The 71,658-nt window shown below is 39.8% G+C and overlaps 4 protein-coding genes and 2 long non-coding RNA genes across 14 annotated transcripts in view; 4 read left to right on the top strand and 2 right to left on the bottom strand.

The window, feature by feature from the left end:
* Positions 1–3,737: 3,737 nt before the first annotated feature.
* LOC307041549 (uncharacterized protein) lies at positions 3,738–6,043 on the bottom strand. Its single transcript, XM_079685017.1, has 4 exons — positions 5,963–6,043; positions 5,481–5,628; positions 4,814–5,018; positions 3,738–4,424 (listed from the first exon to the last, which is right to left on the bottom strand). The coding sequence occupies exons 1-4, from the start codon at positions 6,004–6,006 to the stop codon at positions 4,120–4,122; spliced, it is 702 nt and encodes a 233-aa protein (XP_079541143.1). The 5' UTR covers positions 6,007–6,043; the 3' UTR covers positions 3,738–4,119.
* A 39-nt stretch (positions 6,044–6,082) lies between these two features.
* On the top strand, positions 6,083–10,047 carry LOC307041134 (uncharacterized protein). 2 transcript variants are annotated; one of them, XM_079684465.1, is made up of 6 exons: positions 6,083–7,323; positions 7,978–8,234; positions 8,335–8,525; positions 8,659–8,749; positions 9,279–9,451; positions 9,678–10,047. In XM_079684465.1, exons 1-6 carry the CDS (start codon positions 7,234–7,236, stop codon positions 9,854–9,856), a joined length of 981 nt encoding a protein of 326 aa, XP_079540591.1. In that variant the 5' UTR covers positions 6,083–7,233; the 3' UTR covers positions 9,857–10,047. The 2 variants fall into 2 exon arrangements, with proteins under 2 accessions (XP_079540591.1, XP_079540590.1); XM_079684464.1 differs by having other exon boundaries at positions 6,084–6,471.
* Positions 10,048–18,686: 8,639 nt separating this feature from the next.
* On the top strand, positions 18,687–23,506 carry LOC307038779 (uncharacterized protein; the record flags this gene model as incomplete). Its single annotated transcript, XM_079680457.1, has 8 exons — positions 18,687–18,718; positions 18,810–19,000; positions 20,310–20,582; positions 21,659–21,721; positions 22,236–22,303; positions 22,435–22,478; positions 22,862–22,941; positions 23,469–23,506. The coding sequence occupies 8 exons, from the start codon at positions 18,687–18,689 to the stop codon at positions 23,504–23,506; spliced, it is 789 nt and encodes a 262-aa protein (XP_079536583.1).
* A 2,702-nt stretch (positions 23,507–26,208) lies between these two features.
* Positions 26,209–33,168, bottom strand: LOC307038705 (uncharacterized protein). Of its 6 annotated transcripts, none has more exons than XR_013808069.1 (16): positions 33,146–33,168; positions 32,232–32,616; positions 31,775–31,901; positions 31,435–31,515; positions 30,997–31,204; positions 30,644–30,804; positions 30,455–30,553; positions 30,005–30,237; positions 29,738–29,916; positions 29,559–29,652; positions 29,039–29,367; positions 28,589–28,705; positions 28,280–28,471; positions 27,882–28,034; positions 27,411–27,610; positions 26,209–27,242 (listed from the first exon to the last, which is right to left on the bottom strand). XR_013808069.1 is itself a non-coding variant. In XM_079680316.1 (16 exons), exons 11-15 carry the CDS (start codon positions 29,073–29,075, stop codon positions 27,411–27,413), a joined length of 687 nt encoding a protein of 228 aa, XP_079536442.1. In that variant the 5' UTR covers positions 29,076–29,367; positions 29,559–29,652; positions 29,738–29,916; positions 30,005–30,237; positions 30,455–30,553; positions 30,644–30,804; positions 30,997–31,204; positions 31,435–31,515; positions 31,775–31,901; positions 32,232–32,616; positions 33,146–33,163; the 3' UTR covers positions 26,209–27,242. The 6 variants fall into 6 exon arrangements, 2 of the variants coding, with proteins under 2 accessions (XP_079536442.1, XP_079536441.1); XR_013808070.1 differs by having other exon boundaries at positions 27,882–28,022; XR_013808071.1 differs by having other exon boundaries at positions 28,280–28,467.
* A 1,860-nt stretch (positions 33,169–35,028) lies between these two features.
* On the top strand, positions 35,029–37,595 carry LOC307040732. 3 transcript variants are annotated; one of them, XR_013808580.1, is made up of 5 exons: positions 35,029–35,249; positions 35,396–35,502; positions 35,893–35,953; positions 36,036–37,019; positions 37,464–37,595. It is a non-coding gene; the product is annotated as an uncharacterized lncRNA (long non-coding RNA). The 3 variants fall into 3 exon arrangements; XR_013808581.1 differs by lacking the exons at positions 35,029–35,249; positions 35,396–35,502 and having other exon boundaries at positions 35,519–35,953; XR_013808582.1 differs by lacking the exons at positions 35,029–35,249; positions 35,396–35,502; positions 35,893–35,953 and having other exon boundaries at positions 35,964–37,019.
* Positions 37,596–62,265: 24,670 nt separating this feature from the next.
* The window catches only part of LOC307038538, a 295,724-nt gene continuing 286,331 nt past the window's right edge, over positions 62,266–71,658 (top strand). The window contains exon 1 of the long non-coding RNA XR_013808016.1: positions 62,266–63,003. This is a non-coding gene — a long non-coding RNA (uncharacterized lncRNA). The remainder of the gene's footprint in view (positions 63,004–71,658) is intronic.

Below are 71,658 nucleotides of genomic sequence, written 5' to 3'. Positions count from 1 at the left end.
TATATTCTATATCATAGACTTTTTACTTTCCCCCTATGAAAGTATGTACTTTTAATATTTTTGTCATCAAATAACATTATTCAACAAAAATAACATTATTCAACAAAAATAATTCAATAACGTGCTTTAACCACTAGGCGGTTAACACAAGGTACACACAAGGTACACACAGCATACTAATAATAACTTTGTATTATTATTGTAGGACACTTATGTATGTATAACATCTGAAGATGTGTAGTGTTATTCATGTTTTTACATAATTTTACAGGATATTGATATACTATTTCTCATGTTTTACTTCTACACATTAATATCTGATTTGTAAAACATCACAGACAGCAAGGCATATCCGTTTAATGGTAAGCTATTGAAATTGTGATTCCATAGATTTGTCTCCCATCACCCAAATGCTCTGACTATTTTCTCAACTCAGTATTTACATTCTTATATTCAAAGAAAATCAGTAATATCTTTAAAAAACTACAAGTCCTTTTATATCAGCTGTGCACCGTTATGGTGTAAATACAGCCTATCTATCAATTGGATCAAATATAAAAGTCAGCCGAATTACTATTGATACTGCAAGGAGACGTATTTTGTGAAAAGAAATCCAAGATGTTGTTTAATTGTTGATATATTTATGATCCACGTCACGTATTCAGTTTTGGCGGCAGTTCTACTGTTTGTCCAGAAGTCTTCTCATCAGGGCTCTATAAATCAATAGAGTCTGTATGCAGACCACAGCAAGGAGGCAGATCCTAAAGGAGGTGGATCCTATAGGGGGCGTTTCCTAAAGGGTTATGAGCCCCGCCCCCCACGTATTTCTTAAAGGTATATGAGGCTCTGTTTCTCATTTATTTTAATGCTTTGAATGAATCATAAAGGAACTTTGAAAAATAATAATTATAATTAATTTGCATGAAGAATGAAGAGTATACAACCCACAGAGAAGACAAATTAATTGACCTATTGACAGATCATAATGAATACAGAGTACATTTGATAGTTTAAACCAGAGGTGCCCAGTACGTCGACCGCGGTCGACCGGTCGACCGCGGGGGCAATGCTGGTAGATCGCGAGTCATTCATAAATTTAAAAAAATCCAGCTCCGTTAAAATAGACAAAACAGGTTTTGATCCCTCCTCCTTTGGCCTCCCTGCCACTTAATTCAGGAGTTGACTTGATTGACAGAAAAAGCGACCTATTGCTTTCCAGTCTGTTAACACAGAATGCAAAGCGATACAAAATCAGTCAAGTGCCGGGAGAGACAAACAACAAAATGAGTGCGGGAACGAGCAAAAAGCTAAAGACATACCACTTCCACACAGAATGGGAGGGAGAATCTTTGTTTGTGATGTCACATTCAAAGGTTATTTGCCTTATTTGTAAAGCAAGCGTCGCTCTGCCAAAGAAAGGTAACGTGGAGAGGCATTATCGGAGTGTTCACAAGGCATATGACAGCGACTTCCCTCCGAGTAGCGAGTTGAGAAAGAGAAAGGTCATGTATTATTGCTACACAAACATTATCTCTTAGTCTTAGTGTCGCCAACTCGTTTCTAACATGCAAAAAGACAAACAAATGCGTCTATGGTCGGTGTATTTTCGACCTTTCCAATCCAGAAGAGATCTCTCTCTCCCCCGTCTGTTTGCAAGGGGGCGGGGCAGTTTACACACACGCAGCTGCTACATGCAGCAACACACGGAGGAGATGGTGGAGAGAAGCGCTCCAAGGTGTGGTTACATGTTACCCGTCTTGAGGTGGACAATGCTCGTCACCAAAAGAGTTTAGCATGTAAGGGCGGTAACACGAGCAATTTGTCTAAACATTTAGCAAAAGTGCACCACATTCAGACGGAGGAATGCACCGGGTTCGACTGTCTTTCGAGTAGCTCTGTAGCCCCATCCACGAGTAACGTTTCCACGTCAGGTGTTATGTATGCTAGCAGCAACACACGGAGTTAACTACATTATACAAACATGGGTTAATGATTAGAGGTAACTGAGTTATTTATTTTGTTAAAGTTTCAGCTATTCTGTTTACAGTTCTGTCATCAGATTATTTAATATGATTTGTTAAAACATTGTTGTTTCTTTTGATGTGAAATATTATTTATTTAATTCAAATAAAAAGCAATGTTAATTTTGTTCACAATTTGTTAAGTTAATTTAATAATATATGTATTTTTGAATCAAGTATTCATCTTTATTGTCTTCATTGTTAGTTTCCACATGCCTAAAACAACCTCAAACTAAATCTAAAAGTTGATGGCTAAATAAGAGCGTTTGAGAAATTGTGCAAGGCACACAGTAGTAGTCCGAATAGTCGATTAATCGTTTCATTAATCTATAGATTAATCGATAATCCAATTAGTCGTTTGTTGCAGCCCTATTGTAGTTATCCCATGTAAAAATAAAACGTGTTATTCAGCAACCCTTGCAATTTGGGTTTTTATTTTTGGTTGGTAGACCTCGGTTAGCTGGTCATTTCAAAAGTAGCTCACCAGCCAAAAAAGTGTGGGCACCCCTGGTTTAAACCAAAAGCCAAAAAACGGAAATACCAGCCTTTTTTCGTTTTTTATTTAAAACGAAAAAACGGAAAACCAAAGCCGTTTTTCCGTTTTTGTTGTCTGAACCCAAAGACGGATAACGAGAAAACATAATTTAAAAAAAAGGTAAGTGTACGACGAAGGTACGTTTTAACCGTTTGTTTTTTCGTTCTAATTGAAACAAAAAAAAAAGCAGAAACGGGTCTTTTTTTTGTTTTTCAATTTTGCCCCAAAATGAAAAAACGGAAATTCAGCTCGTTTTTTCGTTTTTCTGTTCTTACTGTTAAAACAAGTATACCACTCAATGTTTCGTTTCCATAAGTGGGTGTGTCTCCAGCGCCTCCTTGCTTCTGATTGGCTAGGGTGCCCTATGCTTGCGTTGTACTCTTCAAAATAAAGGTTCTACGTCTTTGCCTTTAGACTGCGTTACAAATATACGTATATTATTATATACATACATACAAGTACAAGTCTGTCCGTATGTCTGTCTTTCTATGTATATGTCTGTCTCGATGTCTTTTCTATTTCAATGTCTGTCTGTCTGTCTTTCTGTGACTATATTTTAGAGTTTAAAGCGTAGCCACTTTTACTCCACTACATGTATTTAAAACCTTTAGTAACTTTACAGATTTGGATTAATTATGTGAAATGTAATCAACACTTAAATCAGACTTTAGTTCCACCTGGCGTAAATTCACAAGCTACCCTGCAGTATACAAAGTCATTCAAACTAGCTGCACCTTTACCAGCTTTGAGAACACTTTCATGATCAATCATTATAAAACATATCATATATATTATTCTGAAATGGACCAATCTGCACAATGACTACTTTTACTGTCGCTACTTTCACTATATTTTGATGATAATACTTTTCTACTTTCACTTGAGGAACATTTTGAATGCAGGACTTTTATTTGTAAAAGAGTATTCTTAAACTCTGGTACTTCTACTTTGACTCAAGTACAAGATCTGAGTACTTCTACTTTGACTCAAGTACAAGACCTGAGTACTTCTACTTTCACTCAAGTACAACATCTGAGTACTTCTACTCAAGTACAATATCTGATTCATTCTACTTTTACTCAAGTACAAGATCTGAGTACTTTTACTTTTACTCAAGTACAAGATCTGAGTACTTCTACTTTTACTCAAGTACAAGATCTAATTACTTCGACAACCTCTGATTAATGGTTGATTTCCAAATGTTCTGTTGGTGCGTGGATGATAAAATAATAGTGTTTGATTGTATTGCCTTACGTATGCAGCTATTTGCCTGTGTTTAGAAACATAATTAAACATACCATGGACACACATTCAAACTATTTTCCATTTATTAAACATTGCAGATGAACAATTAGTCATACAGCTAAAGAAAACTACAACAATAATTTTCTGTATGATAATATCATGGAACCTGGAATTTGAACACACACCACTTAACAATAAACAATAAACTTAACAATAAACGACTGAACTGCTTTCCACTTTAGGGTAGGGCCCTTAAAGCATCCAGTGCTGCAGACAGTCCAGCATCCTGGGTATACACTGGCTCCTGATCACTTGCCTTTACACATATCTTCTTACAATGCCTATGAGATCCTTTATCCCGTTTTGGAATGGTGCTGGCTCGTTATGAATGGCACGCTCAAAGAGTTCAGCAATGTCCGCATAGTTCCTTGAGAATTCTTGTTCAGCTGCTGTCTGGTGCTCCACAGTGGCAAATGGGTTTCTCCCAAACAGCGACACTCTTGTCAGAGAGGACCCCACGTCCTGATGATAGCAGTCTGCAGCATCTGTAGCTTCAGGTAAAAGATCTGCAGGCAGTCTCTTTGGGCACCCACCATGAGCAAGTTGATCTGGGATACCCTTACCTTAAAAAAAAACACAAATAAGTGGCCATTGTTAGTGTAATGTTACATATCATGCATATCAATGAACCTCATAGCCTGTGCTATTAGTACACTTCTTACAAACTTTAAAAAAGCATGTTTTTAATTTGACTGTTTATGTACTTACCAGATATATATGTTTCATGCAATAAGAGCAATCTATAAACTAGATAGTAGATATGTCTTTACTCAGACAATTATTGAAATATTGTAATATATACATGCCACATTTAAACATTTCCATCAACCTAGTGTAAAAAAGGGGATACAGAGAGAAACAAATGTAGGATATAAGTACAACTTATAAAAATGCATAAAGAAGGTCATTTGTTATGGGGCTTAAGTAACATTCTGAAAACTGCTATAAAAACCTTGGATTCTGTGTGCATTCCAGGACTGCACCATCCGGTCAAGTCCAATTTTGGCTACCTGACAGGTAAGAGTGGACACACAATATCGTGTGATGTTGTCTTCCAGGTTTAGTTCCTCCTGGTCAACAAGGTGGTTGAGTGCGCCTTTCAGAGGGTAGTTTACCCTGTTGTTTACCTCTGGCCACATCCTTTCTATAATATGATTCTGTAATTTAAAGTAAACAAAAATGAGAAGAGTCAAATGTAGAGAGCACATTGTAATTTCCCATTGTTCATTTCCCAATTTCTTTCCCAATTTCCGGCTTTGTATTTTATCCATTTCCTGTTGTATCCAGTTCAAAAGTACTGTGTATCTCTCCTATGTCATAGGAAAAAGCTAGCAGTCCCCTAGAGAAGTTTAGAGAACGCCATGGGTCTATTGACAGCTTTATCAGCTAGCAGTTGGGTGAATAATGGAATGAGATCAGAAATATTTTTATTTGTCTCGCCACAGGGTAATTTACATGATTACAGCAGATAAAGTGAGGAATAAAAGACAAAAATGGCTATGTGGGGATTGTCCACAGTATTGAGTATGTAAGTCGCTTTGGATAAAAGCGTCTAACAAGTAACATGTAATGTAATGTATGAACACGTTGATTGCAATTCAGATAAAAAAACAACTCGCCTGTGTTGACTTTGTTTGCATATATGGCTGTCTGCCTGTGTTATTCCGGTAGTCTGCCAATTTCTCCTGCATGAAAAGAGTCAAGTAGAATTCTTTTCCATGGTCTACTCGGATTTGGTCCCACATTCCATATCGTAGGACAGCACTCCTGCAAAACAGCAATACAAAAGTCTTATGACATGTAACAGAATTTCATGTTTGTTGTTACAACCTAAGCATTGCTAAAGCGAATTTTGTACGCAGTTAAAATTTTGATCTCATCAATCAATTACCAAGTAACGTACAATATACAGTGGTTACCTGTCAGTAGTTTTCGATTTACAATATTTTTCCCAAATAAAACTGTTCAAATAAAGCTACATTTAGCCATTGTGTTTTTATTTAGCTAAACGTTTACTAAATTATTTACTGTCTGCTGTTTGCAACCTTTTTATTAGGTTATTATTATATTATTATAACAGAAACAGGTCACTGAAACTTACTGGTAAACCTCTTGATATATGGTCAGGTTGTTTTTCACTGGCATGGTGGAGTGGCTTACAATGTTGCTGGAGAATCCGTCCACGGCAGAAGTTGCATTGTTTTTAGCATTCACAGCAGGATGTAGCATATCAAGCAGCATTAGTGAAGAGATGGATAAAAACGCGTGTAGTTACATACTAAACACACCGTCTCCAACTGCCACTCATCGATGCTAACATATCAACTGTTACTATATGGTTAACTATCATGTATATAGCTATTTAAATGCTTATGAATGGATGTTTATCTACGTCAATAGAGGGCAACGGAATATGACGCCGCCAACCAATGGGAGAAGACTGGAAGTACCAGAGTTTATAATCGGAGCTGAAACGTTTATACGGCCCCTCTCCCGTCGCAGCCTCAGAGGAACGTCATGTTTACTATAATTAAAACCCTGTCAATTTTACAAGAAGTTTCTTGGATTCTTTCTGGCCATTTACTCCTCCCAGCATTCCGAAGCCCAACAGTAGGCTATAGAGTCGTGCAGTGACACGTCCTAAAATCATAAATCTTTCGATTCGATTTATGATTATAAAATTATAAAAGTAGGGTAGACATGTGGAGATTATCCGACTGAACAAACCGTGTTCCGTCTCTTAAATGTGTGTCAACCGCAGACATTATTTCGAGCTATTTTCCAAAATCCTATGGCGAAATTGCATAGCTTTTTTGTCTAGGGAACCAGAAGGAACTTACTTCCGGGTTTTAGGACGCTTCACTACACCACTCTATTACTATGAAGTAATAAGTACAGTACTTGAGTAAATCTACGTAATTACTTTACATCACTGAATTAAGCCATAGTCCTACCTCACCTCAACAGCTGCTTTAGCAACCTCTACTTCCAGTTGGGAATCGTGCACTCGCTCTCTGCCTATACTATTTTGGGTAAAAAAGCGACGGATATTTGTTTGGGAGAACCCTTTTGTTAAGCCACATTCATACTGGAGATGATCGGATATATTTTGATCAGTATAATCATCTTTTATCATACTTTGTATAACTTCTCTGTAGGCCAACAAACTGGACTCCATTATTATTAATAAGGAGGGTGACTATATTTCCCGCGATCAAACTTTCCTGTCATGCGCACAGCAGTCCTGGTGTAAATTGATGGTACATTTACGGCACCATGCCGTAAATGCACCCTGTGTAATGCACACATTACCGCCAAGAACGACTTGTTGGACACGGCGATAGCAATATATTGTTAACAATAAACACGGAGATGGAGTCATACTTTCTTTTCAGAGGCAGCCAGCGAGTTACTCTTAAAATAGACGACATGCGCGTCGACAGAATCAGCCGCATTTTTCAGGTATTTTTAAGAGATCCGTGATTAATTATTGATTGAACAGGCACATGGTGTGTTAACGTGTAAAAAGCTAACCTTGTTTCAATAGCAATAAAGCTACGAGTCGTCTGGACGAGAGAGTCAGTTAATCATTCAATTTAAAAACAAAACAATGTTTAGATATCACATTGTAAATGGGGAAGGATATTATTAGGATGTTATCGGATGTTATCCTTAATTTGGTGCACAAAATAGACATGGCATGAAAAGATGTGAAAAGATTCAATGATAATTATTTTATATGAACTGTTTTGCACAAATAACTGCATAACTATAATTGAACTTTGCAGAAGCGAAGCAAGAAGAAACTTAAAAATAGCATTTACTTGGTGACAGCCCTGAGACAATTTAGTCGTACAGTCCAGCAAGACATTTATTTATAAACTATATCAGTGACATTTAGATTGATACTGAGGTCTGATATAGGCATACAAATAATCTTGAGGATTAACTACTAACTGCAGGTTTTTTTAATACAATTAATAAACCACTACCACCATTGAAGAAACGACACAAAGGAAGAAATTATGCAAGGACACACATGGAAAGACAAAGAACAATGTAGTGATTGTTTAAAAGGAAATTGTGAAATATATATAACCTGTTATTTTCTTTTAGGTCAACGCAGGTAGCCTTTTCATCACTGATGCCGCCAACGTTGCGGTTTTTCCATTGGATAGTGGGTGTTTCTGCTCCCTGGACCTCTCTGATCACGGTCATTATGAAGTTCATGGGGGAAAACCTGGGGAGACTCAAAGGATCCAGACAGAGCCAGCTGAGTCACGGCCGTTTGCTTTTCGTCATAGTCAGCCAATTTCTACTGCAAACATGAGTCAGTTGACTAGATCAATTAGCACCCCTCGGTCATTTCAAAGGTAATGAGAGGCCCATTTCATACGTTGGCATGCTTTAGAATGTTACGTTTTAGTCCATGTTGCTAACTAAATGTGTGTCACTGTTCTTTTTGCATTACAGGTCAATACATGTGTCAGAAATAATGGATGGAAAGATTGTTTCCACAAGGGTGGTCATGATCAGATTTGTTGAATCAGAGGCAAGCGTTCCACTGATCACAGGAAAAGTGAATGTGGCCATGGGAGACAGTGAGGAGTACATCCTTACAGACACCGTTGGGAATGAAATCGTTGAGTCTGAAGGGACAATTGGTAAATATAATTATTCTATATTTCATTTTCATTTGTGCAAAAGATAAGGGTCTGAAAGTGCTATCAGTACAACAATGTGCCCCTTTTAACATTTTATTTTCACGTGTCTTTACTCTTTATTTCTCTCATAAAGGGTCTTTGTACTGGAAGCCGAATGCAAGAAAGATCCATGCTGTTGAGAGCTCTGCTTTCAGGCAATGGCGTCGAAGAGGCTCAAGAAGCAGGTGTGGTTGAATAACAAAACTGATTTTGTCTGGAGAAGGTTTGAACTGATCTATCAATAGGGATAATAATGTAATGTGTAAAGAAGGGCTAGCACTCAAACTGAAGGGTCACGATATGCAGCTTTTCACTTTATTTTACTCGCTAACAACAGACTGGCAAAACCCTCTCATTATTTGAAAAAGGCTGCTTTCTGGCCATTTAGCATTATTGCAGCTCAAGGGCTATATACGTTTGCCATCTGGGGCAGACATGCATAAGCATGGGCTTCACTGTAGCACACCTCAGTACTCTGTGGGTCAGCACATGGTATGAAGAGTCACATTCAACTTCCGTTCTACAATCAGCATTTATAAACAATATCCTTGAAATGTAATTTCAAGAAATGAAATGTTTCCACATGCTCTTGTTTATTTAGCATCATCTAATTTGCCATGGAATACATAACTTTCTTTAATCTCTAATAAAATGAAGAAAAAATCTTAAATGACTGCTAATACTTAAACTATTTTCAAAATGTGACAAAAACAGAAATGAGCTATCTGAAGTCTACACACTGAGCAACAAGGTGGAGGAACTGCTGGATGCATCCCAAGGCCTGGAAGAAGTCACCAGGAAGATTTCTGACATAGTGGCAGCCAGCCAGGACTTGGTAGTACCAAGGCCAAAAGTCAAACAGGCATTTAGCTGTTTGATCTGCAGAGGTATTGTTTTCATCTTCTCTTTGAATAATGCTCAGTGTAACAAACAGTATTTAAAAAATAAAACGTATAGGTGCCGGATTTTCATATTATTCTAAGTTAATCTTTTCAAATCTATTTCTGAACAGTATCTTTCTCAGTTTGAGTGCATGCTTCAGAAATACAGTCCATGACATCAATCAGTAACTATCAACATATCTTTAAAAACCTGTCTTTTTTCTTTTAAAAGACACAATGACTGGACCCATGTTTTCCTCCTGCTGCCGAAGCATCGTGGGATGCAGGCTCTGTGTGGAGGAGTGGAGGATAACATCTCCCCAATGCCTTAAGTGCAGGGATCAGGAGCCAGTGTATACCCAGGTTGCTGGACTGTCTGCAGCACTGGATGCTTTAAGGGCCCTACCCTAAAGTGGACAGCAGTTCAGTCGTTTATTGTTAAGTTTATTGTTAAGTTTATTGTTTATTGTTAAGTGGTGTGTGTTCAAATTCCAGGTTCCATGATATTATCATACAGAAAATTATTGTTGTAGTTTTTTCTTTAGCTGTATGACTTGTTAATTGTTCATCTGCAATGTTTAATAAATGGAAAATAGTTTGAATGTGTGTCCATGGTATGTTTAATTATGTTTCTAAACACAGGCAAATAGCTGCATACGTAAGGCAATACAATCAAACACTATTATTTTATCATCCACGCACCAACAGAACATTTGGAAATCAACCATTAATCAGAAGTTGTCGAAGTAATCAGATCTTGTATTTGAGTAAAAGTAGAAGTACTCAGATCTTGTACTTGAGTAAAAGTAGAAGTACTCAGATCTTGTACTTGAGTAAAAGTAGAAGTACTCAGATCTTGTACTTGAGTAAAAGTAGAAGTACTCAGATCTTGTACTTGAGTAAAAGTAGAAGTACTCAGATCTTGTACTTGAGTAAAAGTAGAAGTACTCAGATCTTGTACTTCAGTAAAAGTAGAAGTACTCAGATATTGTACTTCAGTAAAAGTAGAAGTACTCAGATATTGTACTTCAGTAAAAGTAGAAGTACTCAGATCTTGTACTTGAGTAGAAGTAATCAGATATTGTACTTGATTAAAAGTAGAAGTACTCAAATCTTGTACTTGAGTAAAAGTAGAAGTACTCAGATGTTGTACTTGAGTGAAAGTAGAAGTACTCAGGTCTTGTACTTGAGTAAAAGTAGAAGTACTCAGATCTTGTACTTGAGTAAAAGTAAAGTACTCAGATCTTGTACTTGAGTAAAAGTAGAAGTACCAGAGTGTAGGAATACTCTGTTACAGTAAAAGTCCTACATTCAAAATGTTCCTCAAGTGAAAGTAGAAAAGTATTATCATCAAAATATAGTGAAAGTAGCGACAGTAAAAGTAGTCATTGTGCAGATTGTTCCATTTCAGAATAATATATATGATATGTTTTATAATGATTGATCATGAAAGTGTTCTCAAAGCTGGTAAAGGTGCAGCTAGTTTGAATGACTTTGTATACTGCAGGGTAGCTTGTGAATTTACTCCAGGTGGAACTAAAGTCTGATTTAAGTGTTGATTACATTTCACATAATTAATCCAAATCTGTAAAGTTACTAAAGGTTTTAAATACATGTAGTGGAGTAAAAGTGGCTACGCTTTAAACTCTAAAATATAGTCACAGAAAGACAGACAGACAGACATCGAAATAGAAAGACATCGAGACAGACATATACATAGAAAGACAGACATACGGACAGACTTGTACTTGTATGTATGAATATAATAATATACGTATATTTGTAACGCAGTCTAAAGGCAAAGACGTAGAACCTTTATTTTGAAGAGTACAACGCAAGCATAGGGCACCCTAGCCAATCAGAAGCAAGGAGGCACTGGAGACACACCCACTTATGGAAACGAAACATTGAGTGGTATACTTGTTTTAACAGTAAGAACAGAAAAACGAAAAAACGAGCTGAATTTCCGTTTTTTCATATTGGGGCAAAATTGAAAAACAAAAAAAAGACCCGTTTCTGCTTTTTTTTGTTGTTTCAATTAGAACGAAAAAACAAACGGTTAAAACGTACCTTCGTCGTGTACGTTTTGTTAGTTTGATTTTTCGTTTTAACCAAAAAATGAAAATACCAGCCTTTTTTCGTTTTAAATCAAAAACGAAAAAACGGGAAACCAAAGCCGTTTCCCCGTTGTTGTTGTTGTTGTTGTGTGAATCAAAAAACGAATAACAAGAAGACCTAATACAAAAAACGGTCTGATTTTGGTTTTTGATAACAACTAAATGTTCCGTTTTGTATAGAAGAATGAAGAAAAGCAGTCCACGTACCGGAAGTTAAAGAACATATTTCAAAATAAAAGACACAAGGATATGATGTAAAAGTTAAATCCTGGAACCCAGAAGTCTGACGAGGATACGTTTATCTCTGCATTCACATGCAGATATGCATTTATAGAGATCAATATAGTATGCAAGCATAACTTTATTTCGCTGACTTTCGGTTTGTACTGTGTCGGTAAATCCAGTGTCCAGCTTATTGTTTTTTTCTTCAACAAGTTTGACTACATTGAAAGACAGAGGGACAGTATGTGCATTCTTAATGAACATACTTTGTATTGTGTATGTGTCAGGTTGTTATGCTACAGGTCCATGAAGACAGGCCCCACAGTGAGTTCAGGATGGAGTGTTACTGTCTTAGTTACCGTCTGGTTCAACCTGTTCCTGGGGATTTGGCTCATTTTAGACATATTAGACACAGCCAGTAGTAAAACATCAATTTTAATATAACTAGCACAAGGTAGCTACTCCCCAGAAATGGACTGACTGGTCTGTGTGTGCTGCACAGAGGTCACAGTTGTGTTTTGTTCCTGTTCTGTTGTTAAAGAGTTATTTTTCTTCGTTCATAGTATGAAAGTGAATCAATTCATATTAGTCTGTATAAGAAGTTGTAAGTATAGAAAACATCTAGGAACAAAGATATGACTTTGTATTTACTCCTTAAAATAGCACAATATTATTAAACCAACATCTTACCCTAAAATAAATAATACAAAGCAAACTGAATACATATTTATTTTGTTTCTCTTTTTACAGGTGGGGCTGAAAGACTCGACCCCCGTTGAGCTGGAGCATCATGGCTGCAGGTGTGACGTGTGTTAATCTCCTGCTCCAGTCACATGACTCCCAGTGGGTCCCCAGTACTCAGAGCAGCAGTGGTACAAACCAAGAACTATGGCAAATCTGAGAATAATGTCATTGTAATTCAAATGCTAAAACTACACACTCATCATGTCTCATACACACATCATCTCATCATTGCTATATATTGCTTAAACCCACAGTGTGTAAAACCAGACCTGTTAGAGAACATGGCTGGGATGTCCGCAATCCAAAGCAGAGAACAATGTCAGAGAAAGTAAAGTGAGAGATTAGTAGTTATGTGAAAGCAAGCTATGCACACAGAATAGCTTATGTGTTGATGTCTCTGAGAGCTGAGAGCTGCTGGATCTGTCTGCCCTCAAAGTGCCAGGGATCTACAAGGACTTCACTGCTGCTTCTGCACCATAGGTATCCCTGTGAGGTGCCACTAGTGGACTCTGCTCTCGGTAAAGTTCAAGCTGGCAGTCCCTTGTCATATGAACATCTCCATGACAGCTAGAAGTCACACCGCTGCCCACCGCCATGCTCCACCACGACCAGATCTACCACTGTCTGGCTACAGACTACAACCATCTGCATGCATTTTTTGTTGTTGTTGTGAACATCAACAGCTGCCCTTAAAGAGCATCTTGCAGGGTTTTTTTTCTACATTTATGCTTAAACTTGCTTGAAAATTACAATTTAAAAAAGTGAATGTAGGATTTGATATGTTTTACGAGACATAAGGGCAGGAATTCAGAGGGAAAGGAGTCATTTTGAGCTCTGCTCTTAAAAACGGAATTTTTTTAAGGTCATACGTCAAACGCGTCATATTACATCACAAAGGGGAAATATCTCCGCTCTCTGACAGCGGGTATAGTTAGTAGTTGCGTTGAGTTGAGCGGTTGTGTTTTAGTGAGCTGGTATTTTTCGGTAGTTTTACATTGCATTTCACCATTTGTAATCATGGTGCAGTATTGTGTTTGTGCAGGTTGCACAAATACCAGCCTGTCAGGACATCGAGTCCACAGTAAAAAGGACCGGAGCTAGCGTTCGTTCCTGGGTGCGTTGTGCATCCACCTCCCTGCAGCACATACTCTCCACAGCTTTATCAGGAAACCGTATTACTTCTCTCTCCCCCCCCCCCCCCCCCCCCCCCTTTCGCTGCTCTCTCCCTCTCCCCTCCGGTACACGGCACCTAGTGGAGTTCCATCAGGTAGCGCTGTGGTGGCTGTACTGCTCCAGCCGTCTCCTTTGTGTTTGTTTGTTTCCCCCTGTCTGTGTTGTTAGTGTGTGCGTGGTGGCTGTCAGTCCTGGCTCCCGGCTCAACCTCCACTCACCTGCTGCAATCAGCTGTGCACCCTCCCCGACTACACACCTGCTTTCCATCAAGCCATACAACGGCAGATCAACGGAGGCTCCACAACCTTTCTCCGCCAGATCGTCAAGTATCAGCCGTATGTCGCGTCTCTCCTCCGGTACACAGCACCGTAGTGTGGAGTTGCATTAGGTAACGCGAGATACGGCTGATACTTGCGCATTAGTTTCTGTTATGGATCAGTATCAACAGTCCTGCCAGTAACGTTACTATATTATCAACGCTATGTTAGTTATAGCCTGATATATGATAGCTAACTTCACAATGTTGTGATGTGACATTAGCTAACATTCTGTAGCTAACGCCGGTCACTCACCAAGATAGCTGCCCAGTTCTCCACTGGTTCTCCTCACACCAAAGCTCAATTTCTCTCCGATGGCCGTTATTTCTTCTAATCCTTGGCTGCTCCTGGTCTCTTGGACACCTAGCAGGCTCATAATTATAAGGCTGTGGTCCGTCATATGCATTCGAATATTCATGTTCAACTTCTTCTGTGTCTTCTGTGTCGAATTGGGAGCCATGTTTATTAATACGTTACACCGGCCGCTCTCCCCATGTTACGTCACACGCGGGAGGTCACGTGCCGAGGCTTTTTTATGCGGAAGTTAACATTTCTTACAAAAACAACGCCAGATGTCACTGTAGTGTATATTTCCAACCCGGTCTCACGGCATTTCGTGTTCACCAACAAGATTTTTAATCTATTGATTCGTGTTCACCAACACGATTTCCCCCTTTTTTTCGTGTTGCACAGCACGATTTTAAAAGCAATGTATTTCTGTTGATAGTTTCACGGCATTACGTGTTATAGGAAGACCGGAAGCTGTGTGGTTTTAAAAACATGTTCTTACTCAATATCAAGCCACGATTATTGCTTTTATTTAAAATCGTATCATTTCGGACTTTTGTTGCTGTCTGTGAGGAAAATAAATGGGGCTCATTTTTCCTTCTAATTTGTTATTCTTTTCAAAATAACACACTGTTATTTAGTCAACAATAACACACAATTATCCTTGTTTTTATTTATTTGTTTAATTCTATAATCTCTGGCTTTTTTGCCGTCCTTCAAGAACTGAATTTCAAAATAAAAATAACCGGAAACAGACGTAGGCCTATAAGGGACATTTTGAGCATCATCAAGTTTAGGATGGCCGAAGACACTACACTACCCATAATCCCTGTCCCTGTGATTAAACTTCAAGTCGGGATTGGATGTTGGAGTGGCAGTGCGCCAAGGTTACGGAATCGAAACTGGATCGAACGCCGCCCCCCCCAACAATTAGAAGTTGCCAGTATTAAACACCAATTATTAACCAATTAAAATGAACCGATTAAACATCTCTCTGACACAGTTTAAAAGCATTTCAAGTGGAAGAATTGTTCGTGTCTCCTCTTTGTGTCCCGGGAAGCTGGAAGCTGTAACCAATCCTGTTTGTAATATACATGGATCGGATTTCGAGGCGTAGTCGTGGGGGAGGGGGTCTGCAGTTCGGTGGACTAAGGATTGCACCACCGCTTTTTGCAGATGATGTGGTTCTGATGGCTTCATCGGTCTGCGACCTTCAGCACTCACTGGATCGGTTCTCAACCGAGTGTGAAGCGGCTGGGATGAGGATCAGCACCTCCAAATCTGAGGCCATGGTTCTCAGCAGGGAAACCGATGGACTGTCCACTCCAAGTAGGGAATGAGTCCTTACCCCAAGTGAAGGAGTTCAAGTATCTCGGGGTCTTGTTCTCGAGTGAGGGAACAATGGAGCGTGAGATGGGTCGGAGAATCGGAGCAGCGAGAGCGGTACTGCAGTCTCTTTACCGCACCGTTGTGACGAAAAGGGAGCTGAGCCAGAAGGCAAAGCTCTCTGTCTACCGCGCCATTTTCGTTCCTACCCTCACGCGGGTACAAGCGGCCGAGATGGGTTTTCTCCGCAGAGTGGCTGGTGTCTCCCTTAGGGATAAGGTGAGAAGTTCGGTCATCCGGGAGGGACTCGGAGTTGAACCGCTCCTCCTTCGCGTCGAAAGGAGCCAGTTGAGGTGGTTCGGGCACCTAGTTAGGATGCTACCTGGGCGCCTCCCTAGGGAGGTGTTCCAGGCACGTCCAGCTGGGAAGAGACCAAGGGGTAGACCTAGAACCAGATGGAGGGATTATATCTCTTCTCTGGCCTGGGAGCGCCTTGGGATCCCCCAGTCAGAGCTGGTTGATGTGGCCAGGGAAAAGAAAGTTTGGGGCTCTCTGCTGGAACTGTTACCTTCGCGACCCGACCACGGATAAGCGGGAGAAGATGGATGGATGGATGGATGAAAAAAATATTTTTTTTAACCATAAAGGGTACTTTACACAACATTTAATCAAACGTATCCTTGTTTTAATCCTTGTTTTATTTATGTTAAATTGTTCTTGTCGGTTAATTTTCCATTTTATTTATTTTGGTTTAAGATATCATTATTTTTTATTTATTATGATCATGTTAGATGTTTAAACTTTTCTGCATTTTATAAGGCAATATATACTTTTTTGTTTTTGTCCGTAGGCTACTTAGGTTATTAAAGAGTTATCGTGTCAAAATATAGGAAATGTATTAATATTTTATTGTATAATCGGTACAGGAAATTACATCATTCAGAGCACCACCTATTGGCCAAAGACGCTGCCACCAGCATTGTGATCCATCCTCTGACAAAGTAAGTTGGGTCACTAAAGTCTGATACATGTTTTGCTTAGATTTAATAATTGGGGCTTTTTTTTAAGCCTTTACTCGCATGGTTCATCATACATACTGAACTGTTCTAAGTCTGAGAAATGCTTTTGCCATAATCGGCAAATCAAAATTAATGTGAAATTATTCTTGCGGGCGGCTAGCTAGCTAGCTCACGTTCAACATAAGCTTAAACTAGTTTAGCTACATTTATATCAGCTCATAAGTGGTGTGTGAAAAATATTTGTCTTAATTACGGCTACATACGTCGGTGTTAAAGTGTGAGTTATACGTTATCTTAATCGCTTTTGTTTTACACATGACAGTACTAACGCTGGCCGACATTTTAATATATGTTTGGGGGGAGGGGCATAGTCCACGTCCATGTGCTTGTTACGCGTATAAAACAGGAAACACGTAAATGAACTCAGTCTGTCTAAAGTAGTTAAACCGACACAATGTGCATTTAAAAAAGCTAGTTTCACTACATAATTCACTTTTTCTGTTCTCTCCTGCAGCTCCTGTACCCACACCACAAACCCATACACTGATCTACACCATCATAAAACCAACGGCACTTTTAAGAGCCAAACTCAACCTATCTCCCTATCTCCCTATCTAGCTCTCTTATATCTATCATCTATTTCTTTATTCACCCTTCTATCTATGCTGTGTACTTCTCTACTTTCCTGTGTTTGTCAGTCTGTCTGTCTGTTTGTTTGTAATCCCATGTTAATCATGCCAGTTGGGTCTACAAAAAAGACATGTCCCTTCTGTCAGAACATTTTATTTTGTGCACAGAAGATCTGTGGACATTGCCTTAAGGAGCAGCCGAAAAAGCCGCGCCTTGAGAAGAAGCTCAAGAGGTTTGATGAGAAGCGAGGGGGTTGGGTGTCAGGGCGGAAGAAGAACCACAACATTGCTTCCATCAAGGATGAAGCCATTGTTTTGTTATGTACACTTTTCACTGTATGTTAAGGCCCGGACACACCAAGCTGACACCAAAGAACTGACACAGACGGACCCTGACTGCTTGCCAATATATTGGGCCAGGATCAAGTTGAATTTTGGTTTTTATATACATTTATTTCTTAATGATGTTTGTATCTTATTAACCAATATACACTTTGACATCAACTTCAAATATAGATATTATTGCAAAGGTATTATTTAATATTCTCTTTTCTTTCAATTTTAAAACTACTCTTATCTTAACTTTCACAGCCAAGGGACACTATTTTTAATTTAACTACACATTTAAATAAACAGAGCACTTCCTTCACTTCCATGTTGTGTTCCATTCTTGCTTGTGTACACACTTTTAGACCTTAAAGGTAGGGTATGTAAGTTTGACAAACCAGCTCGAGATCGCTAGAATTTGAAAATACACAACCGGAGAAAATCTGCCACTTCCTTATAGAGCCCCTCCTCCAACACACACGAACGCGCACATGACCAATGAGGGCAAGAGATAAGTTTGTGCACAGATGGAAGGCTGACAGGCAGGTAGGCCATCCAGTTACTTTAGCCGGGCCGGCTCAGATGATTGGTCATGCTTTTTACAGTATTACGGCTTCCACAGATGACATTTTTTAATGGATTTTTTGTCAAAGCACTTAAGATATTCATTGCTATCGGGATGTTAAGAGCATTCCATGGAATATAACAAAAAGTGTATCTCGAGCCGGTTTTTCAAACTTACCTACCCCACCTTTAATAAGACTACATAATTGTATGTTACTACTCTATATTACTCTTACGACTGCAGCCACAACATACGGGAACGTTTTACATCGTAGCACGCAATTTCAATTTCAACAGTGTCAAGCTATGCTTGGATTGTGTTACATTTTTAATTATGCAATAGTCATTGTAAGTTTTAACTGTTAATTGTTGAGTGGTCACACATTTGTATCTTATTGTACTTTAACTTTAAGATTATCAGGGTTTGAACTGGGACTCAGGATACTGATTTATTTGTATTTTGTGTTTGTCTATAAAATATTTTCTGCTTCTACTGTACCCTTCCTGGTAAATACATGATTCTGCAAAAGCTTAACTCAGCATCTAGGTTTATGAATGGCATGCAACTAGATGCTGTCATCAGTAATGTTATAGTTGTAGTTATATAGTTGATGTTTCCTTTCCATTTCTTTAAACAGTAAATATATTATTTTGTCATTACAGCTTGAGAAACTCCATGCCACTGGCTTTAAACCAGTGCTGCTTCTTGGCAAGGAGACCAGGAAGAAGGACGTCAAATGTGAAATCCTAACCCCTCGCTGCACACTGACCGCCTATGCCCAGGATTACCTTGACAAGATAGCCACTTTTTATGAGTACCTTTGTGAAGGTGAGATGCTTGCACTATATCTTCACAGTTCACAGTATTGTGGACACAAAATGTTTGTATCAATGGAGAGCTTAACATTTCCTTATAACCAACACAGTTATATGGAATGAGTTTGGATCAACTCATTTAATAAAGTCAGTTAAGTTAACAACAATTTACAGTGACTGTTTTCAATCCATCCAAATCTTGTGGGACAACAACTTGATCCAGTATTTATCCTTTGATACAGCCAGAAAGCAGTCATTCGAGCCATTTATTTGGGTTTGGCAAACTATATTTTTGTGAGACAACTAACACACATCCTTTCTACCTGTTAACTGTCACTATTTTTAGCTGCACAGTATTACAAAAGTTGAAAGTAATTGCAAAATATTTAGGGTTATGGACAACGTTTTGACTGTTTATTATTTTAGCAAACTACATTCAATAAATACATTTTTAAACACTGAGTATGTAGCCTAATGAGACATGGCTTACTCTGCAGAGGGGACTTGTGGACATTTAAATGTTATTTATCAGGAAATAGTTAGGCAAGTTTACGTGAATTTGAAAAACCATTTTGGGGTATTGTGCTACCACTTGCGCATTCATTGTATACAAATTGAAAGTTGTAAAGTTGTTAATGTCAAGGTAGTTAGGTTTGATGACTGAAATGTATGTTTAGGCTTGAGCCATGCCTTAAGCAATTTCCTTTTAGCAAACCGTTCCTAAACGGTTTCCTTTATCAACGCCCAAAAGGGAGAAATATTTTGAGGTTAATGGTAAGAGCACAATACATGAAGACGATCCCAGTTGACCACATATTCAGTTTGGCAGTTCTGTATTAAGGTCATGTTTCTCGGGTTGTAAACAAAAGCAGTTATCCAGTGCATCCAGAGGTCCCTTTACATTACATTTATGTTTTTATCCAAAGCGACTTGCTACTTATTTGATTGCACTTATGCAAAACACGTTTGCGTCAGTCTCATAAATTCTGAACAAAATGTGTGGATGTAAATAATGTAAGGGAACATACATGCACACGTCTATATGTTGTCTACTGACAAATTGACATGTCACATCACATGGAATGTAGACACAAATCGGAAGAATAATATCGCAAAAACAAAACCATAAATGGTTGACTGGATAAATACCACTATTTCTCTGCTATTAACTTTGACTGCACACAGTCCTATGACATGACGAGTATATTTTTGACCCTGTCTGGAAACATACCTTAAGCACGCTGTATTTCTTATTTCTAGATATATGAGTTAACCTCTTTGTCTTAAGCAATTCAAGACCAACATTTGTTTAACTTGCACAGGTTGGACACAGGACTCCACTGGCCAGGGGGTTGCGGAAGATCCTGAGGAAGAGACAGTCACGCTGAACCTCACACCCTGTGACCCATCTGAACCAGAAAACAACTGGCAGGAGGCAGGGACCACAGAGAGCCAGGTGCCAGAGACAAGCACCGTGCAGGTGGAGGTGCTGAAGACCCCCCCCCCCGTGAAGCAGTGCACCATCATAGAGGTGGGGCAGGAGGAGCAGCCCCAGCGGGATGATGTGAGACAGGCTACCACCACGGAGGGGCCAGGTAATAAAATAGATAGATAGAATCGGAGGGATGAAACCCTCTTTAATGGTCACACATGCAGAGCACACAGCACACACAGTGACATTTGTTCTCTGAGATTTGCAGCTTTTATATTTATAAAAGTCAAGAGTGTTTTCCGATATTTTCCTAAAAAATTATTGTAGGTAACTTGTTGACAAGTCATGCTTCTACAATATCTCAAAACACCTAATTGCACTTCTTGCGTTTTTGGGAATAATGATTGTTCCAATAGGTAAATAATAATAACAACAACAGCTTAATCTAAATAACAATTTCACCTACAACTTCATAAATATGAAAGGAAAATGGGATACTTGGGTATGTGTATATCCTTAGGTAATCGGACATAAATAAATATTAAACGCTTAGAAAAATAAAGTCTTTCATTCCTGAACAGACATGTGGTTACTATATGGTTATACCTTTTTCACACAAAAATGCAAAGCAACAGCAGGCTTACTTTACATTTGATAAATCACAAAATAAAACTCCTGTGTGATTTGGTTTACACACAGAAAGGGTCTTACATTGTAGCGTTGGGCAGTAGGTCGATTACATCAAAATGATTTGGCTCATGTCCATATATTGTACGAGAGGTTGATATCATTAATATTGTGGTCTACCTAAAGCAATCCCTGACCATAGGGGTAAACTTCGAAGCAACTCATGCAACAACTTCATGCAGCATATTTAAACTTTATACTCAAGAACTGCATTTAGATACGACACTGTCCCATAATGAACATACGGGGAATAAACTTAGGTTTTTGAATCAAAGTTAAATTCATTTAACGTTACAGCACAACATGTTAATATTTATCAAACTATTCCTTACACATAAAGTATGGAGTCAATTATATAGGCAAGACAACAAAACACCTAGACTTCATAGATCAACCTCAATTAAATCGCCATAACTAAAAAATGTTTTGTACCTAACACCTATTGCATCATGTGATGCTGCATTTGTGGGATGTATTTTGAAACTTGAGTTTAAGCTTAACTTGGTGTACTGTATTTATACAGTATAGTAATATTTCTTCTTCAACCCACAGCTGTCAGGACAGGGTCCGTGAGGGACACAGTACTTGGTCCTAGACGCAAAAAGAAAAAGTCAGGTATATTAACAGTATTAAGTATTTTGACTGATTATAAACATTTGCATGAGTCGAATTGATTGGTATTCTAATAAATCTATCGACATGTACTTTAGCAAAGTGATTGATGCTTCTTCAGTGAGTTAACAATGCTATATTGTGACTAATAACTATAACTGATACATTATCCAAAAATCCAAAGGGCTTTAATTGTCTAATTAGACTAAAAGACATACAGTCATAGTTGATAAGGTGGTGATGAGAATGCTAGGCAGTAAAGGAAGCAGCAGTGCAGTATTTTCTTTGGTCATCTCAGGCTCAGCAGTGGTATGGCCATTCAAACAAGCCTCCCATGTTAGGACTGAGAGCAGCTTGGTTCCATTTCAATTATGTATACAGTAACTTTTGACCAGTGATAACAGTGTGGTCACTTTTCATCGTGCAAGTCTGGTTGCTACTTAAGTGTTCATAGTTGTATTTATTTTATTTCTAATATGACTAATACTGTATGTGGAACCTGCTTTGATGTTCACAGATTGCTCCTACCACACTCGCCTAGAAACTTTCCCCATCAGGAGTGTAATAAAAGAAAGAATGAGAAAGGTTAGACGGGAATAAAAGTAATGCATAGGGTGTTTTTTATGATTTACAAACTTCCAACACAATTGTTTGCTCAATAGCTAATATGCGTTTGGTCTTTCCGAAATTAGAGATTTGTTTTCTTCTCTTGATAGGGAAAAGCAGAAATGTTGGTGGAGTGGGAGCCCTGTCCAGTATGGTATATATCTTCCAGTTACTTGGCTTCATGTCATCTGATGTAGTCCCATGTTGGAGAACAAACACATGATATTTAAAAAATGCAAAACATCCAAATCTACCACCAGTCCTCTTATATATTTCACTGCTGCTATTCTGAAGCAGCTGAAGTAGTGTAGGAACAAATGATTGTTTAACTTCATGTTGTTAATGTATGTGTTTTTGTTTGTTTTTATTGTTTGTTAGAACATTTGTTTTAATTTCTATGTTCACTTTTTCTAAATGGTAAATGAAACATTTACTTATATAAATTGAGTTATAAGATGTTTGCTTCACACATGGTTTATGCTTTTCGGAAAAACGAAACCAGTAACTGTAACTAACATTATTCCATTCTGTTTTCAGTGGCAAGGAGTGGGCTCATTCCTGGCAGCAATCAACACTGATTATAGGCCTAATTAAAATGATCCTGATCTGGATCACTGGTTTTGCTACTACATTTGAAAGATTTTGGGGACAAATGCTTGAAATATTAAAATGGTAGTGATTACTTTGAATTTTCTTTTTCACTTATTGAAAACCACAACTCGAGTATCAGGATGGTCTTTATCTGGAAAGTTATCCACATCTCATCACCACGTTGTCACGGCGACCCTTTGTCACGTCACAGATACGGTACTCGAACTCAGATCGCCACCCAAACGATACTGCCGTTGCTAAGGAGGCAAAAGTGCAAATTTGTATTTTATATTTTTTTAAACACAGGGTTTGGTTTCGGATCGCGCCCGATTGACGGATTTCTGAAAGGGAATGGAGCCTATACGGCCGTCAACGCAAGACAAGTCGAACGAGTCCACGCACACACGCCGGAAGAACTACAAATATGTCAGCTCTGTGTACTTCGTAACGATTGTTGGGCGCGTATCTAATGGGAATTGTAGTTTGTAGCACTGCTCTCATATCATTTCAATGGGTTAACTTTCTATTCTTCTGTGTTTTTGTATGTTTTAAGCTGAGGTGCCAACTCAACATACAATGTTGATGAAATGAATGAAATTTGGTGATGATTCATGGTTTTTGTGTTAATGTAATAGCAGTTAAAACAGGACGCGGTCAAATTTGACCGCGAACACCAAAGTAAGGGGGGAAAGAATACAATAGGAGGGTTTTAATGTAACCATTGCTTATGATATTGATGATATTTTAAATCAAAAAACATATTCCCTAAAATGTGGAAGCTCTGGATGCCATACAAATGAATAGTTGATATTTTTTTAGGGCCACAACTTTGGCACTAAAGCACCTAGTGTTATCAAATGCATTTCAATGGTGAAACTATCCAAACATAATGACAACATCTTCCACTATGATGAAAGGCGTGTAAGCCAAAAAAAACTTATTCTGGTTCCATCATGGGTAACCCCACCCATCCTCTCCACCTGCAGCTGGACAGACAGATAACCCCCCCACCTGGACAGACAGGAGCTCCTTCTCCAACAGACTGCTGCAGCTGTCACAGGAACCGATACAGGAAAACATTCCTGCCCACTGCAATAACTCTGTACACAACACGTTCTCACTTCCAACCGGTCACATGTTGACGGACGGTCAACTCCTTGCAGTATCAATACTATTTCGGCTGACTTTTATATTTGATCCAATCGGTATATTGGTGAGACACAGACAGACAAACTAATAAGGCTTTATTTAAGCATTATAGAATACTTTAGGTTAAGGTCTTATTTTGAATAAGAGAAAAGCTTTGGGGGTATAAATATTAAGCCTGACAAAGTACTAATATATTGCTTTCCTGCAATGTTAACTACTGTATGTTTAAGCACTTATTTTAACTGATATTATACATATGTATTATACTCTTATAAGATGTATGTAGAGAAATGTGCAGAATATGACAGTTTAATGGTGGAGGTATACACACATATTGATAGATGTCTTGTAATGCACTATTGAGGAACCTGCTACCCAAGTTTTTCATCTCCGACCTTGTCAGGTATTGCACATTCAATAAATAAAGAACACAGAATTATTAAATATATAACACAGAATTTGTGTGATTATACTAAATGATTTACAAATAAACACCACTGCATATTTATAACTGTTACACATGCTGATGTAACGCAAATGTTTCCAACTTGGGATCAATAAAGTATATGTTATCTTAAGATGATCGATGGCTACTGCCATATTTGCAAAATGTGCCTCTGAACCTTGACAAGTGCATGTTTCAGGCTTATAAATTTACAACAGGAGGGGTCACAGACATAAGACGAGCTGTTAAATAAAGCTCTTCTGACCTTAGCTGGCATGTGGGTATATATACCCACATGACAGCTAAGATCAGAAGAGCTTTATTATTTATATTATATATATATATATATATATATATATATATATTATTTATATTATATTATATATATTATATTTATATTTATTATTTTATTATTTATTAATGCTGCCCATTATGGGCACAAGCAATTTTCCCCCATTTATTAATTATATGTTTTAAATGTGAGTGTTTCCTATCCCCTAAACCTCCAGGGATGTACACAGTTTAATACTGGCAACTTCTTATTTTGGGAAATATGAAAACGTCTTTTAAAACTACAATTCCCAGCAGAGACGTGCCATAGAACACGGTTCCTACATTTGTAGTTCTGGGGAAGGGGTGGGGGAGGGGGTGGACCCGTTCAAATCCAGTTTTGGACAGTCTGCCGTGGTTCCATCCCATTTCAAAGTGCTGTTCGACGCTCGGCTTAACCCTCGGCGCACACTCAAACATCCAATGAGAGCTTGAGGACTATCACGGGGTGGGTTTGCCAAGCGAAGCGGAGAGAATACTTACTTCCGGGTGTAAAATTCTCTAAAGGAAATGAGCTGCTCCGACCCTCGGTCCTGACGGACTCCAACTTGTGTTTATTAATCAAACAAATAAATACACACAAGAATACTTATGTGTTGTTGAGTAAATAACAGTGTGTGGTTTAGAAAAGAATACAAAATTAGAAGGAAAAAACGATGAAACAATACAGATTTCAGTATTCTGAGCCCCTACTCTCCCCACTGACGGCAACAAAAGTCCTACATTATTCAATTAAAATAAAGAAGTAAAAACAATAAGTGTGGCTTGATATTGAGTAAGAAAAAGGTTGATAAACGCTGTGAGAATGGATCTGCAGAGAGCATTTCGCCGCGATCCCAACGTGTCTATTACCAACGTTCAGGGAGCTCTCTGCAAGTCGGTGACGGGGAGGGGCCCTGACCGTCTTTCAACATGTGAGGGGTTGGGAGTGAGAACGTGTTGCTGTACAACAAATCACCTCTGGCTGGAAGAGAACTCTCTGCTCCATAGTTTCTCTCTTCACTTTACATTTGACATATTCAGTGTAATATTTAATATTCCATCTGTCACATAGTTATGTAAATATAATACCTTGCATATCTTGTTATTGCTCATTGGTAAATTCAACATGTATATTTTCTTCTTTATTTCTTGTCTTTTTATTTGTATTGTATAATGCCATGTGTTTTAATGCTGCTGCAACGCAAAGATTTCCCAAATTGGGATCAATAAAGTTCTATCTTATCTTAAACCAACAACCAGTGTTCCGGATGAGGATCATCTCTTTACAAAAATATTCAAGTGCTAACCCATAGTTATTTCTAAATGAATTTATTTCCAAACGCATTATAATGCATTGTGATGTAAACAACAAAAAGTACCACAGACATATGCTTAATTTATATTTATTCATCAACCAACCACATCAATAACATTGTTTTTAAAACAATAAAATGGTCCTCTCTGGCAATGGTTTACTTATGTGTTTCACCACAATACAAGTAAAAGGCCACCATAAGTGTGTATGTCTTGACTCTAGAGCGTTGGGGTTAGTCTAACATGAAAAGCATGGACAACAGAACATAAAATCAAGTTATGCAAACGGTTATAACATACAGTATTAAGAAATAATACAACACAACCATTTTTTTATGATTTAACTATGTATATTAAACATGTACATTCTATGTGTAAATCAAATATAACAATTTATAACAATGTATTATTTGGTTTTGAGAACAACAATGAGGTATTTCACCAAATAAATTATTTGTTGTTTATCTAAATGTCCCTAATTATACATCCTAAAAGACTGTGCATTGTACATGTTGATTGAAGTACTTCAATCAATCAGGTTAATAGCTGGAGACCAAAAAGGAAATATAACTGACAAAGCAATTAAAGCAAGTAACGCAAAAGAAACAAAAATGAACAATTAGAGGAAAGCTGTTATTGGCCTGCGGTGTAACAGGTGCAGTCATATAAAGTTAATGACAGGTAAATCCTATAAGAGATCGAAAATAATAATGCATAGGCATCCCGTTCTGGGAAAAAAGGGAAAGACCTCCTGCTCTTGGACAATGATGTGCTCACCAAGTTGTATGGTAACCAGCAAGATATACTTGGGAGATTTAGGAATTTACATTCTAGTGTTTCAAAAAGGATCAAAAGTGAATGGTTCATTGCTCAGGATGCATTCCAGGGACGCTGAGCATTTTCTTCAATACAATTTAAGTTGTGTACAAGTGAAATGTTTGGCCTGATGCTGCGGTATAGGGAAAAGTCATATGGTCAACATATTCAAGGGTGATCTTCCATTGAGGAGTATGAATACAATCTCTAAATATAAAGTCAGTAAAGTATTTACATTTCTGATAGCACATCAAGTCTTGGCGGATATTCGTGCTTGAGAGCGGCAGCAATCTGGGGAAATACAGAGAAACAAAAAAGAAGGGCAGATCAGAAACCAAATTTGAGGTTTTTGAATACACAATGTATGTTTAGCATTAATGAATACAAAAGTAACAGCAACATGTCTAGGTTGAGGCTAAATCAACAAAGTTACTGTAAATTAATTCATAAGTAAATTACCTAAATTATGTTTCCTTCTTCATCTTCACTGGTGTCTGGACTGCTTAGGCCACTTTGACTTTCCTCTTCATGTTGAAGGAAACAAGCATCAGGACCTAAAGCAGTCTTGTACTGCTGCAGTACCACCTGCAACCTCTCCAACGCCTCAGCATGTTTCCTTCTTAGGGTGCACCCAAGTCCTCCATTCCCCTTGTCTACATCTGAAAATACACAAAATATTGTTATATGGACATACTATAAAGTAAGATTGCTTCACGAGGCCAGAGCACTTCAATGGAGTATATTCTCTCCCATGTACATATAAAGATGATTGTCACTGTCAAGGGACTTCATTATGTAAAATGGCCGGGTCGAATGGGCAAAGGCCATTATACTCCATCCAATTTCTGTGACCAAGAATGATTTGGGCTGACTTTCTTTCCTTTAAAACTCATACTTTACAAGGTAGGTTAAGTTTTGCTTTCAACTTACCTTCCTCAGCCACCTTATTTTTTAGAGCAACTGCCCTGTTCTGCAACCATGTGCAATGCTGCGCCATCTCCCACAATAGGATGCCTTTCTCCTCTTGCAGTCTCCGTGTAAGCATGACTTGATCAAGTATCTTTTTCTTGGCTGTAAATTTAGCTAAAATCCAATCACAGTTATGTATATACATGAATCACATTTTCATTATCGCATAACAATATGTTTAAAACTCCAAACATGTACTTTCAAAATAATGAAATGTATACACAATAAGAAAACTTAAGATATACCCTTAAACTAAATGAATGTTCTAACACTCTACATGATATGTGCATAACTCAGCAAGGTATACCTTCATATAACAGAACTTCAAATTAATTATTATGAAATATCTGAAAACTGACCCATGCCATGAACTTCCCACGGCCACAGCGCGGACATGATGCTCCCTCCAGAGAGGGAATGCTCCACCGCAGCAACATCTATGCCTCTGGCAGAGTCGTGTACCAGCTGGTTGTACTTCAGTACCTCCTGATTAAGGCACTTTTTGTCGTCTGCAAGCTTCCGTCGAAGTCGATGGCGGAGCTTGCTGCTGTCTGAAAAAGACATGAAGTAGTGGGATAGGGATATGTGACAAACTATATTTGCAAGTGCAAAAAATATATATAATTCAGTAGGTTGAATCTGCAACCTAAAACATTATATTGTTATACCATTCTGTCGGTAAAGGGATTGCTTCCGCTGCCTCACACTTAGGTAAAGCCCCTCAATGCTTTGCTGGAGTTCTGTTTGAAGGATGTCTTCAGAAGTACCCGATGTTTCTGATGTTCCTGTAGAAATAATATTGGCAGTAAAATGTACTGTTACACAACACGTAACGGTTTTGAGAAACAAAGTTGTGCAACATATTTAACACCTTTTAACACAAATTGATGGTACAACTATGGAAACTGGAACATATCAGAGATAAACATGGACACATAGTTGGCTTGCTATTGCTTGAAGATTATGTCCCTGTCTACTGAAATCCAGTGAGGGTCCCATTACGTGGCATGAAAAATCAGCCTTATTGCCTTAAAATTGGCTGCTCTTTAGGATCAAATCTGTAAATTCAAACAGTCATGGACAATGATATGTAGCTGATGTTATCTCGTCGTGCTTACCAGATGCCCATTCCTTCACGTCGGAAATTAATTTCATTGGTGGTCAGCTCCTGGAGAGCAGGAAGGACACTTGCAGCTTTCTCCATGTACGGCCAGTACTTGCAAGCCACATCCATGGCGAAGAACTTGGCTTTGGCTGGCATGAGTTCCTTTTGAAGATACAGGGGGTAGGCGAATATCTCCCCCCTGTACATATTTAAGGCTTTCAAAAGAAACCCATGGCGACATACAGCCACCTCCATCCCTTCTTCATCCAGCTTCGAAGCCCTCCTTGACGTCTCCCTCGCTGCTGCCCACTGGGAGTCCCTACATGTGCCTCTTCCCTGGGTCTAAGACACACATTACATCATGACAAATCAGTTAAAAGCAATGGAATCACGATCTACACCATTTGTTGTAATTATCTGATTTTGGAGTAGATGGTAAGGAGAAGTAGCTGAATTTGAAGAAAGTCAGGGTCGGATATATATGGCTATTTTTGTGATATACCTATAAGGTAAAATGACGAATAAAAACTTGCATTTTTCAGTGATCTCTGTATTTTGTCGACAAATGCAGCCACCGCGCTGTATTCTGCTACAAAGAGCCCATTAAAAAAGGCACTGCCATCAGAACTGAGGAAAAAAAGATTAGCAAATATATCCATGAAATATAAACAGTAATCAAAAAAGTTAAATAACAACATTGTAAAAACAGCACCTTCCACTTCGCCGAAAGCGATACAGCTTCCTGTTTCCATCGGCAGAAACAGCCAACATCTCCGGCGTGCAGGCAGGGCAGATGAAAGGAGCACCACAGCAGAGCTGGTCTTCCTCATACGAGGCATAGGAGAACTCCAGAAAGCTGCGCTGCAGTGTATCTCCGTTGACAGGTCCAGACTGGAAGATAATTACATATATTGCTGTGATTTTGTCTATTTACGGAAATGTTATAATGTATAATATGGTAAAGAATATTTACACTTACTCTTCCTCCACACTTTGTGCGATGCTCCAGCAGCTTTGCAAAGGCCTGTCTGGAGAATCCCGGAGAGATGACCTTGAGCTCTTCAAAGGAGCTCAGGAGGTCCAAGGTGTAAAGTGTGGAAATACTGACCGAAGCTGGCCAGTATCCACTCTTAAGGAGGACTTTCAAGTCGGGGGTCCACTGCTGCTGGCAAGTTTGACAGACATATAGTGGCAGATGCAAGTCATAACGCCCTTGGAACAAGTAAATAAACATAATTAAGACACATTTTACAACAGTTCCATCTACAAATAGTCAAAGATGAACAGATATTACATGAAGGTTTTACTCCAAATGGAAGCACAATGCCTCAGCCCACAACAGTAAACATATAACAACAATTCAAAAGAAATCCAAATATATATAGATATATATATATATATATATATATATATATATATATATGTTTACCATTGATGGTAATTTAAATCACTGGTTTGCCTGGTACCACAGTGAAGTTTTTGCCTTTACAGGAGCAGTTGGGTGCCTTCACAGTTGGCAATATGCAAGCTGTCAAAAAAAAAAGAAAAGCACTAGTTACCATTATATGCTGGCCAAAGAGACATGTGAACATCAAAATGCAAGTTTGAGAGAGCATACCTTGGTCATGGGTGTCATATCCACCTTCCACTCTAACAACACACGTTGTTGGACTAATTGGTTTAAAAAAAACATTCATTAAACTGTCCCTGTTGTGGAGTGGCTGGTTCTTGTGATGAAGCACATCACAGTCTCCACAGAACCACTCCTCGGGGAGACACCTTGGGAAGAAATACAAAATTATTCTAATATCCTAGAATTACTTTCATTTTCATCTGGGTTTTCTCTAGGTATCCAGTTTTCTAACATCCCAAAAGTCATGCATGTTAGCTGAAATAGCAGGGCACTGAGCATTAATACTGAAAAATTACAATTAGGTAAAGTAATTTAAATAAAGGTAAATGTTATCTCACCTAATAACAGCCGGCTCGTGGCAGAAGCCACACATGGGATGACCAACAGCCTCTTTTTCTAGAAGGCATTGTAGGTGGTGTGGTCTCGCTTCTTTCCAGCGCTCTGAGGCTTTCTGCTGCCGAAAAGACCAGGATGAGGCAGAGCTTTTTTGAGGCTCAGGAGGAGGACATGAGGAAAGAATGTCAGAGAGTCTCTCCATATTCTTTTCTGTGAACAGAATGGGAAACTTTAACTGTAAATGACTATATTTAAGATGAACACTAAAAATCAAGGATCATTTCTTTGCTCAGTATGGAACTGGCCAATATCTTTACTGAATTACATTCCTCGTTCGAGTCCTGAACTGTCAGTTGTGTGTAAGGTTATTTTCTCTCACTAATACAATTTATTTAAAAATTGATTTTAGTTTTAAACTTAAAGCCATTTTTGTGATTTACCAAATTCGTGTTGTGCTGAAGCTTCAGTACGGAGAACCTCCACACTGGAAGACTGGAAGCCCTCAGTCGGGGGGGATGTGACTGTAAAACATCACACAGAGGGTTAACAACAGATAACTGATGATTTGTATTATCTACCTATTGTTTAAAAGCTTGTGAAATTAAATAAAGCATAGTTCTTATGACACCACAGTGGGAATGTCTCCGACTGTAGTGTCACTATGCGTGTATATATTGGAATTATTGTAGACCCTCAACAAGCAATTAGTGTGTTTTAATTCGATTTTCCAACCATTTACTTAGTAAATTCATAAAAATGTAAAATAATTGGGATTTCAACCTGTAGCTGAGCCTTGGCGTCGCCCTCCACGCCTCCCTCTCGACTTGCCACGTCCTACACAGCCCCTTTTAGGGGACTGTAAAGTGTCTCCTACAGAGCGTGCCCGTTTCCTCTCCTCAGCTGCTTTCTGTGACCAAGTAAAAACTCATGTAAGGTTGATGTTGCTGATAAACTGATACCATATGACAGTGGACAAATAAAAGTAAATTCATTCACTTGAAGAACATTTTTGCTTCAAGTTTTTCCTACCATATACAACTAATGAAGTAAAACAAGTTGAACAAGCTTTATTTAGTAAGCCTCTGACCCCCATGTTGTAATGATGAACCGTTTTGCAAAGGCCCTATACATTGATCCAAAATCCAGTTACTCTTGGCCTGTTCAGCATTTTTTGGATAACAGATAGTGCCAAATTCAAGTGGGAAATGAATGAGGTCATATGGGTTAAAACACCAACCTTAGCTTCAGCTAGCATGTGTTCATGCTTCAGCTTAAGAGCCATGCGTTTCCCTTCTTTGGATGTGGGATTATTGGGGTCTGGGTTGTGTTTTGTTGCCATTGCAACACAGCCAGCCAGCCAGCCAGCCAGCCAGCCAGCCAGCCAGCCAAAAACAGATATGCAACAGCTGCTGTATGAGACAAACAGAGATAGAGAGACAGATTGTAAGATTGAGATGGATAGATGAAGAAATAGATAAGGAATGATAGAAAAAGATAGAGACAATAACTATAAGAAAGGTAGGTAGATAGACAGAGAGATAGGTTGAGTTTGGCTCTTAAAAGTGCCGTTGGTTTTATGATGGTGTAGATCAGTGTATGGGTTTGTGGTGTGGGTACAGGAGCTGCAGGAGAGAACAGAAAAAGTAAATTATGTAGTGAAACTAGCTTTTTTAAATGCACATTGTGTCGGTTTAACTACTTTAGACAGACTGAGTTCATTTACGTGTTTCCTGTTTCATACGCGTAACAAGCACATGGACGTGGACTATGCCCCTCCCCCCCAAACATATATTAAAATGTCGGCCAGCGTTAGTACTGTCATGTGTCAAACAAAAGCGATTAAGATAACGTATAACTCACACTTTAACACCGACGTATGTAGCCGTAATTAAGACAAATATTTTTCACACACCACTTATGAGCTGATATAAATGTAGCTAAACTAGTTTAAGCTTATGTTGAACGTGAGCTAGCTAGCCGCCCGCAAGAATAATTTCACATTAATGTTGCTTTGCTGATTATGGCGAAAGCATTTCTCAGACTTAGAACAGTTCAGTATGTATGATGAACCATGCGAGTAAAGGCTTAAAAAAAAGCCCCAATTATTAAATCTAAGCAAAACATGTATCAGACTTTAGTGACCCAACTTACTTTGTCAGACGATGGATCGCAATGCCGGTGGCAGCGTCTTTGGCCAATAGGTGGTGCTCTGAATGATGTAATTTCCTGTACCGATTCTACAATAAAATATTAATATATTTCCTATATTTCAACACGATAACTCTTTAATAACCTAAGTAGCCTACGGACAAAAACAATATTTATATTTATATTGCCTTATAAAATGCAGAAAAGTTTAAACATCTAACATGATAATAATAAATAAAAATAATGATATCTTAAACCAAAATAAATAAAATGGAAAATTAACCGACAACAACAATTTAACATAAATAAAACAAGGATTAAAACAAGGATAAGTTTGACTCAATGTTGTGTAAAGTACCCGTTATGGTTAAAAAAAATTTTTTTATTTTTTTATTTTTTGAAAATAATACAGCTTCCAGCTTCCCGAGACACGAAGAGGAGACACGAACAATTGTTCCACTTGAAATGCGTTTAAACTGTGTCAGAGAGATGTTTAATCGGTTCATTTTAATTGGTTAATAATTGGTGTTTAATACTGGCAACTTCTAATTGTTGGGGGGGGGCGGCGTTCGATCCAGTTTCGATTCCGTAACCTTGGCGCACTGCCACTCCAACATCCAATCCCGACTTGAAGTTTAATCATGGGGACTGTAGTCCTAAACGATAGCTGGGGATTATGGGTAGTGTAGTGTCTTCGGCCATCCTAAACTCGATGATGCTCGAAATGTCCCTTATAGGCCTACGTCTGTTTCCGGTTATTTTTATTTTGAAATTCAGTTCCTGAAGGACGGCAAAAAAGCCCGAGATTATAGAATTAAACAAATAAATAAAAACAAGGATAATTGTATGTTATTGTTGACTAAATAACAGTGTGTTATTTTGAAAAGAATAACAAATTAGAAGGAAAAATGAGCCCCATTTATTTTCCTCACAGACGGCAACAAAAGTCCGAAATGATAAGATTTTAAATAAAAGCAATAATCGTGGCTTGATATTGAGTAAGAACATGTTTTTATGAACCACACAGCTTCCGGTCTTCCTATAACACGTAATGCCGTGAAACTACCAATAGAAATACATTGCTTTTAAAATCGTGCTGTGCAACACGAAAAAAAGGGTAAAATCGTGTTGGTGAACACGAATCAATAGATTAAAAATCGTGTTGGTGAACACGAAATGCCGTGAGACTGGGTTGATATTTCTGTATATCTTTTTGAAAATCTAGTGTATTCATCATTTTCCTACACATTTATTCCCATGTGTCTTTAACCTGGAAGTTGCTCTTTAAGGGGATAGTTCTGGTCTTTTGAAGGGTAGTATGTGGTATATATATCCATAATCAGTGTACTACCTACAGTAGTCGTGTGGAGAAACATACAGGAGCCCCGGCACAGCAGAGCCATGTACTGCTGAGGACGTGGGCAAAAGCAACATTTATTTTGTCCACCCAAAAAAGCTATATCAGTTTAAATGTACATTATTTAATGCTAAAAATAGCGATTTTATTTCAGGTGGGCCTTCATTTTTGGGTGGATAAAATAGGTTTTGCTGTTGTGTTTTTAGAAAAATGTGATTATTTGTGGCCTATTATAGCTTTGTGCAATTACCAAGACACAAACTGGTACTTTTGGCACAATTATTAAACTCAAGTTGCCTTTCATCTATTGAACAGATATGCTAAATCATAAGCACATCGTCTGCTTTACACTAAGTTTGATATTCCAAAATACACTTGCAAATAACTACTCACTCTTATTTAGCCTACATTAGATACGTTATTCAAAACCAACAGCCTGTGTGTTGTTTGCAAAACACTGCCACTGAAATACCACACTCAATTATCAAGCCCCTGCACCCAGAATGCACATGTTAAAATTAGACCACTTAGAAACCTGAGCTTGAACACTTTGTTGTGCACAACAATGGAGGCCAATCTCGGAGAGAGTTAGAGGAAGAGGCAAATGCAAAAATAATGCTTAACAACTGTTCCATTACTGAGTGAACTGTTTTAGGGGTCGACTGTATGATATATTGTTCTCCCGCTGGCTGCTGGGTGCAGGTGAAAGTAGGGTGACAGTTCTGTTCACATCGCTAACATTTGTCACAGGTAAATCTGGCAGGTTTGCAACAAACATGACTTTGTTCAATGGTTGTCAGTCACACAGCGACAAGCTGGACACTGGATTTGCCCAGCGCTGTATAGACTGAGAGTTACGTCATCTCCTTTCACTCCAATGGACCACTTTTTTACAGCAATGGCGGATCGTGGAGCCTCTCAATCGTTCCCCGGAAGTTAGCGCCAAGGCTAGCAGAGCTGTAGAGTTGCAGCATAATAGACCGTTCGTGACGGACTTTTAAAGGTAAGAAGAAGTTTAAAGATTTATATTGCGGATATTATCAGTACATCTGATTCAAATTAACATGTGTATTAAAGGATGTCAGTGGATTATCTCTAAATTAGTAGATTTAGGGAACGTTTACAGATAACAGATAAAGCTAGGATTCCGGATCAAGTTAGCAACACACGTTGAACAGCCTTTTAATTGTAAATTCCGTTCTCTTAATGTCATTTCGTCCAACGTTGTTGAATTAGAGAAGAGGGTCTTCTAAAAGGGATTGTATGCGGGGGTGGAGGGAGTTAAATATTAGATAAATATAACTTTGGTGCGTGTAAGAGTGAGTGTTTTTAGCAGAGCCATATTGTGTCCTTGTGATTATGTTGATTATTACCTGTCTGTATAATGTTGCAGCTCAGCTGATTTTGGATTGATGGCAAAGGGAGAGGGACTTAAGTGAGAGTGAAAACACAAGGTAAGTTTAATACTACTGTTTTATATAAGTAAGCATACTAAACATGTATTCTATCACTGTATTATATAAGTAATCTTGTTAGTAACCTACTGTATGGCAGGTGGAGGGGCAGTGATGTTACAGGTGGAGGAGCAAAACTGCAAGACTGCAAACTCACAAGACAGAGAAATCAAAGTTTGTTCTCCAGAGAAGAGGTTGATTTCACTTCATTTATTTCATATTTTCTAAAGATGTGGAAATGGCAACAAAAAAAAACTTGAGAGCTGAAATCAAGACAACTGTAACAACATGAGTAGAGAGCCACCAAGGTTTTTCAAGTCCATCTCTTACTCCATTTTGCCAACCCAAATGTCCAGGTACATGACGGGACACCTTGCTTGTTTTTGTTGTTTGCGCTCCTCTGGCTGGGTGCTGGCAGGTGGAGGGCATTGATGTTACGGGTGGAGGGGCATTGATGTTAGCTGTTACACACCAGGCTCAAACTTAACACATTGCATCCTTCTTTGCAGTGTCCTTATTCCTGGAAGGGGAATCTGCAATTCCTGCAGAGTTTTGTAACCCGTTGGTCCGCACGCGAAGCGAATTTTTAAAGCCTTCTTAATTGTCTCATTGCTCCATTTGATCCCCTTTGTGGTGAGTCTGCCTAATGCCTTAGGTTGGTCTTTTGAAAACGTTTTCTTATATTTGTTGTCCCTAATTTTCATTGTTTTCTTGAGAGCTGCATTTTCCTTCCTGATTTTTCTTAGTGCAGACTTTGCTTTTTTGGTGATTCCTTCTTGGCTCTTTAATTTTCTCTTTAATTTTTTTAATAGATCTGTTTGACTGGCTGCTGGTTCCCTCGTATGCTGACTGACTGGCTGCTGGTTCCCTTGTATGCTGACTGGCTGCTGGTTCCCTTGTATGCTGAATGGCTGCTGGTTCCCTCATATGCTGACTGGCTGCTGGCTGAGTGGGTGGTGTCCACCCTCCCTGTCTCTCCTCACTAGCCATGTCCTCTCTTTCTTCACCCTCACTTTCCTTTCTCTCAGTCTCCTCATCCCTTCTTCCCTCAATCTTTGAGACTAATGTAAGTAGAAGACATGGCACTGTAGATTTTCGAACATTTAAAATATTATACCACTTAAAAATAAGAAATATGACTTTTGTTACTAAGAGTTCATACTTATTACTTCACATACAGAACAACTCAGTTTTGTCTGCCCACATACATATTCCATAGTGGTTGAATACACAGTATTAGGAAACACTTTATACTTACTGGACATGTTATACTCATTACATACTGTATATAAAATATGACCAAGAATGTGAGACAACTTTATAGAAATTCATATCACATCTGTTACTGATGCCATTTGTCATACTTTGTTAAACTCACAAATAATAAAGTTCCATAACTTCAGTTGGGAACAAAGACCACACCTTATCTCCCCAAGGCAATTTCCCATCCAATAGGTGTGCTATATAGGTGTGTATAACCCTTTCTCCTGTCTGTTACTCCCTCTTTCAGCACAAGAACCAGAGGGGGATTCAATGGAGCCTGAATACCTGCATTGAGACCCTCACCCTGCACCCTGAGTCTCAGCTCTGTGTTTTTCAAGCCTTTCCCTGTTTTTTTGTATTAAACAAAACATTAAGCTTTCCCAATGGTGTGGTTTTCGTTTTGTGAAAAAGTGCAAATGCAGTGTTTGTATATAATAACGTCACATATTTTTTTGCTGTTGGTCGTGAAATTGCTCCTGCTGACTTGAGCAAGCCATTTTTTCCTCCGCTCTGTGTCAGTGGGGAAGCCGTACATTCGTACTCCTTTCTCGGAGCGATTTGAGCATCCCCAGGCAGCACAGCAAACCATGGTGGCGACTAGGAGGCAGCACAGCAAACCAGGACAACACGGAGGAAAAGGCACAGACAAACTGCATGATATGCTATTCAATGTTTATTGAATTCCATGTATTTGCAATGGATGTTCCTAAAACAACACATTTAACATCATCATCATGCTGCTGCTGCTGCTGCTGCTAGTCCTTTGATAGTCACCTGTCGGTCTCCTGTCCTTTCTGAAAGCCATAAAGATGACATTAGTCATTTAGATAACTTGTGTCCTCAATTACCATGGGATTACTGAAACTACCATGAATTTAAGAAAATGGTAGAAATTAATCTAATCTTAATTTTGAAGCATTCCTTTAGATCCCCTCCCTCTAAATATATCAAACATTAGAAAGTGATGCTCCTGACTACCATACAAGTTTAAGAAGATAATATTGGTTTTAAAGAATTCAAAGCTATAAACAGCAACAGGCTCTTTAACCAAGGCACTGTTAGCCTAACATGTAAACTAGTTGTTCACACTAATCCTAATATTATCACTTAATATTAGCAAATTCTATTTTATTTTTTAAAACATATTGATGTAAACACATATCGATTTGTTTTATAAATATTGCAAATCAAAACCTTTATTCACTAATAATTACCAAAAATCGTAGTTCTATCTCCTGTTATCAATGCATTCACATTGCCTGCCATGAACTTCCGGGGAATGATCCTCGTCTGCATAAACCACGTGACGATAACCGTTTTTGGACTTCCGCTGTCGTAACTCTTCTATCTATACGGCGCTGGATTTGCCGACACAGTACAAACCGGAAGTCAGCGAAATAAAGTTATGCACATAGATTGCATACTTTTATTAATCTCCATAAACGCATATCTGCATGTGAATGCAGAAATAAACATATCCTCGTCAGCATGGGTGCCGGAAGCAGGGGGGCCAAGGGTCGTCAGACTTCTGGGTCTTTTACAGCATTGCCATTACATCCTTGTATCTTTTATTTTGAAATATGTTCTTGCTTCCGGTCCACTGGACTGCTTTTCTTCATTCTTCAAAACAAAACGGAAAATTGAATGAAGTTGTTATCAAAAACCAAAACCGGACCGTTTTTTTAATTAGGTCTTCTTGTTATCCGTTTTTTTATTCAGAAAATGGCTTTGGTTTCCCTTTTTTTCGTTTTTGATTTAAAACGAAAAAAGGCTGGTATTTTCGTTTTTTTGGTTCAAACGAAAAATGAAACTAACAAAACGTACAGACTTTTTTTTATTAGGTTTACTCGTTATCCGTCTTTTGATTCAGACAACACAAACGGGAAAACGGCTTGGGTTTTCCGTTTTTTCGTTTTAAATAAAAAAGGAAAAAGGCTGGTATTTTCGTTTTTTGGCTTTTGGTTTAAACGAAAAATCAAACTAACAAAACGTACACGGACCACATACACTGACCGTTAAGGATGGCAGCTTCCTCATCGTTGCACTCGGAGAGAAATAGAGACGGAGACGATGAACTGCTGTTAGATCTATTATGGCATTTTGCATGTTGTGAGAGGTGTAGGGGGAATGCTTTCCATTATTTTGGCCAACTCTGCATCTTTGTGCAGCGTATACTCAAACAGCGATAGGAAGAGCCCACTGCCTGACTCGGAGAGGGAGTTGGTTGACAGCTAAAAAAGCTATAATATCAAAAACAGCTGACACGTAATAACGGTTCCGTGCCAGCTGATCTGTGTGCACCAAAGTACTAATTTCCTTATTTGTTTCCTCACGTATCTGTCTCTCTCTCCACAAACTCTCACATGAAATGTGTTCTTTTGATGCGGCATGTCTTAGCAATCCCTTATCAGTCTGTAATGCGGGTTTCCAGTCTCAAAAACCTTTGACAGTAAAAGCCACATCAGATGAAGACGTATTTACTTTAAACTGTCTACAGGGGAAACAAAAGGCAGCAACTGCTTTTAACGAATATTCAAGCCATGGTCTTTTGTTGTACCATGCAGTGGCAAAAGTGCGCTTCTTTCCTGAAAACAATCTCCCTGGATAACGATCCAGTTTCACCTGGTTGGGTTTATTAACCCCAAGATCCTCTGGGGCTGTTGGTCTTTGAGCGGTTGCTGGCCCAATAGTAGGCTACCTGTTGATGTGCTGCTGCTGCTGCTGCTGCTGCTGCTGCTGCTGCAAGGTAGCGTCTGTAGTGGAGGCACCGGCACGGAGGAGGAGGATGATGATGATGATGATGCTGGCTGGTGTGGTACAGGGTGTGGCAACGCAGGTGGTGATGGAAGGGGCACAAGGAGCTGTGCCTCGGAGGACAGCGTTGGTGGCGGCCGCCTTGATGAATCAAGGATTGGGCTCGCTAACTCAGCCCCGGGGTTTGCCGAGGTCAAGCTTGGCCCGTCTACACTACAGGCATCGAAAAATGCTTTCAACGCTTCGCCCATTCACTTGAATGGGGTGACGTAGAAGATTTGTAATCTTCGCCGAACTGCATTGTGGGGAGCATGGCATGGCTTTGCAAGCATCACGAGCATCTATCGGCATCAAAAGTTGAACAATGTTCAACTTTTGAGGCTCGATGCTTGGCATCAGCCAATCAAATCCCGTTTATGCAAATCCCGCCAGTGAGCGATAGCCAATCAAACCGCGTGCAACCGCGTGCAGTTCATTTCCTCATATTCCAAACGAGATATTACGGTAGCAAATCACCCGGTTCTTTACGACCAGAACTATTTACCGGGATACAAACCGGAGGAACCAGGCATGGAGGGAGGTGGCAGAGACAATGGGTGAAACTGGTAGGTTTTCTCCTGTTTGGGGATTTTATATCCAGTTTACTTCGTTTTAACGCTGCTATTGCTTTGTATGTCGGGGGCGGGAGATTCATGTGATTGGTTGCTGGTCGCGTTGCTCGCAAAAAATAGCCAAGCTTCAGACACGCCCAGCTTCAAGATTGTTTGATGCCTGTTGTTTAGACGGGCCGTGCTGCTGCAGCAGGTGCAGGGTCGCCAGCAGCTGCATCGGCTGCAGTTCTTTCATCGCTATTTCGTTTTAATAAATCCTTAGACCTTTTAAGCCAATTTCTGATGTCCATTTTGTAATTCAAACAGAAATGGGAATCTACAGAATGCACAATAAACAAATCCAGAATAGGCGGAGTGTGACGCTGTGATTTGTCTAACGGCCCGTCTACACTACAGGCATCAAAAAATCTTGAAGCTGGGCGTGTCTGAGGCTTGGCGATTTCTCGCGCCCAAGGCGACCAACAACCAATCAGGAATCTCCCGCCCGCCCCCGGCATACAAAGCAAAATAAAGCCCGCTTCTTCAACGAAGTAAACTGGATATAAACTCCCCAAACAGTTGAAAACCTACCAGTTTCACCAACTGTGTCTGCCACCTCCCGCCATGCCTGGTTCCTCCGGTTTAGGTCCCGGTAGGTGAACAGAGTACAGTCATACAGGACTGGGACACTTGCCACGGCAATGATTAATTTATCCTCCATTTTATGACATATGGAAAATAGTCAAGACCTGCGGTATCAGCATACACGCGGTTTGATTGGCTAGCGCTTTTACTGGCGGGAATTGCATAAACGGGATTTGATTGGCTGATGCCAAGCATCGAGCCTCAAAAGTTGAACATTGTTCAACTTTTGATGCCGACAGATGCTCGTGATGCTTGCAAAGCCATGCTCCGCTCCCCACAATGCAGTTCGGCGAAGATTAAAAATCTTCTACGTCACTCCATTCAAGTGAATGGGCGAAGCGTTGAAAGCATTTTTCGATGCCTGTAGTGTAGACGGGCCGTAAATGTGGACGAATCACAAATCACAACAGACACATGAATTTATTTGACGTAGCCTGCGATTTTTTGTTTTAGTTACTATCTGACATCACATACATCGTTGGATAAAAGTTCACAGTTAATTTGTAATAAATAAAAAAAAATATATATATATTTTTATAAATAATAAAAATCGTGTTTATTGGGGGAGGGCAGGAACGAGTTGGGATCGCGGCGAAATGCTCTCCGCAGATTCATTGTCATAGCTTTTATCAACCTTTTTCTAACTCAATATCAAGCCACACTTATTGTGTTTACTTCTTTATTTTTAATTGAATAATGTCGGACTTTTGTTGCCGTCAGTTAGAGGGAGAGTAGGGGCTCAGAAAACTGAAATCTGTATTGTTTCATCGTTTTTTTCCTTCTAATTTTGTATTATTTTCTAATCCACACACTATTATTTACTCAACAATAAGACACTTAATAATTATTTACTTGTTTGATTGTATAATGTCAGACTTTTGGAGTCAGTCAGGACCGAGGGTCGGAGCAGCTCATTCGAACACAGGCAGCTGTATTTTCAAAATAAGAGTTCATTTTAATATTATGTTTGATAATATATGTTTTATTAACTAGACCACTGGGTCATGTTAAGACCATCTTTTCTGTCAGTTTGGTGTTGCAAATATAAAAACAATATATGTGTGGATAGCAAAATACATCCATCATAAACTAAACTGTAAACAGCAGTATATTTTAGTGAGTGCTTTAACCGCCTAGTGGTTAAAGCACGTTATTGAATTTTTTTGTTGATACGTTATATTTGATGAAAACATAAAAATATTAGAGTAAATACTTTCATAGGGGGAAAGTAGAAGGTCAATGATAAAAATATAGAATAGAGAATATCAATAAGATACTGTAGTGATCTTCACAATAAAACAGTTTAGTGCAGGACGTCCAAAGTTATTAATAGGAGGATGTGCAAAACAGACAAACTAATTAGGCTTTATTTAAACATTAAAGAATACTTTAGGTTAAGGTCTTCTTTTGAATAAGAAAAAAGCTTTGGGGGTATGTACAGATTAATATTAAGCCTGACAGAGTACTTAACGTCTAATATATAGCATAATTTGTTTTGGGACTTGACAATCAACTTTCATGCAATGTTAACTATGTTGAAGCACCTATTTTAACTGATATTATACATATGTATTATACTCTTATAAGATGTATGTAGATAAAATAAGAAATGTGCAGAATATGACAGTTTAATGGTGGAAGTACACACATATTGATAGATGTCTTGTAATGCACTGTTGAGGAACCTGCGACCCAAGTTTTTCATCTCCAACCTTGTCAGGTATTGAACATCCGACCTTTTCAGGTATTGAACATTGAACCCATTTGAATCCAGTTTTGGATAGTCTGCCGTGGTTTCATCCCATTTCAAAGTGCTGTTTGGCGCTCGGCGTAACCCTCGGCGCATTGCCACTCAAAAATCCAATCACAGAGCTTGAGGACTAATCACAGGGTTTTAAAGCAAAGCGGAGAGAATACTTACTTCCGGGCGTAAAATTCTCTAAAGCAACTACTATGAGCTGCTCAGACCCTCGGTCCTGACGGACTCCAAAAGTCCAACATTATACAATCAAACAAATAAATAAACACAAGGATAATTGTGTCTTATTGTTGAGTAAATAACAGTGTGTGGTTTAGAAAATAATACAAAATTAGAAGGAAAAAACGATGAAACAATACAGATTTCAGTCTTCTGAGCCCCTACTCTCCCCCTGATGGCAACAAAAGTCAGACATTATTCAATTAAAATAAAGAAGTAAAAACAATAAGTGTGGCTTGATATTGAGTTAGAAAAAGGTTGATAAACGCTGTGAGAATGGATCTGCGGTGAGCATTTCGCTGTGATCCCAACTCGTCTATTACCAACGGGAGCTCTATGCAAGTCAATGGGACGCCCGGATAGTTGAAACTCGACGCTAAAGGGCCCCCCCTTGCGTTGGAAAGTTACGACAGGGACCCTGACATATTCACATAACGTCACCATAGGCCGAGTTGGGAGTGAGAATGTGTTGCTTTTACATAATACAAGTAAGCTTTCACCCGCTCACACAAATTTATAAAGAGACTGCCATGCAAGGTGCCATCTGCTCATGGAGGTTAACATTCACACGTCATTGGTCACTCCATCGGGAGCAACTTGGGGTTAAGTATCATGCATTGACATGTTGACTGTATTGGCTGGGAAACAAACTACCGCCATTCCCGTTGGTGGATAACCACTGGCATTGCCATAACGACAATCTCCCTTAACCGTGACACGGTGTTTTGACAGAAAAAGATATCCGGCGCAGACTGAAAATTCATTTCTATCGACTCCACTTCGAGCGATAGAATTACCAACAAATAACTGCTAACAGAGCACTTACATTATATACTAATAAAGGACTGGTTTATCTAAAGCCAGTTGAGTAGCACTTGAAATGTTTGGCTCTATGAAACCTGATGTACTTATATGATTCTGTTTTCTTCAAGGTTGTATCTTCCTGGTCGAATGTACTTATTGTAAGTCGCTTTGGATAAAAGCGTCAGCTAAATGCAATGTAATGTAATGTATATGGTTTATCAGATTTGTAGCCTTTTTTATCTGCAAACAAAGTTGTTTACTGGGAGATTTTAAGAAATTGCATATATGTAATAACAAAGTACAAAACGAGACATCAGGCTTAATGCTAATTTTCACTTCAAATGTCTGGCAGATCCAGCCAAATCCTGGCTGGTATTACATAGTCTGATACCGAGATTATTTACAGCTAATTACAACGAAATCCACCTCGAATCTTCACTTGTAGGCATTGGATAGAAATCGTTCCATTTTGTTGCAAAAGTTAAGCAGCTTTTTGCTAACAGAGAGCTGTAGTCGGACTGGACGCAGTCTGAAATGTGTTTATTTATAGAGTCTGACACAGATCTTTGTAACTTAGCGAAATCTTCACAAAAGTAAAAACTTAAACGCAAACTTGTCGTATTATAATATTCATCATTATTCAGAAATTGACTATATTTAAATGTCAGCAACATAAATCAATTATTTTTAATTGATATCAACTGGTGTCTTTTTGTATGTGGCAGTAAGAAGGAGGTATATGTCACAAATTCTTAATGTGTAAGGAGAAACCAGACAGTCACAACACACACACACACACACACACACACACACACACACACACACACACACACACACACACACACACACACACACACACACACACACACACACACACACACACACACACACACACACACACACACACACACACACACACACACACACACACACACACACACACACACACACACACACACACACACACACACACACACAGAGCTCTGTAGGTCTTTACTTAATGAGCCTCATGCAGCTCTCCCCTACTGCGCTGAATAGGGAGAGAAAGATGGACACATTAGAGAGGAGATGAGGGAGGATGAGAGCAAAAGAGGGAGGGAAGTTAAATAGAAGGAGAAGTGAGGAGGGTTTTGATGTCTGAAGTGTCTGGACGAGTTATCACTGCATTTATGTTTGTTGGTCTTTATGTTGTGTTATTGTGAGTGGCTAAAAGGATTTTTTCTCCTCTGTGGAATTTGACCTTCTCACATGAATCTGGATCTTTAAAGAGAAAGACGCCATATTTTAGAGTTCCTGCCATTGTAGGATAAAAATGCAGTTTCGCATCAGGCTTCACAGAACAGAGGGGATTGGGTAAAAGTAAGGTGTGAATGCACCACAGTATACTGAATTTTGAGTCGAATTTATAGTGCAATTGTTCTAGAAATATCTTTACAAGTGAGATTAGTGATCACCCTGGACTCATATCAAGATTTGGACCTATTTCTACAATACATTATAACATGTTTGAGGCTTTTTGTGAATTTCATGATCTGTTTTATTATGGTTGGCCCTTTAAAACAGAGCTGAGAGTGGAAGTGACAGGAAAGGAAACACAAAATAACTGCTTAATGTCTCAGTTTGGAGACACTTTATTTTACCTGTAAAGCATTCTAACTCAGGTTTATGTGAGCGGTTCTCAAAGAGTCTGTTGCCATAGTCTTTAAGTCACCCAATGTTAAGCTCTGACACTTTGTTTTTCACTTAACTAAAGCTAAAAGTCTTTCCATCATTTACCAAACCTGCCGATGTGACAGCTCTACTGAGGGGCAACACATTATTTTTTAACACGTCATATATCATAAAAAGAGTGAGCTGTGTTCAAATGTCTTTCTATTAACGTGGCAAATTACCTCCACTCTTCTAATAATGGCGCATTTCAACTACAGCGCATAGCACGGTTTAAGCGTGCCGTGCCAAACCCGGCCCGTTTTTTGTTCCGTTTCCACTAGGGGTAGTTCCGGCTAGCGGGTACTGTTTCACAGTTTTTCTGGCACTCCAAAATCCAGGTTCTTTCCGGGCCAACAACCGGGCTGAATATGCTAAACTAGTGACGTGAGTGGCTACAACTACAACAAAATGAAAATATTTGATCGTGATTTAATTGTAATACACGTTTCAAAAGGATGCCGAAGTAACAACATACTGATACCGGTTAGTAAAAACCATGAATGAATGCTTTGACAAGTCTGCAGACAGACGGCGAAAAACCTTTTAAAATGCGTGTTTTCTGAATGGAGCTTGGCTAAGCTAACGCAGTATATGCTCCGACCGTCCACACTCACAACAACGGCCTACAGACATAAATAAAACAGCGACTGTATTCGCCATGACACAGGCAGTCTGTGGTTTGGACTTGTTTAACTTTTGTTTAGTTTCTGAACAGATATGAGGAGCTGTGAGCTCTGAGGACTAACAGCTAACGGCTGATGTTGGTTTTGTGTTTCGCATTGAAAATGACGTCACGGCTCCGCCTACATTGCGTTACTGTAGTTACTGCCCCAGCTACTAAACTGTAATGGCCCGTCTACACAGCAGCGTTAAAAAAATCTTCCAACGCTTCTCTGCCCATTCACTTTGAATGGGGTGACGTCACTTTGCCTCGCTTTTCGCCGAACTGCATTGTGGGGAAGCAAAGCGAAGATTTCCAGGATTTCCAGGATTTTCAGGATTCAAAAGTTGAGCAATGTTCAACTTTTGAAGCTGAGGTGGAAGCGTCAGCCAATCAAATCCCGTTTATGCAAATCTGACAGTACAAGCGCTATTCAATCAAACCACGTGTAAGCTGGGAGAGACATACCGCAGTTCATTTCCTCCTAATCCAAACGAAAAATTACGGTAGCAAATCACCTGGTTCTTTACGACCAGTGACTATTTAACACCAGGCATGGAGGGAGGTGGCAGAGACAGTTTGTGAAACTGGTAGGTTTTCGCCTGTTTGGGGCTTTTATATCCAGTTTACTTCGTTTTAACATTGCTATTGCTTTGTATGCCGGGGCGGGAGATTCATGTGATTGGTTGTTGGTCGCGTTGCTCGCAAAAAATCCCCAAGCTTTCAGACACGCCCACCTCCAAGATTTTCAAGATTTTTTCAAAGCTGCTGTGTGGACGGGCCGTAATGGAAACGCAGCATAAAGTGAATCTGGCCTACCAAGGCCTAACTATCCGTACTAAGCCGTGTGAGGCCCTGCCCACTGCATGTAGCAAAAACAGTTCACATAAGGACTGATATGTGTCTTTGAAGGTATCAAAGGTGGCTTTTCCTCAGTTGGTTAAATCTCCTGCTATCTTGGGAAAATTTTTTTTGTTTTTAATAATTCTCCAATGAGAGGATGGAGGTTGTCCACCTGATGACAACTTAAAGACAATTGTGAGCTCAATTAAACATAAATGGCAAATAATACTCAATATGCCTCCTTATGTCTGTTATGCAGTCATCTTATTACACAAATGTTGTACTTCCCACCTCAGTGTGTGTTTGTTATCACTTTTTGTTGTCGCTATAATTTACTCTCTCGTGGCAGTGACGCTTTCTGCCTCTCTCCATTTACTTTCCTTTTCTGAGTGCTGAAAAGCGCAGAGCAGCCTTGACATGTTCACGTGGTTAGTGTTTGGGTCACTACTTTTGTCTTTCTTCTATCTTTTTTTTCTTCCCTCTGTCCCTCCTATTTCTGTCTCTTCTTTCGGCTCCACACACACACACAAACACACACATGTTTAAGACCCCCCTGTCCCATGTTCTCTGTCCTGACTCCAGCTCCAATTACCCAGTGGCTGCATCTGAAGGGCCCTAAATGGGTTGTAGCAGCGAACAGGCATGTCTGCAATGGATCGCCCAGTGGGGGGGAAGTAAGAGGAGCAGGGGGAAGAGGAGGATGAGGAGGAGGATGAGGATGAGGAGGAGGAGGAGGAGGAGGAGGAGGAGGAGGAGGAGGAGGAGGAGGAGGAGGAGGAGAGTGAAAGTAAGGGGGGAAAAAACTGGAAGGTTATACCGAAAAAGATGGGAAGCAAAGGAGAGAAATGCAAGACAGGAGAAGAGGAGAAGGTCCAAGAAGGGCGGAGGGAGAGGAGAAACAGAAAGGGTCAGGATATCTGCAGAGAATTCAAGAAGAGAAGAAGAACACATAACTGGTACAAGACAGAGGAGCGAGGCAAATCTGTCTCGGTTTTGTTAAGTGTGCTCAATATGTGATACAATTATTTTTTAATTTGGCCAATATGTCCAATTTCTTTGTATCAATCATCTCCCTTTCCCCCCTTTTCAAATGTCTCTGTATTTTCTTATTGTTACCCTGCGTGTGTTTTTTCTTCTTTTTCTCAAATGCTTCTTTTCACGTCTCTTTCCTCCTGTCTCCTTTCAGCTTGTTAAGTGCAAGGAAAGGATAAGAGGAGGAGGAGGAGGAGGAGGAGGAGGAGGAGACAGAGGAGAAGGAAAGCAAGCAGAATAAAAGACAGGAGTGGGTGAGAATGAAAAGGAGCTGTCATTTGCTACACAGCTTAAGAGAATGATCTGACTGAGCCTAATGCAAGATACAATTTGTGTGATTTATAGTACAGAGATGTTAAAGCAAATTGGCTTTATTGGTCTATTTTTATATTTAAAAACAAAGGAATGCAACATCAGAGGGATAGCATCCTGAAAAACCTGCTGGATACATTCAACAGTCTTAATAGAACTGTAACAATGCATGGCATCAAAATGGCTCCTGCCTTTAATATTATATGATCTAAATGCCTAAGCAGGTAAGCCCAGTTAGGAGTGAAAAAGCTGTACTGTAATTATTTTCGTTGAGTTTAAGCATCTAATATCATTAATTCATTCATTGTTGCCTTAAATAAACAGCGTTATTATTATTATGACAAGAAATTATATATTCATTAAAGGTAAGTAATATTGTTGCTTTCACAAAACGAGCTTAATATATCTTAACATTCCACCAATGTGGTAGGAATCAAAAGGTTTGAGATGTTTAAAAATGTATTAATAATTAATTGTTACACGGCTTAGTTGAGTACATGATACTTATTGGTTCATTTGGAAATTTCAGAGGTTGTTAATACTATAGGCTATAACACACCGTTGCTAAGCAAAACTAACTGATCGCGGCTCTCTTGTTTTAACAGAAATGCATGTGATTATTCAGTGTTAAGTGATGTGGCATTCGTTGCCTTTGTATATAGATGGTATAAAACACTGACAATCAACATTTTACATTTAACCACCTTCCATGTTGCTTTTGTCTTGTGGCGCGCTCAGCAGCAGATTTGCGGTGCAGATGTTATGGTTATGCGCCGGCCCGCGGGGGAGAGGTCATAGGATTTAAACATTACATTAAATTATCATTTATATATTTATTATGCAACACCTGCGAACCGACCCGCATCTTCTTTGTTTTACCCGGACCCGAACCCGATTTTTTTCTTTTTTTAAATACCACCCGCGAATGCACCCGTTGCAGGACTCTGCTGTGAAGTAGAGAGTATGGAAGCCCTGAGAGGCCATTTAGAGCTTTTATTTATTTATTGTTTGACTATGGGCAATGCCTTTTTTAATAGTATTACATTGGATTGTTGCAGTGTGCGAAATACCCGTCAATAATCGGGGGGTCCCCATCTCCCGTTTATTGCGCAATATACCGGTCGAAGATTTCTCAATATGCAGTAGGCCTATACAATATTTCATGGATGCAATCCAAGACAATCAGTAGTAGCAGCGTTTCTCAACCGGGGCGCTGTCAAATAATTATATATTCTAATGTTCATATGAATGAATACGCGACCGTTAAAGAACCATCTGTTTTCGATTCTATGCGAGGAAATGGGAGCAGAGCTGGTCTCAGACGCACGCACGCACGCACGCACGCACGCACGCACGCACGCACGCACGCACACACACACACACACACACACACACACACACACACACACACACACACACACACACACACACACACACACACACACACACACACACACACACACACACACACACACACACACACACACACACACACACACACACACACACACACACACACACACACACACACACACACACACACACACACCAACTTGAAGGCCAAGGCTAATTATGCTTTTCTTCTTAACCCCGGAATCCACACAGGACATACGCACACGCTCATCTTATGCACAGCAAAGATCGAAAAAATAGTCTTTTACCTTAAGTGAGAATATAGACCAAAGATGCCTTGGCTCGACTTCTTCTCGTTGCCGTCCTGGTTTCCAAGAAGAAGAGAGACGATGTCCTGCTTTAATCCAGCTTTTCACGAACGGCACTGGGTCGAATTTTTCCAAAGGGGGTCCGTTTAGGTCCACAAACAGAAGCGAAGACAGGCTCTCCTCGCGCAACCTGTTGCGGCTCTGGTTGTCGGTGTTATTCACGGCGGAAAAGCCTCTCTCGCACTCAGCAGACGTGGGGAGGTAAGTGCGACTTGCTATGCATAGCCGTTCCAGTGTTTTGCCCGGTGGAGTGCCCTGCAATTTCCAGTCTCTAAACTGCCCCACGGCGTCCCCGGCTGGTTCTCCGAGCGATTTAGCCAGACGGTGTACTTCTTGTTCGCCATACAAAGTCAAGTCTTCCCGCTCTCCTGGCCAAAAGCGCTTATCAAGAGCTTTGAGCGTCTGGACCAAGCTTGACTCCGGTAAGCGCTTGGTTAGAGTAGCAACCACCGATTCATAAAAACGAGGCTTGTTTATTTCCCCCTTGCCTTCTGTCAGCTCTACGTCCTTAAAAAAGCCCGATGAGACGCCCTGTTCAGCCTTCTTCGTTGATCTCCCCCCGGTCGTCTTCATGGCGGTCAAAACATTGATGGTTTGTTTGATGTGGACACTTGAGTCCACAAGTGTCATTTCTCTTCTCTGCAGCTTGAGAGACAGGCTCTGGAGTTCACGCAGGATGTCTTTCATGACAGCCAAATCTTCCACGAATCCTGAGTTGGTTAGGTGCTTGAGAAGTCCCTTGTATTTTTGCCTCTCAAGATCATTACGTGATGCGTTCTCACTGGATGTTTTAAAATGGAGTGCTAGTGCGGGGAAATCTTTCCATACAGCTTTTACTGTTTTAAAGCTGCTGGCAACCCATCTGATGGTGAAAATTTGACCTATTTTCAGTATTTCCATGTTGAGCTCGTCCGCTGCTTCTTTCGGCAATCTGGAATTCCTGGTTGACTGATTGTAGAGTGAGTATAAATGTGAAATAAATATCTCAAAGTGATTAGTGCCACCCACATCTTTAAGAGCATCTTTGACTGACAGTTCTAGTCTGTGCGCCAGGCAGTGTACAGACTGCACGTTCGGAAAATTGTTTTTGAGTCTGACGACAAGCCCACTGGCTTTTCCCGTGAGCACTGCAGCCCCATCGGTGGCTATGCTTATTAGGTGCGTCTTCAAAAAGTCATCATCCATTCCAGCTTTATATAGACTCGCCATCATCGAGTTATAAATTGATTCAGCATCGACCCCATCTGTGAGTTCCACTATATCCAGGAAAACATTATCTACATCCCCCTTACCACTGACATCACATCTTACGTAAATGATTAGATAGGGACGACCGTGAACGGTACTTTCATCAATTGTGATTGATACCTTTGAATCCATTTCTTTCACATTAGAGACGAACTTGCGGCGCATTTCCTTTGCAATGTGACTTATTATTTCTGCGCATGCATGGTCAGATTTGTGGATATTCCCAACTTCGGCTCCATTCAGCTCCTGCATTGTCATGAGGGGGTTGAGCTTTTTATAAGATAGCCTTTCCTTTGCTACGGTGTAAGCTGTTCTAAACGAGACTGTTGTTTTCTTGAGTAAATCGGACTGTACATCAATGAAACAGTTTGGGAGGGTTTCTTTGTCTTTCATCTGTACTATTTCCACTGACCTTGTGTGGGCCTGGCTGTCCTTGTGTTTGTATATCTTCTTTCGTAGCTGTTTTGCATCAGGGCTAGTAACATCACCATTGATCCATTCTTCCGAGAGGTGTAAACCCGGTCCCTTTTCTGAGAGTAGCAACGTTTTTGCTTTCCTACACACTAAGCATCCTAACTTTCCAGCCTTAATGTCAAGCCAAGGGTTGCGGTCTTTCCATTCGCCCACCTGCTTCGTTGTCCAACCACCCGGCGGAAAGTCACTAGCAGCAGTGGCAGCTACCTCCGCAACTGCTGCGTCTTCTGAGCGCTCTGCCTCAACTTCACCTCCTTCTGGGGAGTGACTGGGCGGGACAGGAGCCCCCGACTCGCTAACGGTTCTGGTAGCGAGTGCTGTGCTAGCTGCTGCGTCATCAGCATCATCTCTGGGTGTCTCATGGTCATCTCGTGGTGTCACTTTTTTGGATGTGAACCCAAAGTGCGCGAGTGAAACACTTTGGTTTAGCTTTCTCTTAGACATTTGAGTCCTCTAATGTAACGTCTTTCTCTCCTCTTTGCCGCGCATGGCTAATTTGCATAATTTGTGTCTGCGTCACGCAGCGTACCCGTGTCACGCGGCTGGCTCTGCTTTTGACAGCCAAAATAGAAGTTATTTGTGAATAAATGTTTTGAATTATGAATACTGGACATAGTAGGCTTAAAAACATTTTAGTGACCATTGCAAGTGACAAATACATATTATAATTTCAGACCCCCCCTAAATGTTGCTGTTGAGGCTTTCAGGGGGGCTCAGGTGTTAAACGGGGGGGTCGAGCTCCCCCGGCCCCCCCGTATTTCGCACACTGGATTGTTGGATTGCTGACTATTGATGTATCAATCAAGTTTTAATCAACAAAATGTTTATACAAAAATGAAAAGATTTAAGAACAATAAATTTTATTTTTATATTACATCGACAGAAAGGATTTTGATTAGAAAATACAGGTTTGATCTTTTGACTTCTGGTTGTCTCATAGTGCGGTCACAATGGATGCAAAGCAACGTGTGTGGCCGGTTAAATTAAAGGCACAGAAAGCCCACAGTTTTCATATTTGTACAGAAACTGGAGAAAAATCACGGCAAGGTTTAGTGACGGGAGTCACTAAACCCTGCAATACAAAATCTCTGGTAGCAACTCCTTAGACCGCATTCACAAGGTGCAATTTGGGCTTTGCGGTTTGAGCTGTAGCAATTGACATCTTTGTTTTATTAAAGTCTGTAACTTGCCTTAATTACGGCACGTCTTCCTGTTTAGTGTCACTGAAAATGTCAGTGAAGGATGGTCGCTTACACATTGCTTAATTCAAAGTCAAAGGGTTTGATCACAGTATTTGTTAAAAAGCCTTGTTACAAAACAACTGAGAGCTGTAAACATAAAGTCACTTGACACGTTACTCATTCATTGGCCGGTTTTGTTGACCTCTCATCCTGCGACATCAGCAGTACACAGACCTGAGGGAGAAGATCTGCACTGGTAAGCATTATTTATCCCTTATTGGGGTTTTCATAATTACACTATACTGTTTTCAAGTTTTAAAATAAAAGCCCCGTAAATGATCCTCGTTCTGTCTTCTCACCCACCACTGAACCAGTGTGTTTTTCAACGTCTCCATATTTTCAGCATGAAACTCTTGTGTTCTTCTTTGGCACGTGTGGGTGGGTGTCTGGCTGTGTGTGTGTCCAGCACCAGTCCCACAATCTGCATCACCATTCATCTCAATTTAACGGCGCTCAATGTGTGACTCGCTGCTGTGCATGCGTGTGTGCGACCATCAGAGCCTGTAGACGTATAAATCATTGGTCGAGATTACGGCTGTTTTATTATTCATGATGCAGGCTTTTATTGCCAGTGATATTTATCTCTTTGCTATCTCCCATGACCTGCAAGAGAAAGAGGGAGGAGGGAAGAGTCAGTGTGTTCCTGTTTGGAGGGGGAGGCTTTATCTGAGCTGTACATAAATAAATGTGTTAAGTGGGCGGGTGTGGTTGAGTGTTTTGTGTGAGCATGTGTGTGTTTTTTGTGAGCGTTACCTTCGATTCTCCCATCAACCACACGCAGCCGTCCTGCATAACACATTTAGCTTTTCTCTTTGTTTCGTCTTTCTTCTTTGTCACAAATGCGTCTTTTTTGCAACTCCTGTGCAGTATGTTTTTATTAATTCAAATTCAGATTTGTCTTGTAAGCTAAAGTGATAGTGTTGTATTGTTCTTTGATAAACTTTTTATAAAAATACTGGTAGTAATGTTGATTTTTCTGCCCTTCTCTGAAAGGGGCCCTATTATGCTCATTTTCAGGTTTCATTTTCAAATATTTGTTCCTCTACTCTGTGACATATGTACATGTTCTAATGTTTAAAAAGCTGCAGTACCTCTTTTCACCCTCTGTCTGAAACCAGAGCCCAGTCTGCTCTGATTAGTTGGCTGGTTCGCTCTGTAGTGATTCGTCAACCTCAGAGATGCACCCCTTAGCCTATCACGTACAATGTGTTAGACCGCTAGTCAATACAGTGGTGCAGAGATGACGTATTTACCCGGAAGTAAGCTGCACATGGGTTCCCTCGACAAAAAAGTAATGGAATTTTTATTTTGGAAAATAGCTCGAAATAAGGTCTGTGGAAAACGACCATAAATCTAATCTCTAGAAGCATAATGCTAACGTTATGCTACAAACAAACTACAGCAGGGTCGCTGCTTCAATGTCACGCCATCGATCGATATTCAAAAATACAGATTCAAAATTTTACAAGTTCAAGCTTTAGTTTTAACAGTTTGCAAGAGCACAGATACTTGCTTTCAAGCAGAACAGGGAAAACAAACTTAGCGGGAGTGTTTACGTGTTCAGCGTAATGACGTACAATGTCCTCGACAACTTCTGTAGTCCTATTCAGCCACTTGTTAATAACCATCGTTTTTCCGACACGTAAACTCTTCAAAAATCACCAGTGGGGTCACTGCTGATTATTATTTAATGTCGTAGAACAAAACGTGATCCGTCTCTTACATTTTTGTCAACCGCGGACCTTATTTCCAGCTATTTTCAGAAATCCTATGGAGAAATCCCATTGGCTCTGAGACGAGGGAACCGGTAGTCATGGGCGCGGGAAGGGGGGTTCTGAGGGCGCTGCAGCACCCCCTAGCGGCAGGCAGGGGGTGCGGAGCTCCCCTGTCTGAATTATTATTTGACGGTTATTGCTGCTCCCGCTGCATAATCTGTGTAATAATATGTAGCCAATAAATTCCACATTGTTGGTAAAATAATATTTTGGCCTGCGCCGAATGTTTTTTCTGTAGCCCCGGACAATTCTACCTCAATAATATAATACATTAACCGTGCTTTACGTCAACCTCATAAAGACACTAGAGAGGATGGAAGGACTGTAATTTCCCGTGTTCAGTGAATGCAACAGAGGCAAGACACCAGACCAATAAGAGAGTTGCATGGAAATAAAAGTGTGCTTGTGTCATTCAAGCTCGGCTCTGTGTGTGTGTGTGTGTGTGTGTGTGTGTGTGTGTGTGTGTGTGTGTGTGTGTGTGTGTGTGTGTGTGTGTGTGTGTGTGTGTGTGTGTGTGTGTGTGTGTGTGTGTGTGTGTGTGTGTGTGTGTGTGTGTGTGTGTGTGTGTGTGTGTGTGCGTGCGTGCGTGCGTGCGTGTGTGTGTGTGTGTTCTTGTGTGTGTGTGTGTGTGTGTGTGTGCACGGAAATAGCGCATTTAGTGTGTGTTTGAGAGAGAGAGAGAGAGAGAGAGAGAGAGAGAGAGAGAGAGAGAGAGAGAGAGAGAGAGAGAGAGAGAACGGTGCCAGCAGAAGGGACCGTGTTGTTAGCATCTGGTTAGCTAGCTGCACTAACGGACATAAGGAGCTGTTTGTTCCACAACAAGCTGGAGGAGAGCTCTCCTCTCAGACTGAGGGGCTCAGGTGAGCTAAAGGACTCTCTGAGTGTTTAGATAGTTAACTTTAGTCGAAGTTATCTCAGTGGGTCTCAAACGGTTTGGTCACAAATTATTCAAAATATTATTTCCGCGGCACACATATGATCATTATAGTTATAAAAAAAATAAGACAATAAAGGAAAAACAGTTATGAAATACTATATGGCAGTAAAACAAGAATACAATTTGAAAGGGGAGTGATTTGTAAAATATCCATAAATAAAAAGAACATCTGCTTACAGTTGTGTTTCATCTGGGTTTTGAGAGAGGTATCCATAGATCTCTTAATGTTGCTCTCAAAGTGCACCAGATTAATGCTTTTAACTTCAATATTTAAAAAAAATCTTCCCGGGGGAGCATCCCCCGGACCCCACTAGAGGGGATGAGGTCCGCTCCCCACTTAGCACTTTACCCCTGCCTATATGCCGTGAGCTGATTATCGAGCCTTCGTTGTAACAGTGTACTGTGTGTTTGCGTGTGGGGGAGTGCTTTTGTGCGTGCTCTATAGTGCCCATAATAGTGTTCACTGGAGTCCAGCACCTCAGCACCCCCACTCAAAATACCCTCCCGCGCCTCTGCCGGTAGTGGTAAAATGCTAACTCACTTCCAGGTTTTAGGACTCATCACTGCACCACTCTATAGAGTGTGATTGTTACGTAGTGATGTCACTATGTTACAGAAGTAAACAAAGGCGTCCAATGTAGGCATTTAAGGCAGGCGGGGAGTGTGTGGGAGAGAAACTCCCTCTGGAGGGAACACAGGGATTTGATTTCCAAATGATGCATTTGATTTGTTAATGATTTTGTCTATGCAGACATAAAGCAAAAGCTTCCCATTCAGAGACGCTTCAACAAGAAGTACCCATTTCTGCCAAATGGCTACACAGTTAAAATTGGCAGAATAATCTCTGCAAATCTATTATCAAATCTGAGCAGCAACAATGGATCTTCTTAGAGATGATGAAAACCACTGAACATGCACATAGATGAACACTGAATATTTGATTCATCAACAATACCAAAATACAGCACATAATGAGGAGGTTGGGGCGTTGGAGTAAGCTGCCGAAGCAGAAAATAGAATTTGCATGAGCGTATCAGCTGACTAATAGTGAGTCATGTTACAAACAGCAGAAGCATTATTACTTGTTATATAATAGGAAAAGCTTGTGTTACTAATAACATTAGTCCAGTAAATTGTCACACGAGACAACATGAACATAATTTCTGACTAATCTTCATCTTTTTACGTCAGCACAAACAAAAAATTGTACAAACAAAAATCTACAAAAAGCTGTAGAGCCACACCATATTCATTTTTACATTTATGGAACTGTGCCGTTATGGGATTATTCGAAGTGAATGCCATTTTTACCTATGATTGTGTTTGAAATTAATAGGTCCACCAATTACATAACATAAAATAATTACAAGCAACACTAAAATATTTCTAAATAATTATGTCAAAATGCGAACAAAAATGGCTGAATGATATGACAGTCAACTAATGCAAGCCCATAATACATTTCGGTTTAATAAAATGTACCTGCACTCTGCTCAAATTAAATAATGTGACGGTTCTGATGCAGGAAATAGTAAAGCAAAAATGTATTAAAATAGTGAAGAAGCTAACGTAATTTCCAAAAACTGTTTTTCTGTCAAATGGAATTCAACCTCACCTCCGCGACCCGACCACGGATAAGCGGGAGAAGAAGGATGGATGGATGGAATTCAAAATTATTGAACGTGACACATGGCAAATATTCATATATGGAAAATATAATGTGACCATGCCTTAACGCTATCATTCCTTTCTTTTTGTGTGAGCCACTTTTGTGCAAATGTCTTTGAAGAGGGATATTTTCCATCTGCATATAAATACAAAATAGAGATAAAACTCTAACATTCATTAAAACAAATCCAGCCCAAAGATATCTGATACCGCATTGATCCTAAATGTGCATGTGAAATCAGAAAATGGCAGCGAAATACTTGATAAGTAGCTGCTGAAAAGCAAACTGGAAGATGCGTTGCTTCTGAAGTGTTTTGCTCACAGGTTTATTCATATACAAATAAATAATGTCAGCGTCCACTGGGCTCTCTTTAATGTTTCTTCTCTTGGGTTATATTTGCTTTTTGATTCATTTTCAAGTGCAGCCAGGATTCAAGTAATTATTAATAAAGATCTAAGACCTACTTCTGGCTTACAGGCATCTTCCTCTGGATATCTGGACTCTCGCTGCAAAATTCAACGCACGTGGATTCAGCTGGGCTTTCATTTCATGTAGCGTGGCCATTTTAACTAAGTGGTCCCCAAGATATGTAGTCTCTCTCTCTTACACACACACACACACACACACACACACGCACACGCACACGCACACGCACACGCACACACACACGCACACACATACAGTCATGCGGAACTAAAGAGGTGCATGTGTCGCAGGTCAGCTTCTCTTTCACCTCACAGGTGGCAGACACAGCTGTCACACACACACACACACACACACACACACACACACACACACACACACACACACACACACACACACACACACACACACACACACACACACACACACACACACACACACACACACACACACACACACACACACACACACACACACACACACACACACACACACACACACACACACACACACTGCACATCTGTAACTGCAGTATGGAGCCCCCTGGTGAAGCTCTGAAGAAATGGATGAGTTTTCTCAGTTTTACTGGCAGTCCCATTCCTATATTAAGACATTAAAATATTGGCAGTGACATCTACTTAACCTGAATTTGACATTTTATTTAATTGGTTAAAAGCTTGATGTGTTTTCCTTCATGCTTCAATTTTGAATTATGATGAGTTAATACACTTCCCTGCCATTATTTTGTCTAGCTGTCCAGAAAAAGTGGCTGATAAGTGAAATTAATTTTGCACTGGCAGGAATTCAACAGCACGATACACTAACACAACTAATATTACAGTCAAACTAAGCAACACGGTACAACAGTGAATATTGCAGTCGCCGTTGTCTCTGTCCCTCTCTCCACGTAATACAACACAATGAACTTTAATAAAGACAATATTCCTTTGCTGTGTGCGTCTGGCCCTCAAATAATGAAAAATATTGATTTGAAACTCTTTAAGTCGATATTACTGTCTGTCATCAGGGACAGAAGAGAGCTCAGCGTGAATCTTCATTGTGAAGCGAACAGCTCCCTCCAGTGGCTGCTGCGGTGGAAGATTGGAAAACATGTATTGTACATTAACATTGTGTTGTGTAGGCTACAACATTATATAAGTATGAGAAATTACCTGATTGTCTTTATTAAAAACAAATATATATCAATGTCATTCTAATTGAAATACCTTTTTGTGTGTGGCTGTGGCTCAGTGGATAGTGTGCTGGACTTCGAATCGGGTTAGCAAGTTTGAGTCCCAGTGCAGTCAGTATGTCGTTTTGTCCCTGGGCAAGACACTTCACCCGAAATTGCTCCTGTGTGGATTGTCCACAGTACTGAATGTATGTAAGTCGCTTTGGATAAAAGCGTCTAACAAATGACATGTAATGTGTGTATTTGTAAAGTATGAGGGGCCGTGTAGGCCAAAATTCAAACTCACCTCACACACACTACTGAAAACATCTGGCCTTGCACACACACTGAAATCCTCTCACGTTCACTACTGAACACCTCACACACACACTACTGAAAATTAAGCCTCACACATATTACTGAAAATTAACCTCACACACACACAACTGAAAATGAACCTCACACACACACTACTGAAAACCTCGGGCCTTGCACACACACTACTGAAATACTCTCATATTCACTACTGTATACCTCACACACACACTACTGAAAACATCTGGCCTTGCACACACACTACTGAAATCCTCTCACATTCATTACTGAACACCTCACACACACAATACTGAAAATGAACCTCATACACACGCAACTGAAGACATTTTACTGAAAGGTTCTCAATAGAGAATGTGCATGTGTTTCACCTATGTGTGTGAGAGGGGGATTCTTGCTGTAACGGAAGTCATTGTAATGAAACGGAAGTAATTGTAATGAAACGGAACCAACAAAGAACAATGCTGCAGTGATACAGTAGGTGGCGATAATGCTCGTCTGGTTCTGGTTGCAAGTTGCCATTAAAGAAGATGAAGAAGAAGAAGAAGAACGAAAACGGAAGGTTGAATTCAGCATGGATTTATAGAGAAACAGCACCGACCGCAGCTGTAGGCTGGACCAGTCCCGGCTCCAGCTCAGTACAGAGGGGGGGGGGGGGGGGGCAGCTGAAAACCGAGGGGGGGCGGTGAGTCACAGCATCATGTGACATGTCACCGCCGGTGACATGTCACATGATGCTGCATAGAATGAGAAAACATAACGGAGCAACATCAAAACAGACTCCACAGATCAGAGGCGCTGATCTAACATATCCAACAACGGATGATCAATAACCACATTGCTAACAAACAGTAGCAACAATACAAATGATAAAATAACCAGCTCTTACCTTCAGTAGAGTTGCAGTCTCCTCTTTCCTGACGAGTGGAACCTCCTCAGCAGCATCTCCTTCCACTCATCTTTGAATTTCCTACTGAGGTCATTCTCAAAGGCCAGCTGGATGAGATGGGCTTTGCGTCGATGCAACATGCTGCGTCTGTGCTCACTAAATACATTCTTCAACGTGGAGAACGAGTTTTCACATGTAGCAGTTGATGCCCCGAATGTTAGTGCGTGTTTGAATGCTGTCATTACCGCTGGCATGGCACTTAATACCCTGGACTCCTTTGCAACAAGGTGACTCAAAGTCACTCTCTCTACTCCCTGGCCTGTGCACCGGCTTTTCAAAAACTCTCGCGCAACTGTGAACTGTGCCTCAACCATGTCTGTGTTTGTTAAATCCAGTAGTGGTTTCACTTTCTCAGCCTCCAGGAAAATCACACTGGCGGGGTCCAAAGCGTCCAAAGCTGACATATATTTCCCGTTATGCTCGCTGAAACGTGCAGCCATTTCACTCAGAATAGAGTCGATGATGCCAAAAAACAGCCGCTTGCACTCTTGTTGAATGTCCACTTCGCGCTGCCCAAGGCTTTCACTCACCACGTAGTCTTGTAGCGTCCTGGTGGCCTGCCGCTGCCGTTTTGGAGGAGCAGGCGCGCCGGCGCCCTCACCTGCATCCCCGCTGTCAGCCCACAGTTTCTGAAATTCCGCATCTGATCGTAGATCCTCTATGCAAGAAGAGGCACTTTGAATGAGCCGGACTGCAGTGATTAGATCTGTTTCTTCGGCTTGCAGCATCCGATTGGCTGGGTCCATCAGCCCCAATACTTTGTGCATCACACCGGTGAGAAATGTGAAGCTCCGTTCTGTAATGGCCTTGTGAAGTCCAACAGATTCAATTTTCACATCAGCACTTGCTCCCATGGTTCCGATCTCTTTCAGGAAGTCCACCAGTGCAGTGTGTGACTTCAGCACCACAGACACCGTGTCAAGGTGTCCGGTCCATCGCTGCTCTAACAGCCTTTTAAGCTTCTCTCCTTTGTACTGTGCGGCTACAGTGGGCTTTTTCATAAATTTATAAAGGGAATTGCACACTTCAAAAAAATCCCCAAAGCTCTCTGAGGAAATAGCATGCACGATCACCAAATGCAATTGGTGGTTGAAACAATGGATGTAAGGCACTTCTCTGTTTAACTTATTTTGAATAAGCTTCTGCATGCCTCCCTCTCGTCCCGACATGACGCTGGCTCCGTCATAACACTGACTAAGAATTTTGTTTGCGTCAAGGCCAGCATTTGACAGTTCATCAAGCACAACATTAGTGAGTGACTGGGCATCACATTTGTCCGTTGTCTGCATTGATAACAGCCTCTCTTGCATTTTGTAGTCCTTGTCCATATAACGCACAACTATAGATACATTTTCACTGCCTGTCGGGTCTTTAGTTCCATCCACCTTGAGTGTAAACCATGACTCCCCGACATCTTTAACAATTTGCTCTGTTACGATCGTGCTCATCAGTTCAATGATGTGATTTTGAATATCATGTGATGTGTAAGTTGTAGGGATGTAACGATATACCGAATATCGCGGTATCGCGGTAAATAAACTTCCCAATACCGTCGTGAGACTGACAAAATCTACCGCGATTTAAAAAAAAAAAAAAAAATTTTTTTTTTTAAAAACATTTATTTAACCAGGTGGTCCCATTGAGATCATCGATCTCTTTTTCAATAGAGACCTGTCCAACATGGCAGCAAGTAGGTTACAACATGAAAATAAAACACTATAACACAAAAGGACATCGTATTTACAGGGCCACATTTACACACCTAGAGACATGTACCAACCATATATTTATATCTCGCCATGTCAATAAGCCTGGCGTTAGACTTTTTCGCTGTCCGTCATTTTGACAGACAGGATCGTAAAATATCCGTCATAATCCCTTATTACCCGTCGGGTCTGAACAGTTCACGATAGAGCATGCTCGTGAACTGTCAACTGGGGGGGGGGGGGGGGGGGGGGGGCGGTGTTATGCCGTGTGTGCATGCACCTCGCGGGACGCGCACAGCGTAAAGCAAAACCTCCCAGACATGTATTGATCTGTACGGCAAAGTACGGTTTGGAAACTATATAATTTCCTTTTGGAGGGCATGCATAACACGGCATAACACCAGAGCCTGGCTGCGGGGAAACGTTGGCGCTGTTCCGAGTTTGTTCTAATCTGTCAAAATGACAGACTGCTTTCAGATTTTTCCGTCATTGTTAAATAAAATATTCGGTTAACGCGACCACTGGTGTCCCAGCAACATCAGTACCAAGCGAGAGAGTTTTTTCCAGAGCAGGGGATATTGTAAATGCCCAAACATCCCAGTTTATAAATACCTGGAAATGTGGATATTCTCATATTCCTAAAAACCTGTCTGATGATGCTGAGTGAGTGACTAGTGAGTTTGAGTTGAGTTACTTGAAAAACTAAAGTGAAACTTGATTTATTTTTATTGCAGGGTCTGATTATTAAATGTCCTTGTTTATTTGTGAGATGCAGTGGCACAAAGAAAATGCTTACTTTGTTTGGTAGTAGGCCTACTGGTAGGTACAAAAACACTGGTTTTCTTGTTCCAGTCTGTTACTGTCACTTTGTTTTTGACACTTTAAAATACTGCTATCCTACAAAAATGCTGTAAAAATCAGATTTATTATGTAATAAAAAAACATTTTCCGAGTAAAAAAATGTTTTATTGAAAAATAAATTTATGATTTTTTTTTTTTTTACCTTTATTATTCAATATCGCGATAAATACCGTACCTTGGACTTGTTATCGCGATATTATCGTACCGTGAGTTTTTGGTATCGTTACATCCCTAGTAAGTTGCGTTTTTTGGAATTGTACTGAAAGCCTTTGCAAGCTCTTGGTTTTGCCTCAGCGTGTAATCAAACAGTGAGAGAAACAGTCCGCTTCCCAGTTCATCTCTGCTATTGACTGAATCCACTTCACCCCTCAGTGGCAGTTCGTTTGAGACAAGAAATTCAATTATGTCAACAATTGCAGACACATACAGGCGGTTTCGCGCAAGCTGATGAGAGTTAACCATGGTTGAAATTTCACTGCCTGTGTTGCATCGCATTTCCTTCTCTTTCCAGCTAACATTGCATGCTTGATGCTCTTTGCTGTTACTGTGCCTGCTAAATCCCTTTGCCTTATCATTAGCATGCTTCCAATTAGTATACCCAGTTCTTGTGAAAACGGAGTCACTCCCTCCAAATTTCCTGCAGGGAAAACAAAAGGCTGCATCTTCTTGCTGCGAATATTCAAGCCAGTCTCTCTCGTTGTACCAATTAGCCGAAAATGACCGTTTACAGTCATTATTATGCTGTTGCTTCTTTGGAAACTGCCTGAGATGAACCTGAGCTGGCTTGTCAACTCCGAGGTCCTCTGGTAAACCATGCTGTGAGTGCGACGGCGGGCTCTCCGGTCCCAGTGAACCCGGCTCACTCTCCTCACTGCGAGGCTGAACCCGCGGCTCCTCCCTCGGCAGGTGTTCCTCGTCCTCTCCGGTGCTCCTGCTGCTGCTGCTGCCAGGCGGCGGGGATGCCGCCGAAGGTGTGGTTGTTTCTGGCTTTTTCAGCCATTTGCGAATATCCATTCTGTCCATAGACTGTATAAAATATTCTGAATGTCCGCTTGAATTAAAATAGCTGCTACGTTGCTTCGTTTGTTTTTGTTTTATGGCGGGATGACGCACTGACCGTCAGTGACCGTCAATTTACGTCTCATGACGTAAACTGCGTAAATTGCAAAGCTGTTTTTTTATTTACCCATGCTGTTCATTTTGGTTTGTCAGTGGAGTTTTCTGTTGTTTTTAACACATCATAAACTGTTGTAATAAAACTAAAAACAATAAAAAATAAATAAAATAAATACTATTTTGATTGAGGGGGCGGACAGTCCGCGTGAGGGGGCGACGCCCCCTCACGCCCCCTCTTGACGCCGGGACTGGGCTGGACTCCGGGCCGAGCAGTCTACAAACTGAGAAGGTCTGGTCTATCAAGGTTTTCTTGTTTACATCACCTGGCGCAGCTCGTGAGGTGACCTAGCAAGTAACCCGCTAGCAACATGCACAGCTGCAATAAGCTAACAAGCTAACTAAACCCAAATTGAGCCAGAACCTTTCCTTTTTTGTTTGACCATTTATTGAAGTGATTGATATTTCAGGCTGAGAGGACAATGGACTGTTAAATATGGTTGATTAAGCTGTGTACTTCTAGCCGACAGTTATGTTATCATTAGTTAGTTAACAGTAAGTAAATATAAGACTAGCCTATGTACAGGGCTGCCAATAACACTCACGCATTGAGCGTGAGAGTAACGCAATCAACTCATATCTCACGCACTCACGCCACACTTGCCTTTCCTCACGCTAAGTTTTCGTCCAAAATAAATGTATATAAATATAAAAATTAAGTGAAGGAACAGCAAACCGAGCGGTCCACAAAATGAGTTGGTCTTCTGGCTTAGTTCAGTAAAGTTGGAACGATATTGAGAGATTCTGATTTCACGGATCAATAACTCATGAACAAAACGTTATTCAGACACAAATGACGTCTCCTAAGTACCGTCGTAAGGTTGACAACGAACTACAATCACATTTTGTTCCCAAAAAAAGCACCGTCCTCCGAGCTGGGCACATTACATTGGTCTCAATCCGCAGCCGGAGAAGAAACAAGTGCTCAGGGACCGTCTGCAAAGTGCAACTCCGAAAAAAGAGAATACAATAATTAGGCCTGTCACGATAATTAATTTTGTTGGACGATAAATTTTTCTGGAAATTATTGCGATAAACGATAATATTGTCGGCACCGTTTTAAGACCATTTTAGACATAATGATAATATATAATAATAATTCAAGTACATCCTTTCAAACATAACTTTTTATTGAACATTCAACATTGCAAATGAAATGTGAAATAATATTAAAATATATAAATTATATATAATAAATAAAACAAATTAATTAAATTATAATAAATTAATTAAATCACACAACCAAAACAATAAATTAAATAGAGTCAGGCTGGAAAACAAGAGCTCTCTCTCTCTCATATATATATATATATATATATATATATATATATATATAAATAAATAAATATGAGCACACATTATCTCACAAGCAAAAAAAAACTCCTTAAAACAACAGTCAAGTGTACAGTCCACTGTCAAACACCCAGATGCCTCAACAGGCCATATCCAAATCTGTTTTTCTAAGTTTTCGAGCAAGGAACACCAACATGTTTGCATTGTCGGGCGGGGGCTCTCCATCTCCAGCTGCCGTGTTTTCTCCCAGCTCGGAAAACGGAATGGGGTGGTTGTGTTTTAGGTGGTTTAAAATGCGTGGCATTGCCTGCTTTTGTCGCTACCTTTTTTAAACCAATGCGACACACCGCCCGGCTCATTCAAGTCCGTAGGTTTGCCTCGTTGATTTGGTTTGAATCCAAAATACTGCCACACCGGAGAATCGAGATGTGTAGTTAGGTTTTGTAACCAATTCCATTTCACTTTAAATTCCCCGCGAGTAAGTCACACGTTGTCTCCCGCTTGTCGCTATATTATTCATTTGGCTGCTACGCTGCTGCACGTGCACGCAGAGTGTCCTGACCTGACTGTGTGTCAGCCCCCGCCCCTCACAGCGCGACTGGCAGCCACAGCGCTCCAGGCAGCCACAGCGCTCCAGGCTAAAATGCTGGTCACATCTTTATGTAAACGGCAATTTATCGAGCTCAGAAAAGTTATCGAGTCCATTTTTATTTATCGTACGATAAGTCAATTTATCGATTATCGCGACAGGCCTAACAATAATATTCAATCACTATTATACAGCTTATTACTACCAAACTCATTACACACATCAATAGTCTCCTGTGTGTCATACTACAGCAGAGTTTGGAAGAATATGCTTTTGAATCATTTTGGGGAATATTTATAATGTCAATCTCAATAAGTATGGCATCATCTTAAATAACTTTACTATTATACAGTATATTTCTACCAAACTCAATATTTGCATTGTTGTTGTTAGCATCTGGTTAGCTAGCTGCGCTAACGGATATTAGAAGCTGTTTCTCAAACAAGGAGAGGGAGAGCTCTCTCCTGTCAGACTGAGAGAGATAACTACAGCTCAGTGAGGTAAGGGACTCTCTGTTTAGATAGTTAACTTTAGTCTAGTTATGTCAGCGGGTCTCAAACGTTTTGGTCACCATTTATAAGAATAAATGAAAAACAGTTATGAAATACTATGACAGCAAAAGAAGAATACAGTTTAAAAGGTGAGTGATTTGTAAAATATCCATAAAGAAAAATAAAATCTGTTTACAGTTCTGTTTAATATGGGTGTGAGAGATGTACCCATAGCTCTCTTAATGTTGCTCTCAAAATGCACCAGATTGATGCATTTAACTTCAATATTTAAAAAACAAATCTTCCCGGGGGAGCATGCCCCCGGAACCCCCTAGAGGAAGTGAGGACCCCCCCCCCCACTTATAAAATAGCACTTTACCTCTGCTTACACCTATATGCCATTTTATATGGTGTGAGCTTTTTATCGAGCCTTCATTGTAAGAGTCGTGGGTACACTGTATGTGCGTATTCCACTGTGGCGCCCGGTACATTAATGGGAAACCCTAGTTTGTACATGTTCAATACATTTGTAACACTGTGCACATGAACGTTTCTTTTTTCGGTTCACCAAAAAAAGATCTCACTCCAAGCTGAACTCAAATGTTGGCAGCCCTGCTATGTACTCCAGCTAGCCGGCTTCGTCTGTTGAACATGAAACCATTCAGCAAAAACTTTCAATAATAATCTAAGGTATTGAGTTTTGGGATATTACTTGCATACAAATCTATAAATGCCTTAAGGTTTCTAAAATATACAATATGTGAACCCAGTCTCATGGCATTTCGTGTTCACCAACACAATTTTTAATCTATTGATTCGTGTTCACCACCACGATTTTCCCCTTTTTTTCGTGTTGCACAGCACGATTTTAAAAGCAATGTATTTCTATTGGTAGTCTCACGGCATTACGTGTTATAGGAAGACCGGAAGCTGTGTGGTTCATAATAGCATGTTCTTACTCAATATTAAGCCACAATTATTGCTTTTATTTTAAATCGTATAATTTCTGACTTTTTTTGCCGTCTGTTAGGAAAATAAATGGGGCTGAGAGCCTCAGGATACTGAAATCTTTTTTTTTTTAATCTTTTTTTCCTTCTAATTTGTTATTCTTTTCAAAATAACACACTGTTATTTACTCACCAATAACACACAATTATCCTTGTTTTTATTTATTTGTTTAATTCCATAATCTCTGGCTTTTTTGGCGTCCATCAGGAACTGAATTTCAAAATAAAAATAACCGGTGTCGGTACACGATGTGTACTGGGTACACGATGTGTTCGGGGTCCGTCTCTTACCAATGCCGTCACGCATTGTACGCATTGTGATTGGCTGTACGGTAATTTACCCAGGGGTGCTCGGGGGCAAATCACATCTACAGATCATGACGAACCGAATTTAAGTATTCCTATACTCCGAGCGTGTGAAAATGTTTGTGAAAAACATGTTAAAAAAACATGAAAACGGAGCAATGACTGTACGCCATCGGCTGTACGGCAACTCAAGAGGACCATCATACACGGTCAAATTCCGAACATTTAAACATAGCCTACACTTCATTCTTTACTTTGTCCGTTATTATATGTAGAAGATGAACTACCTCTCTGAAAGGTCCCAATGTGTTCATTTTGATGGGCTGTCTTCTGAGTGGTTAAACATCACTAATGATTTTCTGACTTCTGACTGCTTTGGATATATAATTACACCACAATAAGGTTTTACTATCACAGTGCACTGAGATTTGTGACAAACTGTAAAGCACTTGAGCATCACTGTACACTGTAAACCAAGGCGGTTTTGCCATCACTTACTGTACGGAGGCTCAGTCACTGGTACATTTTCATTTACAAAGCCATGTTGGATAAAGTACCATCTTATATCTACTCCCTGATCTCTCGGCAAATTGAAAGCACTTATTGCCTGAGATTTCATGCTGTGGTTTTATTAAATGTGCCAAGTGCTAGGACTGTCTTAGGGAAGAAACTTTTTAGATGTGCAGCTCCACTAACTTGGAACAGTCTGCAAAAAGAATGGAAAATTACCAAGCTGGTACCACTACATGTTTTTAAAGCTTGGTTGGATGCTCCACAATCAGATGCTGTTGGTACCTGTACATGTGGATAGATATGTAAATTGTAATCCCTGTAATTTTTGCTGTATGATGTCCTTTTGTTGTTCTGTTGTTTATGTTTTTATGTCTTCATGTGGAACCTACTGCTGCAGGTCTCCCTTGAAAAATAGATCATTGATCTCAATGGGATTTTACCTGGATAAATAAAGGTTTTGAATTGAATGACGAGCATTAACTGCAAGTCACTCAAATGCATAAACTGGAGAATAATTATGTTACAAGTATTACAGAAAACATATCCAAGTGTAACAAACATCCAGTATTAACCTTACTGTTTTTTACTAACAGTAACCAACTAATAATTTTCATAAAGTGCATATTTATTCCAAACTCACAATATATATATATATATATATATATATATATATATATATATATATATATATATATATGTAATAAAACATAATGTACAATGGTACACAGTATCCAAACTCTTTAGGCACTGGTCAGAGGCATTCATGTAAAGCAGATCACCAGAATCCAATACTTGTAAAAACGTTGCAGTGATCAAATGTTTCCTTGTCTGAAAGGAGAAACCTAATTTTAAAACAACATTTTCAGTGTGTGACTTGAAAGATAAGTTTTGATCAATAATAAAACCTAGATATGTGTATGTAGTGACCCTTTCAATGTCAATGTCAGTCCCTTGAACAGTACAAATGTTGGGGAGAAAATAAGTTAACTTTTTGCCATTTGAGAATATCATGAGTTTGGAGTTGTCTGCATTTAATACTAACTTGAGTTGAGATCAATTAGATGGAATAACATCAAAGGCAGACTGGAGGAAATCAAGACTTTGCTCTATAGAATAGGATAAACAATAAATAACAGTATCATCTGCATAAAAATGGAAAGCAGCATTTGAAAAATTATTAGAGATTATTTACATACAGTATATGGTGAAATTATTGGTCCTAATATGGAACCTTGGTGCACACCCTTTCAAATCAAATCAATCAAATCAAGTTTTATTTATATAGCACATTTATAAACGATTTTTGGTCGAGCCAAAGTGCTGTACAAATAATGAAAATACCCTACAGTAAAGACATTTTACAGCTAATACAACAGCAGTTTGTTCAGAATATCAGTATGAGAAGAAAACGACACCCTCTGTCCTTAGACCCTCACATCGTACAAGGAAAAACTTCAAGAGAAAACCCACAGTTTAAAGGGGAAAATGGGAGAAACCTCAGGGAGAGCAACAGAGGAGGGATCCCTCTCCCGGGACGGACAGACGTGCAATAGATGCCGTGTGTAAATCAAAGAGATAATACATTTTACAACATAGGTAGACCAAATGTTAGGAAATGCACGTGTCTATAATAAGAGGATGAATCCACGAAGATGTCAACAATCCTGTGGGAGCCTTCAGGGAGGCAGCACGACAAGACCACGACCCGAAGTCCACAACTTAATCCAGAACTCAGGATAGAGGATTCATGATGACCACAGCAAGAGGATCAGCCTCGACTCAAGATCCCGGCGTCGATATAGACACAAAAGAAGAACAATTTGGCTGGGTTAATCGGAATATTAGAATACACAGATACAGACAGACAGAAGGAAGAACAAGCACTCCCTTTGGAGTGATTCTTTTACAAATATTGAAGTTAAATGCATCAGTCTGGTGCACTTTGAGATCAAAATGAAGAGATATATGGATACCTCTCAACATCCATATGAAACAACTGTAAACAGATTTACTTTGTCTTTATGGATTCGATTGTGGACTCGATTGTGATTGCTGCACATTATCCCTTACTTAATAAATACCTTTTTTGATAATCTATTATATAGAAAAGTATATCATATTGATATATAATATATAATTTCTTGATAATTATAATATAATCAAATATAACAATCAAAACGAAATAAGCAGTATTAAGTATTAAATATTGTACATGTAAAATACTTGCATGTATTGATTTAAATTGACATGCATCCGCGAAGAAAAATAGTCAGTTTTTACTGTTTGAACTAAACGGCACTGAACATATTACATATTACCTACCATATTACGTTATATACTTCTTACCTTTGATTTCTCTTATTCTTCTCTTCATTCGTCTTTGTTTTTCTTAAAGTTTGTATTGTATTTCTTCAAGTTTTTATCTTGTTGGTCGAATGTCAGCTAAATGCAATGTAATGTAATGATCAAAAAACCCCTCTATACTCTAGACAGCGTGGGTAAATTACCGTACAGCCAATCACAATGCGTGACGTCATTGACGTCATTACGTCGTACGTCGGGACGTCACTGGTAAGAGACGGACCCCGAACACATCCTGTACCCCGTACACATCGTGTACCGACACCGGAAACAGACGTAGGCATTTCGAGCGATTACCCAAGATCATCAGCTATTGTTTAAGCACGCTGATTGGATGTTTTAGCCGCAATGCATGTTGGGATTTGGTGTTTATATGAGATGAAATCGGAAAAACATTTTAAAACAATAAAATAATACTTAATTCCGAGTGTTCTTGCTTTTCTCTTTGAAAGTCATCACATAACGGCATTGTAATACACGGTTCGGCTGCATTACATATTGCAGATCTGCCGTAGTTCTTTATTTATAGGGCCCTGATGAGGAGACCTTTGGAAAAACTGGAAGAAATGCCACCGAAACTGAATACTTGACGTGGATCATAAATATATCAACAATTAAACCACATCTTCAATTTCTCTTCACACAATACGTCTCCTCGCAGTATCAACACTAATTCGGCTGACTTTTACATTTGATCGAATTCAGATATTCAGTTATATTTACACCATAACGGTGCACAGCTGATATATATATAAAAGGACTTGTAGTTTTTAAAGATATTACTGATTTTCTTTGAATATAAGAATGTAAATACTGAGTCTGAAATAGTATAGCAATATGCTGTAAAATTATGTGAAAGCATAAAACTACAC

Source organism: Notothenia rossii, assembly GCF_949606895.1.
Source record: "Notothenia rossii genome assembly, chromosome: 5".
Taxonomy (NCBI): Eukaryota; Metazoa; Chordata; class Actinopteri; order Perciformes; family Nototheniidae; genus Notothenia; species Notothenia rossii.
Note: the sequence above shows the minus strand (reverse complement) of the source record. Positions and strands in the feature narration are given on the sequence as shown.

Bases quoted from the DNA above. Each gene is read 5' to 3' on its own strand.
- LOC307041549 (XM_079685017.1), bottom strand. From the start codon at position 6,006: ATGCCAGTGAAAAACAACCTGACCATATATCAAGAGGTTTACCA. The intron at 5,629-5,962 runs GTAAGTTTCAGT...GCTGTTTTGCAG, and splicing joins ATATATCAAGAGGTTTACCA to GAGTGCTGTCCTACGATATG. The intron at 5,019-5,480 runs GCGAGTTGTTTT...TTTAAATTACAG, and splicing joins TGCAAACAAAGTCAACACAG to AATCATATTATAGAAAGGAT.
- LOC307041134 (XM_079684464.1), top strand. From the start codon at position 6,379: ATGTTTACTATAATTAAAACCCTGTCAATTTTACAAGAAGTTTCTTGG. The intron at 8,235-8,334 runs GTAATGAGAGGC...TTTGCATTACAG, and splicing joins ACCCCTCGGTCATTTCAAAG to GTCAATACATGTGTCAGAAA. The intron at 9,452-9,677 runs GTATTGTTTTCA...TTCTTTTAAAAG, and splicing joins TAGCTGTTTGATCTGCAGAG to ACACAATGACTGGACCCATG.
- LOC307038705 (XM_079680315.1), bottom strand. From the start codon at position 29,075: ATGAAATTAATTTCCGACGTGAAGGAATGGGCATCTG. The intron at 28,706-29,038 runs GTAAGCACGACG...TTATTTCTACAG, and splicing joins CGTGAAGGAATGGGCATCTG to GAACATCAGAAACATCGGGT. The intron at 28,035-28,279 runs GTCAGTTTTCAG...ATTGGATTTTAG, and splicing joins GTGGGAAGTTCATGGCATGG to CTAAATTTACAGCCAAGAAA.